The following is a 71,108-nucleotide window of genomic DNA, read 5'->3' on the forward strand; positions in this document are numbered from 1 at the left end:
GTGGGACCGCTGTGGCCCCTTAACTCACTAATCTGGGTTCTCTCACAACACCTTACTGGTGACAAGCAGCAAACCCCTCCAGATGCTGTTACCACTCAGTACAACCACATATGCAGCCCCATGCCTAGCCAGATTGTATGAATGCTCCTAGAGCCACTCACGAATCACACAGAGAAAGACACCAGCCCAATCCCCCCCACCTCCCAGCCTTGTACCACCGGAATATATTGTCTTGCACTGCTCAAGACCCTTTCTTGAGCAATGCAAGTTTATGAATTGATTCACCACTTCATCAATGGAAAGTGGGCATGCACCAGTCTTTGTAACCTGAGCAGATTTACCAAGCACTTCAGTCAAACCCACTGGTAAGGATAAACACTAGAATAAGTTTATTGATTACAGAAGATGGATTTTAAGTGATTATGAGTGATAGACAAAAGTCAGAGTAGTTACCAAACGAAAATAAAAGACAAGCACACAGTCTAAATTCTCAACCTTATTAGACTAGGCAATATCTGGACTAAGCAGGTTTTCTCACTCCACTGGATACTGCAAGTTGGTTACAGTCTTTCATAAGCAGGCTCTCTCTGTTAGCCTGGAGACCAGTCTCCTCAGCTCCAGCATTCTCGTTGCCTTCAGCATAGGTGGGAGAGGAGACGGGATAAACCACGCGGCCTCTGTCCCCTATTTTATATCCTCATTCCATGTGCTTGGAGAACATAAATCCAAGGATATCTGGGCATTGCTGAGCCACCAGGCAAGGTTGGGCAATTCACCTGTTCTGGCCTTGCACAAGTAAGTCATTGAATTGTAACTCCCTTGCTGGACAATGGCTGTTGATGGTTGTTTGACACCTGCCCAGGTGTTGGTTACTCCCTTGCTGTTGTCTCTGGGGAGCTAATATCTGGGCAATTTCGCAACTCACAGCATATTTTAGTGACTACTATACAACACAATCTCATAACTTCATATACATTAATGATATACATATTTAGATAGAACAATGGCTTTCAGCAGATCATAACCTTTCCCATGATACCTTACATGGCATACTTTATATGAAATATCACAATTATATACAAATGATGAATATGGGGGTTCATACTCCATCATGTTGTGTCAACATATTATGTTGCTGCAAAACAGTACAGGTTTCAGAGTAACAGCCGTGTTAGTCTGTATTCGCAAAAAGAAAAGGAGTACTTGTGGCACCTTAGCGACTAACCAACTTATTTGAGCATAAGCTTTCGTGAGCTACAGCTCACTTCATCGGATGCATCCGATGAAGTGAGCTGTAGCTCACGAAAGCTTATGCTCAAATAAATTGGTTAGTCTCTATGGTGCCACAAGTACTCCTTTTCTTTTTGCAAAATAGTACAGTTTGTGTCAATATATCATCAGTTCCCATTAGTGCATTACTGTGTTGTGGTGAAAGTCATGTTGCAATAGTATCATCATGCTGTATATCATCAACACATCACCCAACTCATCATCCCAACATATGGAAACATCCTTACTTAGTGAGGAAATATCTTTAGGATGCACTAGTTCAACCTTGTGTCAACACTTCAAATCAAAACACAAAGTTGCACCAATGCATAAAAGCCTCACACTGAAACTCTGTGGTGCTGTAACTTTGTGGAGTTGCACTAATGTACAGTAACTCCTCACTTAACGCTGTAGTTATGTTCCTGAAAAATGCGACTTTAAGTGAAACAATGTTAAGCGAATCCAATTTCCCCATAGGAATGAATGTAAATGGGGGGGGGGGGTTAGGTTCCAGGGACATTTTTTTTTGCCATACAGTACAGTACTATAGTTGGGAGGCATCCCCGCCTTACCCCACACAGGCACAGCCCACTGGCACTGGAGACAATGAGGCAGGAAAGGCGGCTGAAGGTGTTTGTAGGCTAAGAGAAGCACATTGTGCAGCGGCAGCTTCCCCTACTCTGCAGCACTGGGGGCGGGGGGCTCAACCCTTGGCCCGCCCACTCCACCCCTTCCCCCAAGCCCTCACCCTTAGCCCGCCTCTTCTTCCCCCCCTCCCCCTTTACTCAGCAAGCTGTGTCCTCGCTCCTCCCCCCTCCCTCCTTGTGGCAAGGCAATCTGGCTCCCCGCCGCCCCGGAGACGGACGAGCCTCTCTGGACACCAAAGTGGGCAGAGCCGGTGAACCCTGCGCCCACCCCTCCGAGGTCAAGGCACAGGACAGGAAGTATAAAAGCCTGATCCCAGAGCTCACTTGAAACACAGCCACCGGAGAGGCCAGATGCCTGTAGAGGAGCTTCTAGCTGGGAGACCATGGCAATGGGCGGCCGACCCGAGGACTGGCCAGACCAGCCAATGCCTGAGGCTAGCCCGAGCCTAGAGATGCTGCCAAGCCACCCGTGCGCCAGTTACCCCAAGGCGCCCACGGCGTGTGACCCCTGGGAGGACGCTGTCCGGACCCAGGTACCTCTAGAGGGTGAGGTAGAAGGTAGCCTGGGGGCAGCCGACCCTAGTCAGGCTGCAACACCGCCAGAGCCTATGTCAGTGTGTTGCGGCCAGGAACCCCACTGACACAGCAGCAGGTCTTCTGCCGCTGCTAGGGCCCCGGGCTGGGATGCAGTGGAGTGGGTGGGCCTGTGTCCCCCTGCCACCCAACTCGTGGGTGGCAGTCTCCCCCTCTCCCAGGCCGCTCTGATCCAGGGCCTGGGCCTTGTTAATAGTGAACTGTTTGCCCAGCCTCTGCCTGAGGGCCTGAGCTACTGTCTGTTTGTTGCCCTGCCCTGATCCAGGGCCTGGGCCTGCTAATAGTGAACTGTTTACTCAGCCCTGCCTGAGGGCCTGCACCACTGTTTGTTGCCCACCCCGATCCAGGGCTTAGGCTGGCTAATACTGAGCTGTGTGCTCAGCCCCGCCTGACGGCCTGAGCTACTGACTGTTGGCCCCGCAGCCAGGCTAGTTTCCCAACACACCTGAAAGAAGTAGCGAGGCGGTCTGGCTCCTCGCCGCCCCGGAGAGGGACAAGCCAGCTGAACCCCCCTACACTCCCTTGCCTCCTGCCCGTGGCAATCAGCTGGCTTGCAGCGTTCAGGAGGCAGGGGAGGGAGGGGGAGCCTGCCAGCTGGCTTGCAGCATTCAAGAGGCAGAAGGGAGTGGGGAGGAGTGAGGACGTGGCGTGCAGGCTCCCCCTCCCTCCCGAACGCCGCAAGTCAGCTGATTGCCGCGGGCAGGAGGCAAGGGAGGAAGGGGTGAGGCGCGCCATGTCCTCGTTCCTCCTCCCTCCCTCCTGCCCATGTCACTGGTTTGCGGCGTTCAGGAAGCAGGGGAGGGAGGGGGAGTCTGCGTGCTGAGTTCTCGCTCCTCCCCTTCCTTCTGAACTCCGCAAACCAGCTGATTGTCGTGGGCAGGAGGAGGAGGTGGAAGGCACTGATCTGCGGGGTCTGCTGGCGGGCGGGAGGCGCTGTGGCGGAGGGGGGTGTAGGGGAGCTGATGGGGGGCTGCCAGCTGTGGAAAAAGTAGGCAGCCAAATGACGTTATAGCAAAGCATTGCACAACTTTAAATGGAGCATGTTCTGTAATTGAGCAGCGAAGTAAGATCGAAACAACGTAAAGCGAGAGGACGTTAAGTGAGGAGTTACTGTATCACTGTGAGGTGGCAAAATTTAAAGACAACACAAACCTACTCAAGATAATTAAGCCCAAACCTAATTGCAAAGGGATCTCACAAAACTGGGTGACTGGGCGACAAAATGGCAGATGAAATTCAATGTTGATAAATGCAAAGTAATGCACATTGGAAAACATAATCCCAATTATACATATCAAACGATGGGATCTAAATTAGCTGTTACTACTCAAAAAAGAGATCTTGGAGTTTTGTAGTGGTAATGAGGCCAATGTAAACAGGGTAGGCCCATTTCAAACAACTGACAAGAAGGTCAATCACTCGATAACTACCCTGTTCTATTCATTCCCTCTGAAGCATCTGGCATTCGCCACTGATGGAAGACAGGATGCTGGGCTAGTTCGACCATTGCTAGATGACCCAGCATGGCCACTCTTAGGTTGTGTTCTTATGCCAGTGCTTCACTAATGTCATGTGGACGTGTCACCAGGCACCAAAGCATCACTAACATGCTAACATGTCACCATGTGCCATTGAACAATGACGGCCGGCTGCCAACGCGCCTCGGTCGCGCTGACTTGTCACCGCGTGGCGCCGAACCGTTACGGCGGGGGGCCAACGCGCCTCGGTCGCGCTGACGCGTCACCGCGTCGGGCCGAAGCGTGACGGCCGGGTGCCGACGCGCCTCGGTCTCGCTGACCTGTCACCGCGTGGGGCCGAAGCGTGACGGCCGGGTGCCGACGCGCCTCGGTCGCGCTGACGCGTCACCGCGTGGCGCCGAACCGTGACGGCCGGCTGCCGACGCGCCTCGGTCGCGCTGACTTGTCACCGCGTGGCGCCGAACCGTGACGGCCGGCTGCCGACGCGTCTCGGTCGCGCTGACGCGTCGCCGCGTGGCGCCGAACCGTGACGGCCGGCTGCCGGCGCGCCTCGGTCGCGCTGACGCGTCACCGCGTAGGGCCGAAGCATGACGGACGGGTGCCGACGCGCCTCGGTCGCGCTGACGCATCGCCGCGTGGGGCCGAACCGTGACGGCCGGCTCCCGACGCGCCTCGGTCGCGCTGACCTGTCACTGCATGGCGCCGAACCGTGACGGCCGACTGCCGACGCGCCTTGGTCGCGCTGATGCGTCATCGCGTGGCGCCGCACCGTGACGGCCGGCTGCCGGCGCGCCTCGGTCGCGCTGACGCGTCACTGCGTGGGGCCGAACCGTGACGGCCGGGAGCCGACGCGCCTCGGTCGCGCTGACGCGTCACTGCGTGGGGCCGAACCGTGACGGCCGGCTGCCGACGCGCCTCGGTCGCGCTGACGCGTCACTGCGTGGGGCCGAACCGTGACGGCCGGGTGCCGACGCGCCTCGGTCGCGCTGACCCGTCACCGCGTGGGGCCGAACCGTGACGGCCGGGTGCCGACGCGCCTCGGTTGTGCTGACGAGTCACCGCGTGGGGCCGAACCGTGACGGCCGGCTGCCGACGCGCCTCGGTCGCGCTGACCTGTCACCGCGTGGGGCCGAACCCTGACGGCCGGCTGCCGACGCGCCTCGGTCGCGCTGACGCGTCACCGCGTGGGGCCGAACCGTGACGGCCGGCTGCCGACGCGCCTCGGTCGCGCTGACCTGTCACCGCGTGGGGCCGAACCGTGACGGCCGGCTGCCGACGCGCCTCGGTCGCGCTGACCTGTCACCGCGTGGGGCCGAACCGTGACGGCCGGCTGCCGACGCGCCTCGGTCGCGCTGACGAGTCACCGTGTGGGGCCGAACCGTGACGGCCGGGTGCCGACGCGCCTCGGTCGCGCTGACGCGTCACCGCGTGGGGCCGAAGCGTGACGGCCGGGTGCCGACACGCCTCGGTCGCGCTGACGCGTCACCGCGTGGGGCCGAACCGTGACGGCCGGCTGCCGACGCGCCTCGGTCGCGCTGACCTGTCACCGCGTGGGGCCGAACCGTGACGGCCGGCTGCCGACGCGCCTCGGTCGCGCTGACCTGTCACCGCGTGGGGCCGAACCGTGACGGCCGGCTGCCGACGCGCCTCGGTCGCGCTGACGAGTCACCGTGTGGGGCTGAACCGTGACGGCCGGGTGCCGACGCGCCTCGGTCGCGCTGACGCGTCACCGCGTGGGGCCGAAGCGTGACGGCCGGGTGCCGACACGCCTCGGTCGCGCTGACGCGTCAGCGAGTGGGGCCGAACCGTGACGGCCAGCTGCCGACGCGCCTCGGTCGCGCTGACGCGTCACCGCGTGGGGCCGAACCGTGACGGCCGGGTGCCGACGCGCCTCGGTCGCGCTGACCCGTCACCACGTGGGGCCGAACCGTGACGGCCGGGTGCCGACGCGCCTCGGTCGCGCTGACGCGTCACCGCGTGGGGCCGAACCGTGACGGCCGGGTGCCGACGCGCCTCGGTCGCGCTGACGCGTCACCGCGTGGGGCCGAACCGTGACGGCCGGCTGCCGACGCGCCTCGGTCGCGCTGACCTGTCGCCGCGTGGGGCCGAACCGTGACGGCCGGCTGCCGACGCGCCTCGGTCGCGCTGACGCGTCGCCGCGTGGGGCCGAACCGTGACCTCCGGCTGCCGACGCGCCTCGGTCGCGCTGACCCGTCGCCGCGTGGCGCCGAACCGTGACCTCCAGCTGCCGACGCGCCTCGGTCGCGCTGACCTGTCGCCGCGTGGGGCCGAACCGTGACGGCCGGCTGCCGACGCGCCTCGGTCGCGCTGACGCGTCACCGCGTGGGGCCGAACCGTGACGGCCGGCTGCCGACGCGCCTCGGTCGCGCTGACGCGTCACCGCGTGGGGCCGAACCGTGACGGCCGGCTGCCGACGCGCCTCGGTCGCGCTGACCTGTCACCGCGTGGGGCCGAACCGTGACGGCCGGCTGCCGACGCGCCTCGGTCGCGCTGACGAGTCACCGCGTGGGGCCGAACCGTGACGGCCGGCTGCCGACGCGCCTCGGTCGCGCTGACGAGTCACCGCGTGGGGCCGAACCGTGACGGCCGGGTGCCGACGCGCCTCGGTCGCGCTGACGCGTCACCGCGTGGGGCCGAAGCGTGACGGCCGGGTTCCGACGCGACTCGGTCGCGCTGACCTGTCACCGCGTGGGGCCGAACCGTGACGGCCGGGTGCCGACGCGCCTCGGTCGCGCTGACGCGTCACCGCGTGGGGCCGAACCGTGACGGCCGGCTGCCGACGCGCCTCGGTCGCGCTGACCTGTCACCGCGTGGGGCCGAACCGTGACGGCCGGGTGCCGACACGCCTCGGTCGCGCTGACGCGTCACCGCGTGGGGCCGAACCGTGACGGCCGGCTGCCGACGCGCCTCGGTCGCGCTGACCTGTCACCGCGTGGGGCCGAACCGTGACGGCCGGGTGCCGACGCGCCTCGGTCGCGCTGACCTGTCACCGCGTGGGGCCGAACCGTGACGGCCGGCTGCCGATGCGCCTCGGTCGCGCTGACGCGTCACCGCGTGGGGCCGAACCGTGACGTCCGGCTGCCGACGCGCCTCGGTCGCGCTGACCTGTCACCGCGTGGGGCCGAACCGTGACGGCCGTGTGCCGACGCGCCTCGGTCGCGCTGACGAGTCACCGCGTGGGGCCGAACCGTGACGGCCAGCTGCCGACGCGCCTCGGTCGCGCTGACCTGTCACCGCGTGGGGCCGAACCGTGACAGCCGGCTGCCGACGCGCCTCGGTCGCGCTGACGCGTCACCGCGTGGGGCCGAACCGTGACGGCCGGGTGCCGACGCGACTCGGTCGCGCTGATCTGTCGCCGCGTGGCGCCGAACCGTGACGGCCAGCTGCCGACGCGCCTCGGTCGCGCTGACGCGTCACCGCGTGGGGCCGAACCGTGACGGCCGGGTGCCGACGCGCCTCGGTAGCGCTGACGCGTCACCGCGTGGGGCCGAACCGTGACGGCCGGGTGCCGACGCGACTCGGTCGCGCTGACCTGTCACCGCGTGGGGCCGAACCGTGACGGCCGGGTGCCGACGCGCCTCGGTCGCGCTGACGCGTCACCGCGTGGGGCCAAACCGTGACGGCGGGCTGCCGACGCGCCTCGGTCGCGCTGACCTGTCACCGCGTGGGACCGAACCGTGACGGCCGGGTGCCGACACGCCTCGGTCGCGCTGACGCGTCACCGCGTGGGGCCGAACCGTGACGGCCGGCTGCTGACGCGCCTCGGTCGCGCTGACCTGTCACCGCGTGGGGCCGAACCGTGACGGTCGGGTGCCGACGCGCCTTGGTCGCGCTGTCCTGTCACCGCGTGGGGCCGAACCGTGACGGCCGGCTGCCGACGCGCCTCGGTCGCGCTGACGCGTCACCGCGTGGGGCCGAACCGTGACGTCCGGCTGCCGACGCGCCTCGGTCGCGCTGACCTGTCACCGCGTGGGGCCGAACCGTGACGGCCATGTGCCGACGCGCCTCGGTCGCGCTGACGAGTCACCGCGTGGGGCCGAACCGTGACGGCCGGCTGCCGACGCGCCTCGGTCACGCTGACCTGTCACCGCGTGGGGCCGAACCGTGACGGTCGGCTGCCGACGCGCCTCGGTCGCGCTGACATGTCACCGCGTGGGGCCGAAGCGTGACGGCCGGGTGCCGACGCGCCTCGGTCGCGCTGACGCGTCACCGCTTGGGGCCGAAGCGTGACGGCCGTGTGCCGACGCGCCTCGGTCGCGCTGACGCGTCACCGCGTGGGGCCGAACCGTGACGGCCGGCTGCCGACGCGCCTCGGTTGTGCTGACGAGTCACCGCGTGGGGTCGAACCGTGACGGCCGGCTGCCGACGCGCCTCGGTCGCGCTGACCCGTCACCGCGTGGGGCCGAACCGTGACGGCCGGCTGCCGACGCGCCTCGGTCGCGCTGACGCGCCACCGCGTGGGGCCGAACCGTGACGTCCGGCTGCCGACGCGCCTCGGTCGCGCTGACCTGTCACCGCGTGGGGCCGAAGCGTGACGGCCGGCTGCCGACGCGCCTCGGTCGCGCTGACGTGTCACCGCGTGGGGCCGAACCGTGACGGCCGGCTGCCGACGCGCCTCGGTCGCGCTGACCTGTCACCGCGTGGGGCCGAAGCGTGACGGCCGGGTGCCGACGCGCCTCGGTCGCGCTGACGCGTCACCGCGTGGGGCCGAACCGTGACGGCCGGGTGCCGACGCGCCTCGGTCGCGCTGACGCGTCACCGCGTGGCGCCGAACCGTGACGGCCGGCTGCCGACGCGCCTCGGTCGTGCTGACCTGTCGCCGCGTGGGGCCGAACTGTGACGGCCGGCTGCCGATGCGCCTCGGTCGCGCTGACGCGTCGCCGCGTGGGGCCGAACCGTGACGGCCGGCTGCCGACGCGCCTCGGTCGCGCTGACCTGTCGCCGCGTGGCGCCGAACCGTGACGGCCGGCTGCCGGCGCGCCTCGGTCGCGCTGACGCGTCACTGCGTGGGGCCGAAGCGTGACGGCCGGCTGCCGATGCGCCTCGGTCGCGCTGACGCGTCACCGCGTGGGGCCGAACCGTGACGGCCGGCTGCCGACGCGCCTCGGTCGCGCTGACCTGTCGCCGCGTGGCGCCGAACCGTGACGGCCGGCTGCCGGCGCGCCTCGGTCGCGCTGACGCGTCACTGCGTGGGGCCGAAGCGTGACGGCCGGCTGCCGAAGCGCCTCGGTCGCGCTGACGCGTCACTGCGTGGGGCCGAAGCGTGACGGCCGGCTGCCGATGCGCCTCGGTCGCGCTGACGCGTCACCGCGTGGGGCCGAACCGTGACGTCCGGCTGCCGACGCGCCTCGGTCGCGCTGACCTGTCACCGCGTGGGGCCGAACCGTGACGGCCGTGTGCCGACGCGCCTCGGTCGCGCTGACGAGTCACCGCGTGGGGCCGAACCATGACGGCCAGCTGCCGACGCGCCTCGGTCGCGCTGACCTGTCACCGCGTGGGGCCGAACCGTGACAGCCGGCTGCCGACGCGCCTCGGTCGCGCTGACGCGTCACCGCGTGGGGCCGAACCGTGACGGCCGGGTGCCGACGCGACTCGGTCGCGCTGATCTGTCGCCGCGTGGCGCCGAACCGTGACGGCCAGCTGCCGACGCGCCTCGGTCGCGCTGACGCGTCACCGCGTGGGGCCGAACCGTGACGGCCGGGTGCCGACGCGCCTCGGTCGCGCTGACGCGTCACCGCGTGGGGCCGAACCGTGACGGCCGGGTGCCGACGCGACTCGGTCGCGCTGACCTGTCACCGCGTGGGGCCGAACCGTGACGGCCGGGTGCCGACGCGCCTCGGTCGCGCTGACGCGTCACCGCGTGGGGCCAAACCGTGACGGCGGGCTGCCGACGCGCCTCGGTCGCGCTGACCTGTCACCGCGTGGGACCGAACCGTGACGGCCGGGTGCCGACACGCCTCGGTCGCGCTGACGCGTCACCGCGTGGGGCCGAACCGTGACGGCCGGCTGCTGACGCGCCTCGGTCGCGCTGACCTGTCACCGCGTGGGGCCGAACCGTGACGGTCGGGTGCCGACGCGCCTTGGTCGCGCTGTCCTGTCACCGCGTGGGGCCGAACCGTGACGGCCGGCTGCCGACGCGCCTCGGTCGCGCTGACGCGTCACCGCGTGGGGCCGAACCGTGACGTCCGGCTGCCGACGCGCCTCGGTCGCGCTGACCTGTCACCGCGTGGGGCCGAACCGTGACGGCCATGTGCCGACGCGCCTCGGTCGCGCTGACGAGTCACCGCGTGGGGCCGAACCGTGACGGCCGGCTGCCGACGCGCCTCGGTCACGCTGACCTGTCACCGCGTGGGGCCGAACCGTGACGGTCGGCTGCCGACGCGCCTCGGTCGCGCTGACATGTCACCGCGTGGGGCCGAAGCGTGACGGCCGGGTGCCGACGCGCCTCGGTCGCGCTGACGCGTCACCGCTTGGGGCCGAAGCGTGACGGCCGTGTGCCGACGCGCCTCGGTCGCGCTGACGCGTCACCGCGTGGGGCCGAACCGTGACGGCCGGCTGCCGACGCGCCTCGGTTGTGCTGACGAGTCACCGCGTGGGGTCGAACCGTGACGGCCGGCTGCCGACGCGCCTCGGTCGCGCTGACCCGTCACCGCGTGGGGCCGAACCGTGACGGCCGGCTGCCGACGCGCCTCGGTCGCGCTGACGCGCCACCGCGTGGGGCCGAACCGTGACGTCCGGCTGCCGACGCGCCTCGGTCGCGCTGACCTGTCACCGCGTGGGGCCGAAGCGTGACGGCCGGCTGCCGACGCGCCTCGGTCGCGCTGACGTGTCACCGCGTGGGGCCGAAGCGTGACGGCCGGGTGCCGACGCGCCTCGGTCGCGCTGACGCGTCACCGCGTGGGGCCGAACCGTGACGGCCGGCTGCCGACGCGCCTCGGTCGCGCTGACCTGTCACCGCGTGGGGCCGAAGCGTGACGGCCGGGTGCCGAAGCGCCTCGGTCGCGCTGAAGCGTCACCGCGTGGGGCCGAACTGTGACGGCCGGCTGCCGACGCGCCTCGGTCGCGCTGACGCGTCACCGCGTGGGGCCGAACCGTGACGGCCGGCTGCCGACGCGCCTCGGTCGCGCTGACCCGTCACCGCGTGGGGCCGAACCGTGACGGCCGGCTGCCGACGCGCCTCGGTCGTGCTGACGAGTCACCGCGTGGGGCCGAACCGTGACGGCCGGCTGCCGACGCGCCTCGGTCGCGCTGACCTGTCACCGCGTGGGGCCGAACCGTGACGGCCGGCTGCCGACGCGCCTCGGTCGCGCTGACGCCTCTCCGTGAGGGTTGCCAACTCTGACTGAAGCTATACCGGGAAATTCCCCCCCGCCAACATGCCGTAATGTCATTTTCTTAAACAGCCCATTAAAATCCCCCGGGCCGCATTCAACAGCCACCGGGGGATCGACGCCGGCTCCCGGAGACTCGCTCCAGGCCAGTCCCGCGCCTCACCCCTGTCACAGGAGCGCGGGCCGGAGCTGCGGGAGCCGCTCGTGGATGGCGGCACTGCCGGCGGGAAGTTCACGGGCCTCGGCGCCGCGCGCTGGCCCCTCCCCCGCCTCCATCGCGCCTCACACCCGTTCCCGCCGAAACGGGACAGCGCAGAAGCGAGGGGGAGGGGGAGGGGCAACGGCTGGCGGTGCGCTCCCGCCCCCATGGCAACAAGCCCCGCCCTCCCCGGTGGGAAGGCTTCCCTTCCGGCCGGCGGCCGCGCGTGGTCGGCGCAAGCGCAGTGGGGACCGGTGCGGGGGAGCCTGGTGCCGCCGGCGGGGTGAGTGTTGGGAGACGGGGACTTCCGGCCCCCTTCGCGCCATGGGGCGACCCCCTCCGAGCCGGCTGCTCGCTGGAGGGGGAGAGGCTCTGCCCCCCCCCGCTCCCCATTGCCCCTGGGTCGGGTCTGTGCCCCTCCCCCCACGGGGAGCGCCGGGTGGGCCCCGCGAGCGTTGTCGTGCCCGGCGCCGCCGGCAGCAGCCGTTAACCTCCCTGGCGCGGGCGCAGCCGCCGTGCTGGGCACCCCCGTGAAGTGGGGGCTGATCTGTTGCCAGCGCCCCTTCGTAGTGGCGACTAATGTCCCTGGTGTAGACGCAGCCTCTGGCCTAGCCTCCCGCTCAGGAAAGTGGGGCTGATCCGCTGCCCAATGGTCCCTAGTGTAGATGCAGCTGTGCAGTACAGAGGGGCCCAGCTGATCTGCACATCCCAGGGCTGTCCTGCAGATTGGCCAACTCTGGGAAACAGGAAGCACTGTCTTACAGTTACGTGTGTTACTGTAGATTGTGCTCAAGAGTCCCAGTCATGGACCAAGGCTCCATTATAGAATCATAGAATATCAGGGTTGGAAGGGACCCCAGAAGGTCATCTAGTCCAACCCCCTGCTCGAAGCAGGACCAATTCCCAGTTAAATCATCCCAGCCAGGGCTTTGTCAAGCCTGACCTTAAAAACCTCTAAGGAAGGAGATTCTACCACCTCCCTAGGTAACGCATTCCAGTGTTTCACCACCCTCCTAGTGAAAAAGTTTTTCCTAATATCCAATCTAAACCTCCCCCATTGCAACTTGAGACCATTACTCCTCGTTCTGTCATCTGCTACCATTGAGAACAGTCTAGAGCCATCCTCTTTGGAACCCCCTTTCAGGTAGTTGAAAGCAGCTATCAAATCCCCCCTCATTCTTCTCTTCTGCAGACTAAACAATCCCAGCTCCCTCAGCCTCTCTTCATAAGTCATGTGCTCTAGACCCCTAATCATTTTTGTTGCCCTTCGCTGGACTCTCTCCAATTTATCCACATCCTTCTTGTAGTGTGGGGCCCAAAACTGGACACAGTACTCCAGATGAGGCCTCACCAGTGTCGAATAGAGGGGAACGATCACATCCCTCGATCTGCTCGCTATGCCCCTACTTATACATCCCAAAATGCCATTGGCCTTCTTGGCAACAAGGGCACACTGTTGACTCATATCCAGCTTCTCGTCCACTGTCACCCCTAGGTCCTTTTCCGCAGAACTGCTGCCTAGCCATTCGGTCCCTAGTCTGTAGCGGTGCATTGGATTCTTCCATCCTAAGTGCAGGACCCTGCACTTATCCTTATTGAACCTCATCAGATTTCTTTTGGCCCAATCCTCCAATTTGTCTAGGTCCTTCTGTATCCTATCCCTCCCCTCCAGCGTATCTACCACTCCTCCCAGTTTAGTATCATCTGCAAATTTGCTGAGAGTGCAATCCGCACCATCCTCCAGATCATTTATGAAGATATTGAACAAAATCATTTATGTCAGGTGCTGTATAAACAGAACAAAAAGACAGTCTCTGTCCCAAAGAATTTACAGTCTAAGGCCTGGTCTACACCTAAAACTTAGATCGACCTAGCTGTATTGCTCAAGGGCGTGCAAAACTCCCCTAGGAGATGTAGGTAAACTGACTAAGTCCCATGGTAGATGCTGCTAGGTTGACAGAAGAGTTATTCTGTCAACCTAGTTACTGCCTCTCAGAGAGGTGGGTTTACTACAGTGAGGGCAAAACCCCTTATGTGGCCGTAGCAAGTGTCTGAGACAAGAGATAATACATAGATACAGACAGAGCAGGGAGTACCAGGAAACAGGGAGCTACGGCAACACTGAAAAGTTAAGTCAACTGAGCAGCGTCGCTCAGAGGTGAAAAATCCACACCACTGAGCAGTGTAGGCAAGCAGACCTAACCACCAGTGTAGACAGTGCTAGGTCAACCTAGCTACTGCCTTTCAGGAAGGGGATTAACTATGGTCATGGGAAAACCCATCCCGTCACTCTACTGAATGGCTACACTGAAGCTTGTCGTTGTGCTGCTGTAGTGTTTCAAGTGTAGACCAACCCTGAGACAAAATTGGTCAGTGTGATATGCAGTGGCCTCAGCATGACAGCAGCCTATCTTGTAAATGTTTGGTAGGTATCATGGTAAAGGAGAGTTTGAAGGAGAACAGTGAAATAGCTTTGAGGATGTTTATGCAGAGTACCTCCCAAGCATTAGGGGCAGCATGGGAGAAAGTGTGAAGCTGCTTGTCTGAAGTGTTCAATTATTTTACCATTAAGCTGCAACTAATGTGATTCATTAGAATGTAATAACAGTTCAGTGAACACATTTGTCCCAATTTCTACATGTTATATACTCCATCTTTGAATGGGAGCATAACAAGTATTTAAGCAGGCAATTGTAGGTGGGAAGGTTAATTTTAGTGGAGGATTATGTGTTAATAATACTTGGTCAGATTTTTAAAAGTGTAGTAGTATTATCATGCGCAAACATAGTGAGGAACGGAGGCGGTCAGGGTGGATTTGATTTAGATCATGGAAGACTCGATTTAATAATGGTTTTCTACATAAAAGTGCATTCTTGATGGTTGTTATAACCTTAATATATATTATTCACAACTCAGAGGTAAAAAGAAAAGGAGGACTTGTGGCACCTTAGAGACTAACAAATTTATTTGAGCATAAGCTTTCGTGAGCTACAGCATCCAATGAAGTGAGCTGTAGCTCACAAAAGCTTATGCTCAAATAAATTTGTTAGCCTCTAAGGTGCCACAAGTCCTCCTTTTCTTTTTGCGGATACAGACTAACACGGCTGCTACTCTGAAACTCGGAGATAGATGTAGGTTTCATTTTTAGAAGGTACACACTCTACATTTTTAAACAGTGATTTATTTTGAAAACATTTCAGATTAGTTTTACAGCTATATCAGAAAATTGAATGATTGTTTGGTTATTTAATTTACCAAAGGTAATTGAAGCAGATATTTATGAAGTCATTGGGAGGTGAACTATCTCCAGTTCAACAGGTTAATCATTAATATTTGGAGGATTTTCTTGCTATGCTGTATTAGGAGAACATCACCAGACAGACATTTAAATTGTTTTAGTTAACTAAAACAACAATGTTAAGTATTCTGGATTTTTTTCTTCAACAGCAAACATATAATATTTTAACAAAACAAACATATCTCCAGATCTCTTCTCCTTGTCCAGATCTATTCCGCCCCCAACAATCTTCTATTCATTGAACTTTTTGAAACTTTGCGCTTTGAGAGAGAGGTAAGGGATTGACTCTGTGTACACAAATTTGCAGAGGAACAATAGAGTTGAGGTCTGTTATTTCTCACCTCTATATATTTATTTATTTAAAAACATTTTTGCTGTTAACATGCATGTTACCACTGGGGAGACAAATCCACAGTTTGTGAACTGCAAAACTAAGCATCTCTGATGGTATCATCTAGACTGAGCACTGAGTCCCATTGGGAAGATAGAAAGATTAACATAAATAATCTATACAGAAGCCTGTGGAACCCATAATATTGGGTCCCTAATCCATGAACTATTGGAAATCATTTACAAAACTTTTCTTAAACATGACATGAATATATAGTCTCACACTATAGAATTAGAATTTATAATCCCTATTCCATGATGAGATATCTTTGAGCTATAATGTATCTTAATTAAAACTATCTCTAGATAGGTTTTTCCCCTCAAAAAGCATTTTATAAAAAAAAATCCAATTTAAATTAAAAAAAACATTTGATTTTTATCCACCCTGGGGGCAGTATTTTAGTGCAATAGCCAGTTCTCAATCCAACAGTGTATGTAGTGCCCATTAAAGTGAAAGGGAAGCGTCTGTACAAAAGGACTGCAGGATCTTACAAGGTCTCTCATCCCTATGACTCCCCACAGACTAGAAGAGAAAAAAATCTTGCATATCACTTACTAAAGGACAGTAGCTTTCAAAAATGTACTGAATGGTTACTTAATCCTTGTGACTTCCCCCTGCCCCCCATGTTTTATCCACAAAAACTGGGGGTAAAGGTGTTTTTCAAGCATGTCTGTAAAGTGAAAAATATGAACTTCCAGGAATTTGATAGTCTGGGCTTGATTCTGCTTTGTTACCCAATATATATTGGGACTAACTCTATTATAAAACTGGAGTGAGTTGAGAATCTGGCCCTCCGTCCTGTGTGGGTAGGTTTTCCTTCCTCACACCCAAATGGTAAAAGTAGCTCAGTGTTCGTTATGGTCCTAATGAGTAGAGAACGCTCACAGAAGGAGCTATGTGAAAAAAGTATTTTTTAGCCCAAGGAAAAAAAAGGACTTAACACTGTTTACTATTAAATATTAATCTGTAACTAGAAATGAACTCCCTAAATGCAATTTCATAGGGACTGTTTAACATTTCTTTAGTCTGGTGCTAAAGGAGAGTGACACTATATAAATATCTCAATTCTTGTCTTTCCCTATGCTTCTCTCTTTACAGATGATGCAGGGGGAACAGAGTCCAGCTACTTCCCTCATTGACAGAACCATCAAGATGAGGAAGGAGACTGAGGCCAGAAAAGTGGTTTTGGCTTGGGGACTCCTTAATGTGTCAGTTGCAGGCATGATTTATACTGAAATGTAAGTTCCCTAACAGTTTTAAAACTTAATAAAAGGATGTCATTATGTTCCTACATATTTCCATGTATTGTGAGTCAGAGAGATGCCATCTCAATTTTTTTTCCTCTTTCAGGACTGGAAAACTGATAAGTTCATATTATAACATTACATACTGGCCACTGTGGTATATTGGTAAGTGATTGTACTTGCTGATGGTTTACTTATGTGAGGAAACAGCATCTAAATTCAACCCTTTTGTTTTCTTTATGTCAGTATTTGAAAATTTTTAACCCGCTTTTTGATCATAGAGAAATCAGACTTCACTTTCCATGTCCAGTTTGGATCTGTCTGGGTTTATCTCCTGTGACAAACTTGCAGCAAAAAAGGCTTATCTGTTATCTTAGATCAAGTTTCATGTGTGTTGAGGCTTTCAGAAAGTAGAAGACAGAACTTTACTACTTACGTGGTGCGATAGGTGTGCTTTACATTTCATGTAGGAGTTAGACAAAGCTCTTTTTTTCAAGATGTCGACAAGCTAAATGAGAGAGATGAAACTAACAAAGGATGAAAATGAAGAGTGGGAATAGACACGTAAGAGATCAATGATAGAAAACTTTCGAAAAGGCTGGATTTGGGGAGAGGGAGTTGTAGGTTGTTCCGAACCTGGGGATGATATGAAAATGAAAGCATGTTGCAGCTTTAGGGGAAATTGCTTCAGATTCCTTAAACACAGTGATGTGTTATCATGGCATCCATGTTGATATGTAAATATAACACCATATTAACTAAATATAAACAAAGCTAAGTTGGGTATTGACTTCCAGCTCTTTAGGCATCACTTGTTTTTTCAAATGGTGGAGTTACTCTTGTAACCTTTAGAGATGTCAGCTGGTCTAGATTCCAAAAGTTACTTTCTCTAAAGAATGTGAAGCTTATAAAGCAGCCCTTTGTTTATGTATGTGATTTTTTTTTTAATTAACTTGTATGATTAAAATATATAAAACCTGTCTCCAGAGTTCTTGCATAAAATGTCCCTGACCATCTTGGCTAATAGCTGTTGATCCTCCATGAATTTATCTAATTTTTTTTTAATCCTGTTACACTTTTGGCCTTCACAACATCCTATGGAAATGAGTTCCACAGGTTGACTGTGCATTGTATGAAGAAGTACTTCCTTATATTTGTTTTAAACTTGCTGCCTATTAATTTAATTGGGTGACCCTTTATTCTTGCATTATGTGAATGGGTAAATCACACTTCCCTGTTCACCTTCTCCATACCATTCATGATTTTACAGACCTCTATCACAGGGTTCTCCAAACGTTTTGAATCGCGCACCCCCAGGGCCAGCTCTGGGGAAGCAAAAAAAAGAGCTGCCGGCGGCGTGCCACCGAAGACGGAGCGGGGAGAGCCGAGCTGCCGGTGGCGCTCCTCCTGCCACGCACCCCACTTTGGAGATCACTGCTATATCATATCCCCGTCCCTGTAGTTGTCTCTTTTCTAAACTGAACAGTCCTAGTCTTTTTATCTCTCCTCATATGGAAGCTGTTCCATACCCCCTACTCATTTCTGTTGTCTTTCTCTGTACCTTTTCCAATTCTAATATACCTTTTTTGAGATCAGGCAACCAGAACTGCATGTAGCATTTAAGGAGTGTGTGTACCATGGATTAATATAGTGGCATTATGATGTTTTCTGTTTTATTATCTGTCCCTTTGCTAATGGTTCCTAACGTTCTGTTAGTATTTTTGGCTGCCGTTGCACATTGAATGGATGTTTTCAGAGAACTATCCATGATGACTCCAAGATCTTTCTTGAGCGGTAACAGTTTATTTAGACCTCATCACTTTGTATATATAGTTGGGGTTATGTTTTCCAATGTTGATTACTTTGAACTTACTGACAGTTAATTTCATCCGCTGTTTTGTCTCCTAGTCACCCAGTTTAGTGAGATCCCTTTGTAACTCTTTGCAGTTAGCTTTGGACTAGGGATGTAAATATCGTTTTAAAAAAGTACCTGTTTAAACTATTAAAATTATATTGGTTCACTGTTTTAATCATTAAGTTTACAATCTACATTTGACATCCCTACTTTGGACTTAACTATCTGGAATAGTTTTCTATTGTCTGCAAATTTTGCCACCTCACAGGTCACCCATTTTTCCAGATCATTTATGAATATGTTGAACAGCACAGGATCCTTGGGAGACCCTGCTATTTACCTCTCTCCATTGTGAAAACTGATCACTTATTCCTATCATTTGTTTCCATCTTTTAACCAGTTACTGATCTTTGAGAGGACCCCCCCTTATCCCATGATTACTTATTTTGCCTAAGAGTTTTTGGTGAGGGACCTTGTCAGGCTTTATGAAAGTCCCAGGACACTATATCCACTGGATCACCCTTGTCCACAGGCTTGTTGACCTCCTGAAAGAATTCTAAATAGATTGGTGAGGTATGATTTCCCGGTATAAAAGCTGTATTGACTCTTCCCTAGCATATAGTGTCCATCTATGTGTTTGATCATTTTGTTCTTTACTATAGTTTCAACCTTCAAGCTTGCTTGGCACAGAAGTTAGGCTTACAGGTCTGTAATTGCCAGGCTTGCCTATGGATCCTTTTTTAAAAATCCGCATTACAGGAGCTATCCTCCAATTATCTGGTACTGAGGCTGATTTGAGTGATAGGTTACATACCACGGTAGTAGTTCTGCAATTTCTTATTTGAGTTCCTTCAGAACTCTTGGGTGATTACCATTGGGTCCAGGTGACTTATTACTGTTTAATTTATAAATTTGTTCCAAACCTCCTCTACTGACATCTCAGTCTGGGACAGTTCTTCAGTTTTGTCACTTAACTAGAATGACTTGGTTGTGGGGATCTCCCCCATATCCTCTGCAGTTAGGACTGATGCAAAGAATTGATTTAGCTCCTCTGCAATGGCCTTGTCTTCTGTGAGTGCTCCTTTAGCACCTTGATTGTCCAGAGGCCCCACTCACTGTTTGGCAAGCTTCCTGTTTCTGATGTACTTAAAAAAAAAAGTTTACTATTTAGTTTTGGTGGATAATGCATCTTTCCAAAATGGTACAAAGAATATACAGTAACTTTTACCATGATAGTGCTCATATCAGTAGAGTGGGAAAACAACATGAGATGTCAGAGAAAAGGTGGACCAACGGAAGTTGGTCCAATGAAAGATATTACCTCACTCACCTTGTTTCTTTAATATCCTGTGACCAACATGGCTACAACAACACTGCATACAGCATAAGATGTTAACAGTTACTGATTTTGTAAATGGTGAGCAATTTAAGAACACTCTAAAATATAAAGAACTAACTTGTTAAAATAATGGTTTTTGTTTTTTGTTCTAGAACTTGCACTTGCATCTTTGTTCAGTCTGAATGCCTTATTTGATTTCTGGAGGTATTTCAAATACACTGTGGCACCAACTAGCTTAGTTATGAGTCCTGGACAGCAGACCCTTCTTGGGCTTCAGAATGCATGTAAGTGTGACAATTATCTCTTTAAAATGGTGTCTACACGTGAGTTTGTAAATGTTTAACCTTCTGAACAGACTGCCATAGGTCTCAACCTAGCATGGGCCTCCAAACACAGATGTCTAGAAAAACAAGAGAGATGCAGTCAATACCTTCTGAAGGGTAGGAGAGTTGATTCAGGGAGCATTTTGATTGACTTCACCTTACTGCTCCCTGCAGATGGGGTAACTAGGTGAAGTGGAATGAAAATTCAGAAGATCAAGAAGTTACTTGATTACCATGTACCAGTAGCTTCATGAAAGAAAGTACTGAGTGATAAAGGGCTCTTTACTTTAGCAGAGAAAGGCATAACAAGAACCCATGGCTGGAAGCTGAAGCCTGACAGAGTTAACTTAGAACACATTTTTAACAGTGAGGGTGACTGACTTTTGGAACAAACTACTGAAGGAAGTGGTGGATTATCGCTCTCGATGTCTTCAAATCAAGACGGAATGCCTTTGTGGAAGATATTCTTCAGTCAAACACAAGTTATTGGGGTCAGTATAGGGCAGGGGTTCTCAAACTCAGGGTTGTGACCCCTCAGGGTGTCATGAGGTTATTACATTGGGAGCCACGAGTGTCAGCCTCCACCCCAAACCCTGTTTCACCTCCAGCATTTATAATACTGTTTAACACTATTTTTAAAAAATATATATTTATTTGTAAGGGGGATCACACTCAGAGGCTTGCTGTGTGAAAGGGGTCACCAGTACAAAAGTTTGAGAACCACTGGTGTAGGGATAATTGGGTTAAATTATATGGCCTGTGTTAGGAGGTTGAACTAGATGATCGCATGGACCCTTCTGTCCCTAATCTATGAATCTGTATCACTGTTTCCAACATCTGCAAATGAATGCATATATCTAAATGGTTCATAATGTCTTTTCCATCTTTGACCTCTGATCTAGAGCAGTAGCGAGTGGGGGAGCCAGGGGAATTAGCAAAAAGTTACTTGAGGGGAGATCATTGGAACAGGAGAAGAAGCAATAATGATAAAGAACAAACAAAACAAAAAAAGACAGGAGAAAAGGGTGACTGGTGGAGTGTAGGAGACAAAAACAATGAGAGAAATTCAAACTCTATGGTGAATGGGCTGAGGTGTAGGTCCCTGTGTGTGGGACTGGGGAGGAGGCACAGATGGAGGGCTTATGTTTAAATAAGACATCATAGTAATCTACACACTGGGTAAAAATAGCCATGTTAGAAACCTTAAGGTAAAGTATAAAAATGACAAACTAAACATCAGTCCCTTCATAAAATATTTTGAGTTTCTAAACAAATTACTAAGACAAAGAAGAACATGACAAAGTAGATGTACCAAATGTGGAATGCCAGTACACTACTACCACACTCGACCAATCTGACCTCTGAAAGCAGAAAGATGCCATCAGGTTGGAGGGACTTCATAGGAAAGCATCAATAAAGATCAGGGGCATAGAAGAACATGAGTAAAGATTGTGGTGTAGTGTGATTGATCTACGTGCAAAGATTAAAACAAGTATGTGTAACTTGACTAAACTATGAAGGGAACATATCAGTCCCTGGGTATTGAAACTCTTTGGAGATGGTGTGTATAGGTAGGGTTAATAAAATGAAGTTAAAAATGGAAACTTTCCCAAAGAACCTGACTGAAGCTCCTTACTAGAGAAATTTTAAATTAGATATGCCTATAATAGTGCTCTGTGCAAAGCACTTGCTTGCTATTGTAGCTAGGCACAGTACAAGGGCTTTAAAATAGTAGGGTCCATCCATAAGGAACAACCTTGTAAAGAATAGGAAATGTTCCTGCATTGACCATAGGGAAGGACTGGATGTGACGTAATAGGTCTCTCATTATGTGTTACTATTATTTGTGTATACTGCTATGTTTGTAATAGCAAAGTGCCGAGAGGTCCCAGCTGAAATCAGGGCCCTGCTGAGCTAGACCAGGGGCGGGCAAACTTTTTGGCCTGAGGGCCACATTGGGTTTCCAAAATTGTATGGAGGGCCGGTTAGGGGAGGCTGTGTCTCCCCAAACAGCCAGGCATGGCCTGGCCCCCGCCTCTAATCTGACTCCCTCTTCCCTCTCTCCGCGCCCCCTCCCCCCCCCCCGCCTCGTGACTGCTCCCCCAGGACTCTTACCCCATCCATCACCCCCTGTCCCCCCCACCCTTGACTGCCCGCTGCTGCCCCATCCAATCACTCTTCTCATTCCTGATTGCCCCCCGGGACCCCTGCCCCATCCAACCACCCCTTCTCCCTGTGCCCTGACAGCCCCTGGAACCCCTGCCCCTGACTGCCCCCCGCCACCCCATCCAACCCCCCCCCCCTTCCTGACTGCCCCGCCCGGGACCCCTGCACCCACTCAACCTCCCTGTTCCCCGCCCCCTGACCACCACCTCCAACTCCCCTGCCCTCTATCCAACCCCCTCTGCCCCCTTACCACGCTGCCTGGGGCACCGGTGGCTGGCGGTACTACAGCTACGCCGCCCAGAGCACCGGGTCAGGCCGCGGCTCTGCAACTGCGCTGCCCGGCCGCCCAGAACGTTGCGCCGGCAGTGTGGCGGTGTTGAGGCTGTGGGGGAGGGGAGACAGCAGTTGAGGGGCTGGGAGCAAGCCTCCCAGGCCAGGAGCTCAGGGGCCGGGCAGGAGGGTCCCGCGGGCCGGCTATGGTTTGCCCACCTCTGAGCTAGACTGTATACAAACACATAGCAAGATCATCCCTGCCCTGAAGTGGTTTCAGTCTAAATAGGTAAGATAAAGGGTGGAAGAAAGGAAGTATTTTATTCCCACTTTGCAGATGGAGAACTGAGGCACAGAGGTGTAGTGACTCACCCAAGTTCACACAGTGTGTCTGTAGCAGAATTTAACCCAAGTCTTTTGAGTTTCAGTGGAGTTTTCAAACAACAAGACCATCCTTTTACTCCGTCACAGCTCTAGTTTCTGTGCTTGTGACTTGGCTGCTGAATTTTATACGTCTGAGATTTCTTTCAACTCTCCTTTTCTGGTCTCAGTGTAGGATTTTCTTAAGATAGTAAAGAAGTAAAACAACAATTAAGAAAAATGATCCAGACTTCTGCTCCTTCAGCCCTAATTCTGCTTTTTTTATTACAGCAGTACAAACAACTCCGCCCCGTGAGCTAGTGACCAAGAAAGTCCCTTCTTCAACACCTTCTCCTCCAATCCAGGGTCAGAGCGTGCTGAGTTACAGCCCATCCCGCTCACCTAATACCAGCCCAAAGTTTGCCACTGGTTGCGTGACTGGGTACAGCCCTCAGCTACAAGCTTTGTCAGGCAGCAGCAGTTCTTATAGCACTGCTGTGACCTACTCACCAAACAGCAACTACAGTAAGGTAATAGCCTTGATAACCCAATGTAACAAGTTGGAATTTGCTTATTAGATTGCTTGTATTGTGCCCTACACTGCAGAACCTGATTCTCCAGTAGCATGCACCTTGTGTATTTATTTACACCCTTTGCACAGCAGATGTAAAATTTTACCCGACAGGAATTCTCCAGTTTCCCACTGGTGATAGCATTTTATTCACTTTGCACCACCTGGCAGTCATGCAGTAAGAATTTAAATAAACCAACCAGCAGCTGAAACATACTAAAGCCAAAGTGGTGTCTAGTTTAACAGTAACTAGCAATGCAATAACAAGTTGGATAAATGGGGATAAATACATTAATTTTGTTTACAGATTGAAACTAATAAGTAGAATTCCAGCTTTACAAATAAAACAATCATTCACTCTATTTCCCACAGGTATCCAGCTTCAGTCCCTCCCCTGGTGGCTCACCATACCCCACCAGCATTGGACCAGTGGAAAGCAGCGGGCTGAGGTCTCGGTACCGTTCTTCTCCAACTGTGTATAACTCGCCTATTGGCAAAGAAGATTATATGACAGACCTAAAGTCCCTGGACAGCTTCCTTCAAAGTGAAGAAGAGAAGCAACATCGAGTTCAGCTGGGTAAGTAAGTAGCTCTGTTTGGTCTAAAAGTTGTTTTTTTAGTGCATTTGTAGGATGGTATTCCAGTTCTTCTGGTGTACGGTAGACACAGATGTGCCAATCTTAATGAAATGGACTTAAGTCATTTGCACAGTAGCCACCTCTTAACAAATCCTTGTAGAAGGCACAGTCTGAAGACTGATGCAGAACAAATTAGGTCTTTTACTGAATAGTCTAAGTGAGATGTGAAGCAGAGCTCCAGGACTGCTACAGCCCTTTTGTAACACAGAAGCCTTGGGGAAACTTTCCAGAGAATAAAGCCTTGTCTTATAGATAGAAATGTACAGCTATTTGACACTCTGGAGACAACCCATGGATGTCTATAAATGACAAACTATATCTGTATAGGACTCACTGGCCTACAGTAAAGGCTCAGGGCCTTCATCTTGACAAGAGGTGTGGCCTGTGAAGAAGGCATCTCAGAACAAGATGCCAAGTAATCTGCAGGTGACCTGTGTCCTGAAAAGGCACTTTTTATTATTGAGATGACAATGTATTTTACATAGACTACGTTTGGCATTTGGGTTCATAGCAACTTGTGGATGCGGCCCTCCTGTCAAAGCCTAAATGCTCTGACCTGTTATCTGTACAGGAACCTCCCACTGTTTAAAAATTGTTTGGCAATCAACATGGAGTAATTATTTGTTTACTGAATGGATAATTTCAGGGAGTTCAGATTCCAGCTCTCCTTCCAGCAGTCCGACTCTTTGGAACTACAGCCGTTCCATGGGAGACTATGCACAAATGCTGAGGAAGTTCCAGTACCAGCTGGCCTGCAGGTCCCAAGCCCCATCAGCACACAAAGATGAAGCTGATCTGAGCTCTAAGCAGGCTGCAGAAGAGGTAAATAGAAAACTCAAGGGAATCATGAGGGAAAAAAATACAGTTGTGAATTTTGCAATCTTCTGCAAGGATTTGGATGTGTCTCCCATTCACATTACTGGAAAGAGAGGGGGTAAATCCCATAGCATTGAATTGCTTTCACATAATTTAGAAAAATATTTTCTTACTACAAATTTATATTCCAAACTTCAATCTGAACTAGTTTGTTGGAAACTACATTACCTTCACTAGTAGAGGGCAATTATAAATTTGTTTGGGGTAAAAAAGTGACTTCTGACCAAACACTTCTGGGTATACCTGCTGTATAGAATTTTATAGTTTTAGTAATCATTTTGTGGGCAGTGGTGGGAAACAGTAAACATAGATTTAACCTTTTCCTGTTTTAATCAATTTTTCACAAACACCTTAATTATGTAGTAATATATAACAACACTAGATATAGTAGTTCAGTCTGGAGTTCAAAAACTAGTAGTTTAACTGCATTCTTGGACTTAGTGATGTTGAGAAATCTTCACTTCTTCCATTTTATACTATGGGTAAAAGTGTTTGTAACAGTAATAATTAACTGCATCTAGTGCATGTCAAGCAGCTGAATGTATATTGAAAATCCTCCATTGCACTTGTACGTGCTCAGTGGATTCTGTAAGACACCTGGAGAAGTGTACCGCACATCTGAGTTTAGTGTGGCCAATAGGAGTATCTCTTAACTTGCCTGTCTTTTAATTAAATTATCCCTTTTCTCTACCTTGTACGTTGATTTAGTTAGTGTAACTTTCCATTAAATTAAACCTTTTCTAGAAATCTTACTAGCTTAGTCCAGTTTTATCCTAATACAAATAGCTATGGGTACCGAAATAGTGCATCTAGACTTGGTGTGTTAAACCAGCTGGTATATAGTCCTCATGAACTGTCCTGTGAGATATGACAGGTTTCAGAGTGTGAGATATGAACATTCTAAAACCTAGCTGAGGCTTATGATGGACATGCTGTAATTAGTATCAATAAGATGGCTTGGCCTCTAAAAGCCACATTGTGTTCAGCTGGGTTCCTATATCTTTGCAGTAAGTCTCTTAAACTACTTAACTTTGTGCCTAGGTTTGGTTGAGGGTGATAATGAATCGACAACTACTCAATCATGTGGACTCATGGACAGCTAAGTTCAGAAATGTAAGTCCTATCATTGCTCTTTAGAGTCTAATATTTCAGTGTCCTGTCCTTATTTCTGCAGAACTCAGCTAGAAAGTACATGAGTACTTCATCATTTGCCTCAGCCTTAATGGAACTGAGCTATGGTATAAACTTGGTAGGGTGTAATACTTCCTTAATGATCTTTGATTCATAACAGAACTTTGCTTTTTGATTTAATTGTATTATATTAGAATGGGGGGGGGGAGAATCGAGTTGCCACATGTGTACCGAAGGTTGTAGAAAGAACTACAGAGTATATTTGAGGATTAGCAAATGGCTGTGTAACTAGCAAGTAACACAAAGCATGCTCACAAGGGGGCGATATTAAGGTTACACGTTCAACCTTAACTCCTGCACTTGCTGACTTTTGTGCTATGACATCCTGGAAACTTCAAATTGTAAAGTTCATACCACTGAAAATGGGTAGACTTGTTTTTCCCTTTTCCACAACTCAACCTGCTGACTCTGTTTTCCTCAAACATTTCAAAATAACTCACCTGGGCTGAACTGAAGCATGGAAAATCCCATCCCCAAGGTTAAAATTTTCCAAAAGGTCTGAGCAGCTGAAAAGTTAGAATGAAAATCCTGACATAATCTGACTTTTAAGAACTGTTATTTCTGCTATTGCAGACCTAACTACACTTCAAGGTAAAAGTATTAGTTAACCAAATAACAAATTACTCCAACACACCACTTGTTGGAGTTCATGGCACCCTCCAGGCATGCATGTTTGTTTGTTTGTTTGTTTGTTAAGACAATAATATCCATGAAGAGCTCAAGTGTTCACAAATAATATATTTCTGTCAGCACCCTTCTTCCTTAAAACAGACTGTGGGAATTATGGACACATGCAAGCATAAATTAACAGTGTGTGGATGACTTGCAGCTCTTCATACCATTACTCCCCTCACCATCCAAAAAGTCTGTATCATGGTCTAGAAATGTTGTCTACAACTCACTCATTGAACTTTTAAATAGTCATTCAAACCCTACCATAAGCTGATAGTCTGTTTACTTAATAACTTTGTATATCTCTTCTGCTCCCTTAAATGTTTGTTGTTCACCTTTTTACTTTGCAGTCATAACAGTAATTCAGATACTGATTAGGGTATAGTAACACTTCACACAGACTTCTTATTGCTTCTTATCTTTTTAATTGTCTGTCTGTCTTTCTCTCCTCTTCTAGTGGATTAACGAGACTATTTTAGTGCCACTTGTGCAAGAGATTGATTCTGTGAGCACTCAGCTGAGAAGAATGGGGTGTCCAGAGTTGCAGATTGGAGGTATGGAGATACTGTAATAGATTTGGTTCAGTTCTCATTAGTACCTGTGCTCAGGATGAAAACTTCCAGACAGAAAAGGGTGTTCTTTGCAACCTTAAGAACTAGAAACAGGTTTTTTTTTATGAGAGAGAGCTTGGATTATACAGCAACTTCCACAGATGCAGAAAACACAGGAACCTTGTTACAGCTGCATCAGTGAGGAGACTATGTTCATTCCAATTGAGCCTCCTGAGGCAAATCCCTTAAGACAATAACCTGGTATTTGATCTCTAACTGTTAGAATTCAGGCTAGCAGCTATAAGAGCATCTGTCTTCAATTAAACTGGTGTTTAATCTGAAGTAATTCCACTTATTTGCATTGTTACATCAAACTTGCACCAATTTAACTGAGAGCATAATTTGGCCTTCTATTTTGTAGGCTACTTAAACTTTAATCTCTCCTTAAAACCCACTTCTGCTGTGACACACATGAGAAATTAACCGACTAATAATGGCTAGATGGAGAGGCAGTTAGGAATCTGCTATATACTTAGTCAAATGGAACACTAGAAAGTTTGTCGTATCCCCTTTTCCCACCATTATAAGTTTATTTTGTCTCATAGGATGCAAGGTCTTCAGGACAGGGACTGTCTTCCTGTGTGTGTGGTGCCTAGCATGTTTTGTATGCCATGATGATGTGAATAACACAGACTCAACCTTTCTCCCAGTGAAGTAAAAGTAGGAGTAAACTACTTCTCTAGGATCAGAATTTGGTATTTTGCAACATCAGTGGTGATGTAGTGTGCCAACTATTCCTAGGACCCAGCTTCTCAGAGTGCAACAGGAAAGCAAGCTGAACAGAATGTGTCAACTCTTTGTAATAGTCTGTTAATGAGCTTCTGAGTAAGTGAGGATGTTCAGTGTTCTGCAATGGCCATAGATCATATATGCTGGTGCTTTTTTGTATTGCAGAAGCTAGTATTAGCAGTCTGAAACAAGCTGCTCTTGTTAAAGCTCCACTCATCCCGACACTGAACACTATAGTGCAGTACCTGGACCTTACACCAAACCAGGAATATTTGGTTGAAAGAATCAAAGGTAAATGGTTGTCATGCACACTTAAAATGTGCTTCATTACAGTTTTCCTGTGTCAAGTGTTAGTGAAGTTTAACACTGTCAACAAGACCTTTGAACTTGGGTTTCAGCAGTATGAAGGAGGGGCTGCTTTTCAAGTAGTGGAAATACACAAGCATTTGTAATTTTCTACTATTGTTTAAAGTGACTTAATGATTTGGGGCCTTAATATCATTTACAATATTCTTAAAACAAAAGCTTTGTCACTTTTGAATGTGTGTTCTGGAAACTTATTGTTGGATTTAATCAATCTCTTCTCTTACTACTTTATGCCTCCCTGATTTAATTCCAGATAAAACTGAGTTTTAGGATTTAAATCTTTTTAAAAATCCTGATCGTGATTTTTAAAATTTGCTTCGCAGGTGTTTCTTTCTTGCATGCATTTCTCATGTATACAGCACCATAAATATGCATGATGTCTGAAACAGACATAATAGATTGCCTTCTTCCATTTCCATCTCCAACCTTGCCCCAAAATAACTTCATATAAACTCTGTTGCCTTTAGAGCTTTCTCAGGGAGGATGCATGAGTTCATTCCGATGGAACAGAGGAGGGGACTTCAAGGGCCGTAAATGGGATACTGATTTGCCCACTGATTCTGCTGTAAGTTTGCATAGTTGTGTTTTGATGAAACTTAAAATGCATTATTTTTCAGTGCTAGTAGTAGGAATACGAAGTAGAGAGAGAGCTTGTGAATCTTTTGAGGAACATGATCCAAATCCTGCACACCTCATTTGCCAAAGTAATCCCATTGCACTCAATGAGATTACTTGGTAGAATTATGCAAACCAGATCTAGCCCCATATAGATCACAAAAATAATATTGTTGTGTACCTTAATCTTGCGTCACTCTTACTTAGACATAATTGAAATGCCTGTTTAATAGCTGTGGTGGGTGTAGCCTGACTTGCTCCGACCATGATACTGCAATTGTTTTCTACATTCAGACACAATTAAGTAATCATCTGCATTCAAATGCATCTTCTATAAAATAATTCCTAATACAGGAACAAATTATTAAATGACTTCACCTTGATTATATGTCTAATTTCAGTTCTGCAAAGCAGATTGCAAAGTAAACACATGAAAGAATAATAAACCTGGATTGAGTGGTCTTGTGCCCATTTAATTGAATATTGTTTGCTGTGAAATCCTAAATGACTAACTCAAAGGAATAAATAATCTAGTTGGAGAGAGACTCTCAGTGTGGCTGAGCTGAGTGACCTGAAAGGCCAGAGGATAAGTGTGTTTTAGCAGAAACAGTAACATGTACTTGAAAACAGGGAATTAAAATATTACTTCAGTTGTCAGAAAACTGACACGACATAGAGACAAAGAATAGTGACACATGAGTGACACAATTCTGAGGATTGATTTTTCTTGCTGTCTCTGCAAAAGATAGCTGACATCCTGCCTTGAGTTAAGTGGGAACCTACCAGTTCTTAAGGGAAAGCACTCATAGTCATGAGAGAGAGTATTACATCGGGGAATGGAGCCATTTTTTTTTTCCCCCTCCCACAACCAACCAGATGAGATGCCATTGGAGACTATATTGAATATCTAAATACTAATAAGCGAAGACTAGTTCTGACAAATCATCCCAAACTTCTGTAAACCCCTGAATGAGTTACTAGTCTAAAATATATTAAATGTACGTTGAGGAAATGTTAAAATTGAAAATTTCAAGTCAACAAATGCAAAATTGCAGTACATGCAATATGAATAATGTTACTGTAAGAACCTTAACATACATTTAACACTAACAGTAGGTACAGTTTAGTTTTATCTGCTTTCCAGTGTGTACTCGTTCTAGCACTCTTCCCCGTATATAGGGCATACTTAGGGTGACCAGATAGCAAGTGTGAAAATCGGGATGGGGGTGGGGGGTAATAGGAGCCTATATAAGAAAAAGCTCCGAATATCGGGACTGTCCCTATAAAATCAGGACATCTGGTCACCCTAGGGGTACTTGTTCAGACTGAGAGAGTTGGTCTTAAGTTTTACAAAAACCTTAATGTGTGAGTGTACAGTTTGCCAAACCATGGTTGGTTTGAATCTGTTGATCTCAATCAGACCTTTAAAGATAATGGGGCAGGAGGGAAGGAGTTAAAATAAATATTCTGGTTTGGGGCCCATGTACGCTTCTAAATTCTGGAACTTTGCTTTGAGGTACAGAGATAAAAACACTATGTCAGAGCCTCAGTGTAGCCGCTGACATACAGCTATCTCTGGAAGGGAATGAATATGCCGCATTGTGGCTGACATCTTGTTGTTCACTGACAGATGAACCTTGACTTGTCAACATCTTACATAAATATTCTGGCCAATGTCAAGTGTTGGGCCACTGAGGACAGTGGTTAAAGCACTCCACTGCTTTGTCCCTTTTTAAATTTGCTGAGGTTCAGTCAAAGCTGTAATAGGATCTGAGATCGTTAAAGATTAACCACTTTATTGTAGCAGTTGTTTCTACGGTCTGTCTGATAGGCACTAAATTCTGATTTAATTTTTTCTTCAGATCATTATGCACGTGTTCTGCACTTATCTTGACTCCAGGCTGCCTCCTCACCCAAAATATCCTGATGGCAAAACATTTACCTCACAACACTTCATTCAAACACCAGATAAGCCAGGTATTGGCATCCTTTGTCCCTTTGTTTGCTGGGATTGACTGGTTGGATCACGTCCTTCATGTCCATATTATCTCTTAAATTTCTATTCATAGATGTTTCAAATGAGAATGTTATTTGCATCCACCAGAGCACCATCAACCCTCCCCACTATGAGCTTATCTACCAGTGCCAAGTTTACAACTTACCCAAGGTATGAACATAGTGGTTTTCTTCTGATACCTCAAGAAAGCTACATACATTCTGAAAACTCTAGCTGATGTTGATTGGTTATCTTTTTTGAGCAGTCAGGTTTATTGACAGGGGAATTGTCTCTGAATATAGCAAAGCTCAGTGCAATGTACAAGGCAACATGTTACCTTGATCTAGTGATAGCCCTTGGCATATAAATTGCTACTAAATAACACCATTAAAATAAAGAGCCTCAGTAGAGTAGGGAAGGCAGTATCTTCCCCTTGTTGCATGTTCTTTTGATAAGTTGCTAGTGTTTAAAATAAGTAATTTAGACCCCAGAGGTCTGTGTTAATTCTTCAGTACCAGCAGATCTTGTGTCTCTTACCAGCAAAAGTCTGTGTTGGAAAAATTTCCATTCCCAGAATCAAAAGGTTATATTGATGCTGTTGGATCCCTGGTCAAAACTTGAGCCCTAGTTTCAGAAATGATTGTCAATTCCTCTAGTCCTTAAAAGAGTGGAAGGTCATAATCCAGCCTAACAAATTTTTGTCTTTTTGCATTTGTCCAGCTGGAGGATATAAGCAGTGTCGCAAAACTAACTTAAATCCTGGAGGTTCATTATGGTGAAGAAGCCCATAATATTATTCTTTTGGTAATGGTTTCCCTCCTATAGCAGTTTTTCATCTCAAAATACTTTGCAGGTCAGCATACTAATGCCATAATGATATCTACCCAGTGAAGTGCAGCCGCCTCTCGTGTGGAGTGTGACAGCTGTTTAACAGTGGAAAGCATCATTACACAAAAGCTTAGGACAGGAAGTGAAGGGTATTTTCTTTTAAGTAAGAAATTGTGCAGAACTTTCAGACTGAATATTGTATGTATTACTTAATCTTCACCTTCTTCTCTTCCTGTGAGTTCAGGGCAGAAACAACATGTTCCATACCTTGCTTATGTTCCTGTGCATCATAAAGACAAAAGAATCTGGGATGCTCGGGTAGGTATAGAGTGCCATGAATCCCTGCATTTAATACAGGATGAGAACTGTAACATTCCTTGTTGTAAATAAGCAGTTTAGCTGCATGTAGACTGATCTTAAGTTCCTGTAGAAACAGTCTGTGTTCTTCACTGTACGGCAATTTCTTGCTGGTCTGTAAACACCCTATTTCTTTCACTCTCCCCCAACATGCTCTTTTGGCTGCCTCCTACACTCTTATGATAAATAATTTTAAAACTTGCAATTTGCATTTCTAACGGAAATACAGAACATTATTCTTTCTCCTCAAGCTTGAGACAGGGAGGTAAGGGCCCTTTTCTCTTTTTTGAACAAAGATATAAATCTACCTTAAAAACCTGACTCCACTTTCCAGGGACAGCTAAAAGTTTGCATTTCAGGCTGAGCTCTTCAAACACAAGAGCTTTACTCTGAGCTTCCATGGGGAAAGTCGAGCTCCTCAGTTCCTGAAAAGACTAATTCCGGGCAGCAAATGAGGACTGACAATTAAATGCACTAAAAAAAGTACTATGGGGAATTGTGCACTCTCATGTCCTACTGAAATCTGGGATAGGAGCACTTAAATTATGCAAGTTCTAAGGAGTATCAGATTGATTAAGCAAGGAAAATTAGTACACTAAAATGAAATAAAATAATTTTAAAAGCTTCTTATACTTATTTGAGCCTCTAGGTGCATAAAAAGAGTTGCATTTTTTTTGCAGGCTGACAGTCTTGTGGAGCACAAACTGAAATATTGGCCTCTTTAGTCACTGCGTGGCTAGATCCTGGCCTGAAATCCACTGCCATTGAGAAATATAGGTATAATTAGATGCCATCATTAGCCACTAATCTTTGCTTTTTGAGATGTATAAGAAATTTTGAATATGTGTACTGGGCAACTCTGCCTACGTTGACATAAAAGTGAAGTCCAGACTTTCCCATTTAATTCCTGTGGGGTTGTACTCTGTTCATAGTGAAGTACAACTCTTAAACAGAAGGAACATTTGGCAGGGATTGAAAGAACTGCTGGAGTCAGGAGCTTGCAACCTGTCTTGGCAACTTTGCTTTAAATGTACGTTTGGGGTTATTGTTGTTTTATTATGGCGACTTTGTCTTCGCAGGCGAGTAAATCTTGGCTTATCAGGAGTGAATATTCTGTGGATCTTGGGAGACTAGTACATCATTGTTCACTGTGGATGGCCTCCCCCTTCACAAAGTGAGAAACAATCTCTGAGATAACTGAACAAATTATTACACTTGTGCCTTGAACATAAACCTACAACGATGTACTAGTGTGATATCCTTGTGAACATAGGATATGTTTGCATGAGAACATACTTCCAGCACTGAAATACTTCTACCAGCTCTTTTGCGCAAAGACGTCTCTTTACAACTTCCCACCTTTACAAGCCCTATTTTAAAAGCCTTCACCATTCTTCTGGCTGAGTTGCCCTCCAGAGGCCACCACTGCTGATAGTGGAATTAGAAGCAACTCAACGGTACCCCTGCCAGCTTGGGGAATGAATTGTGAGCCCTCAACTGCGTGGCAGGGTAGAATACTACAGTGCAACTTGGACTGCCCTACTAAGGTTGTACACTGCTGCTTGGTACTTGTTACTTCAGTACTGCCACTTGACAAATCAGTCACTGCAAGTGTGGCCAAGTGCAAGATCCACATGCACCGGGAAATGCCACATAATCAGGATTCTCTTCGGCTTATGCAGAAAGGCTTGTGGCTATCCATCATTGGAGTACCAGTGTAGTGGGATTTTGTGGCACCACCACACTTTTAAAGTGACTGCACTGTAGGTGTAAGTGAAAGAAAACTTCAGACCCGACAACCAGTTAGACTATATTCTTATGGATCTTTTTTTAAAAACAAAATAACCCAATATCTTTTAAACTTGAGTGTGTTTGGGGCAACAAAACGTTGCTGATGTCTTGACTGCAGTTGAAGTCTTGCCCTAACTTCATTTATTTTTTAAAAAGTTCTCGCATTAGTATTTCTGGTATTAATCCCCTATTTTTAGAGGTGTTTGAGCTGTAAAAATTTACTGTAAAATGGAATGTAGCTTCAGTGTGTCTGCATAAGAACAAAATTTTTACACTTAAATCAGGATGTCCTAGGAGTCCAAAGGGGCATCCTCTCCTCCACGCCCCCATAGCCCCACGTTGCTGGGAATTTCATCATAACCAAGGACAGACACATACAACTTGACCAGCATTAGTCACTGGAGGGACTTGAGGCTCTGCTGGTGTTTCCTGCCTGGGGCAGATAGCAATGACCCAGAAGCAAGAATCAAATTTATGACTTGAACTCCTGTCCTGTATGGGTGGCACGTCACTTTAGATCCTCAGGCCAGCCAACACCTTACTTCGAGAAAAAAGACCTGTTCTGCTCTTTATGACAAGTATTTACAATGGTGGGGTGTCCCTGGATAACCCAGCATGGTTTTTTTACAGTTATATAAGCAATTGCTCTGCAGTGTAGACTAGTTGCTCCCTGGAAAAATTTGAGTTAAACTTGTTTTAAACAAAATGGATTCCTACATGTATGCCAAGGTTTTTTCCTATAGGGATAAAGGATACATTGCAAATCCTGGTAACCAGGGAATTTTAAAAATGTGTGCTATAGGGTTCTTTTTAAAAATATATATATTGTGGGGACCATTTCAGAAGCCCTCTGGTAAGGGTAATGTTAAGGGTCCTCCTGTTTCTTTCAGTCTCTTGTCATCAGGTATGACGTTAAGGCAGGGTGGCCTACTTAATTTTACCCTTTCAACCCACAATAACCGGAAAATTGAGACCACAGTGTCACTGTGTTAAACTGCCAACGATGATGCTCTGTAGAACCCTGCTTGAAGTATTCCTCCAGGATTCAGTAAAAGAGCTGGCTGGTTAGACTTGTGAAGAATACACAAGGTTTGTATTGGTTTTACAATGACTACACTCTTTTGTACTGTGTTCAGTTTTTACTGAACTGTGGATTGCCTACCTAGATGAGCAGGTGGGGAGGGGTTTGGAAATGTCATTTTTAGTATGCTCAGCACAATTACCATTCATGATCTCAGTTGGACTGTTTGGTATTTTTAATGCATGAGCCTAACTTATTGCCATTGTCTGTCAGAACTGCATCTTACTCTACCACTTCCCCCAGGAGGTATGAATTTTTTCCTGGAGATCAGACTGTTAACAATGGTTAATTTGGTGCCTGTATTAAATGGGTTCATTTGGTTAAACGTGTGTGTGTGGTTTTGTGCAATAACAAATGGCATATTTTGTCTCCCAAATATCTGTTTACACACCCCATATCATCTAGTTTGAGACTTATTTCCGCATTATACAATTCACTGTCAGGTTTGCATGACAGTTCATCTGTAGCAATGACTAACTAAACTTCACTGTAATGTGGCATGTTTTGCTTAGAAAAGGTGGCAAAGAACTGATAGATACACTATTTGAGTGGCATTTAAGGCAGGAAGGAAATTGGTTTGGTCTGGTAACAATCATGTTAGTGCATGCCGTTCTCATTGAAGCTGCTCAAGGGTATCTGAAAGCAGACAGTAGTTCTAATGTCTTCCATCTTGAACACTGCACATATCTTGTGGGTGAGACAGCCCAGCAGCAGGAAACACAACCATTATGGTTCTAACACCTCTAGTGCTAAAATATATCACATAGGTTCCAACAGATACTTGCTTCTTCCTTTATGAACTTTCAGATTGTTTGGAGACAGAAGAGAGAAATAGACATAGCTGTTGAAGCTTGGGCTTTTGGTCTGAAATCTGAACAAAGTTAGCTAATGAGTTCTTTGCATAAGTTTTTCAGGAGTAATATCTTATCCAAGAGCTACTTTTTTCTTGAAACCACATAATATCTAGTATTTAAAAAAAACTATGCAAAGGCAATATTAGTCATCAAACTATAGAAGAAAGCTCATCCAAATTTTGTTTAACTGTTTGGAGCCTGCCACTGTTTCACTGAAAGCAGCTACTGTCCTGAGTGCAAATATTATGCAGGCAGTGTAGTCTAGTCATCTAGCCCAGTGGCTCTCAACCCTTCCAGACTACTATACTCCTTTCAGGAGTCTAATTTGTCTTGTGTACCCCAAGCTTCACTTCACTTAAAAACTCACTGCTTACAAAATCATACATAAAAATATAAGTGTCACAGCACACTTACTGAAAAATTGCTTACTTTCTCATTTTTACCATATAATTACAAAAGAAATCAATTGGAATATAAATATACTTAGTGTATAGCCTATAGAGCAGTGTAAACAAGTCATTGTATGAAATTTTAGTTTGTATTGACTTTGCTAGTGCTTTTATGTAGCCTGTTATAAAACTAGGCAAATATCAAGATGAGTTGATGTACCCCCAGAAGTCCTCTGTGTACCCCCAGGGGTACGCATACCCCTGGTTGAGAATCGCTGATCTAGCCAATGGAGGGTTTCTATTAAAAGGTGAAGTATGATAGTAAAAAGCTGAGATTGCTAATAAAATTTGGGTAGCCTTAATTACAAACATGGCCTCAGTCTAGTTCTTAGAGGATGGGTGTTCATATCTCAAAAAAGTAAATTCTAATTGACCACTTGTTGGCAACCTCAGAAGAGAGTTCAACAAATGAATTGCTATGGAGAGTGAATTCCTCTTACCCCTAAATGAGGTCCCTCTAAAGCAGGATTCAGGCATGCTGGTGGGGCAGTATGAGGGAAGCTCACTGCTTATTTTGCCTACTGTGTGACTAAAGGGGAGGGCTCAGGCCCCAGTTATCTCAAGCCAACACCCTTCAGCAGCACTAACTTTCCACTGTTGCTTTTAAATTAAAAGAAAGCTCACTTTTTTTTACAAAATCTAACTAGACCATAGGCTTTTCTCCAGTAGCTGAAGAGCTTTTCTCTTGTGCTACACGGATGATTCCAGTGTCAACTGCCTGTTTTGCCTGCTTCTACAGCTCTCCTTTGTGCATTCTTCCCACTGTCCTATATAGGTGAGACCATTACCAGGTCTCTTACTTCAAGTGACTTCTCAAGACCCACAACTGTAATGCCAACAGCCAACTGCTGATAATGGCTGGTTTGAGACACGAGATGGTTAATACACATTTCAAGTGCCTTCCTAGAATGTGAGATCTTTAGAGAACCGGCACTGTTTCTTGTATGTTTGAAAACCCACCTAGCCTTTGCGAGCTCCTATACATCAAATAAGACATCTCTGTTGCCTGCAGTGGTGCAGGGTTTTACATTAAATGTTAGTGATGCCTTCTACTCTTGGAGGAGATACTCAAATTCTCCAAAGGTACTGAGTTTCAACTACCGTATTTCAAAATGTATTTACTTTGTGTTCCAATAGTCTGTCAATGATTGTCTTACATTTAAAAAGCATTTTGTTCATTTCTTCCTAAACCTCTCCATCACCTTTGTTATTGACTTAAGAACATAAGAATGGCCATAATGGGTCAGACCAATGGTCCATCTGTCCCAGCATCCTGTCTTCTGACAGGGGTCAATGCCAGATGCTTCAGAGGTAATGAATAGCACGGGGCAGTTATCAAGTGATTCGTCCCATCGTCCAGTTCCAGCATCTGGCATTCAGAGGCTTAGGAACGCCCAGAGCATGGGGTTGTATCCCTGATCATATTGGCTAATACCCATTGATGGACCTGTCCTCCATTAACTTCTCGTCCTTTTTTGAACTCCATTATACTTTTGGTCTTCGCAACATCCCTGGCAATGAATTCTGTGACTGTGTTATGTGAAGAAGAACTTTGTTTGTTTTAAACCTGGTCCCTGTTAATTTCATTGGGTGACCCCTGGTTCTTGTGTTATGTGAACAGGTAAATAACACTTTTTTCCCACCCCAGTCATGATTTCATAGACCGCTGTCATATTCCCCCTCAGTTGTCTCTTTTCCAAGCTGAACAGTCCCAGTCATCTTAATATCTCCTCATATGGAATCTGTTCCATACCCCTAATTTATTTTTATTTCCCTTCTCTGTACCTTTTCCAATTCTAATACATCTTTTTGGAGATTGGGTGACCAGAACTGCACACACTATTCAAGGTGTGAGCATACTATGGATTTACATAGTGGCATTATATTTACTGTCTTCTCCATTCCTTACCTAATGGTTCCAAACATTCGCTTTTTTGACTGCTTCTACCCATTCAGCAGATGTTTTCAAAGAACTATCCACAGTGACTCCAGTATTTTTCTTGACTGATAACAGCTAATTTAGACCCCATCATTTTGTATTTATAGTTGGGATTATGTTTTCCAATGTGTATTACTTTGTATTTATCAATATTGAATTTCATCTGCCATTTCGTTGCCCAGTCACCCAGTTTTGTGAGACCCCTTCATAACTCTTCGCAATCAACTTTAGACTTAACTATCTTGAGTAATTTTGTATCGTCTGCAAACTTTGCCACCTGTTTACCTCTTTTTCCAGATCATTTATGAATATGTTGAACAGCACTGGTCCTAGTACAGATCTTTGGAAGACCCTGCTATTTACCTCTGTCTATCGTGAAAACTGACCATTTATTCCTACCCTTAGTTTCCTGTTTTTTAACTAGTTACTGCTCCATGAAGAGGACCTTCCCTCTTATCCCATGATTGCTTACTTTGCTTAAGAGCCTTTCGTGAGGGCCCTGTCAAAGGCTTTTTAAAAGTCCAAGTACACTATATAGAATCATAGAATCTCAGGGTTGGAGGGGACCTAAGGAGGTCATCTAGTCCAACCCCCTGCTCAAAGCAGGACCAATCCCCAACTAAATCATTCCAGCCAGGGCTTTGTCAAGCCTGACCTTAAAAACTTCTAAGGAAGGAGATTCCACCACCTCCCTAGGGAACCCATTCCAGTGCTTCAACACCCTGCTCGTGAAAAAGTTTTTCCTAATATCCAACCTAAACCCTTCCCACTGCAACTTGAGACCATTACTCCTCGTTCTGTCGTCTGCTACCACGGAGAAGAGTCTAGATCCATCCTCTTTGGAACCCCCTTTCAGGTAGTTGAAAGCAGCTATTCAATCCCGCCTCATTCTTCTCTTCCACAGACTGAACATTCCCAGTTTCCTCAGCCTCTCCTCATAAGTCATGTGTTCCAGTCCCCTAATCATTTTGTTGCCCGCCGCTTGACGCTTTCCAATTTTTCCACATCCTTCTTGTAGTGTGGGGCCCAAAACTGGACACAGTACTCCAGATGAGGCCTCACCAGTGTCGAATAGAAGGGAACGATCACGTCCCTCGATCTGCTGGCAAGGCCCCTACTTATACATCCCAAAATGCCATTGGCCTTCTTGGCAACAAGGGCACGCTGTTGACTCATATCCAGCTTCTCGTCCACTGTAACCCCTCGGTCCTTTTCTGCAGAACTGCTGCCTAGCCATTCGGTCCCTAGTCTGTAGCGGTGCATTGGATTCTTCCGTCCTAAGTGCAGGACTCTGCGCTTGTGCTTGTTGAACCTCATCGGATTTCTTTTGGCCCAATCCTCCAATTTGTCTCGTTCCCTCTGTATCCTTACCCTCCAGTGTATCTACCTCTCCTCCCAGTTTAGTGTCATCTGCAGACTTGCTGAAGGTGCAATCCCTGCCATCCTCAGATCATTTATGAAGATATTGAACAAAACTGGCCCCAGGACTGACCCTTGGGGCACTCCACTTGATACTGGCTGCCAACTAGACATGGAGCCATTGATCACTACCCATTGAGCCCGACAATCTAGCCAGCTTTCTATCCACCTTATAGTCCAGTCATCCAGCCCATACTACTTTAATTTGCTGACAAGAATACTGTGGGAGACTGTGTCAAAAGCTTTGCTAAAGTCAAGAAATAACACGTTCACTGCTTTCCCCTTATCCACAGAGCCAGTTATCTCGTCATAGAAGGCAATTAGATTAGTCAGGCATGACTTGCCCTTGGTGAATCCATGCTGACTGTTCCTGATCACTTTCCTCTCCTCGAAGTGCTTCAGAATTGATTCCTTGCGGACCTGCTTCATGATTTTTCCAGGGACTGAGGTGAGGCTGACTGGCCTGTAGGTCCCCAGATCCTCCTCCTTCCGTTTTTTTTAAAGATGGGCACTACATTAGCCTTTTTCAAGTCCTCCGGGACCTCCCCTGATCACCATGAGTTTTCAAAGATAATGACCAATGGCTCTGCAATCACATCCACCAACTCCTTTAGCACTCTCAGATGCAGCGCATCCGGCCCCATGGACTTGTGCTCGTCCAGCTTTTCTAAATAGTCCCGAACCACTTCTTTCTCCACAGAGGGCTGGTCACCTCCCTATGCTGTGCTGCCCAGTGCAGCAGTCTGGGAGCTGACCTTGTTTGTGAAGACAGGCAAAAAAAAAGCATTGAGTACATTAGCTTTTTCCACATTGAGTGGAAATTAGCTATATTTACAGAAATTTCCACATTGAGTACTTTAGCTATATCCACTGGATCAGCCTTGTCCACATATTTGTTGACCCCCTCAAAGAATTCTAATGGACTGGTGAAGTATGATTTTCCTTTACAAAAGCAGTGTTGACTCTTTTCCAACATATTGTGTTCATCTCTGTTTCTGATAATTCTGTTTTTGACTATGATGTCAACCTGATGCCTGGTATTGAAATTTTGCTTACCAGCCTGAAATCACCAGGGTCGCCTCTGGAGCCTTTTTAAAAAATCGGTGTTACATTAGCTGTCCTCCATTCATGTGGATGCTGATTTAAGCAATAATTTACATACCACAGTTAAGCCTTGTCTACGCTGCAGAGTTTTGTCGACAAAACAGTGGAGGTGCGTACACACTATAATGTTCCTTCTGCCAACAAAACTCATGCTTTGCTGACAAAATAAAACCACTTCTATGAGAGGTGTAGAGCTTTTTTGCACAAAGTTATATCGACAGTGTCAGGGTAGACACTGTGCTTGGTTATGTCACAGTAAAGGGCTGCAAGGAGATGTCCCACAATGCCCATCCTGACTGCTCTGGTCAACAGTTCAAATTCTGATACTCTGTACCCAGATATACAGGCATCCGCCCCTTCCCCTTTAAAGGCACAGGGCTTTTTGAAATTCCACTTCCTGTTTACTCAGCGTGGTGCACTCATATGGCAACTCTCCATCTGACCAGGGCAGTTTCACGCTCCAAACGCTCTTCTGCTTGGAGCACACCAGAGCTGTTGAATCTGCTGAGTATATGGGGAGAGGAAGCTGTGCAGTCCCAGCTCCACTCCAGCTGGAGGAACTTCAATAGCAACAGTCAGATTTCCCATGGCATGTTGGAGAAGGGCTATGAATGGGACATGCAGCAGTGCCATGCAAAGATCAAGGAGTGGAGGCAGGTGTACCAGAAGGCAAGGGAGTCAAACCCTCATTCCGGTATTGCGCTGAAGACCTGCCAGTTCTATAAGGAGCTGGACACCATTCTTGGTGGTCGAGGTGGGGCTGCCACCAAAAGGCCCATGGATACTTGGGTGGGACTGGAGACAGTGGACAGCAGAATCAGCCTCAAGGATGAAGTCGTGGACAAGGAGGTCGAGTTGGAGGAGAAAATGGAACAGTTGACAGGGTCGTCGAGGACCCTGGGGAGCCAGGAGCTCTTTTCAACTCCGGAGGGTTCAAGCCATTCCCAGCACTCCGTCTCTGGCGTGCATGATGCAGGAGAGGGGAGCTCTAGTAAGTGATCTTTTTGAGTTAATGCTGCTGGGTCATATGAGGTGGAGCTGTCCTTTGCTTTGTTATATTCTAGAAGTGGGTGAAGGGATAGAAATGTACAAGGCTAGCTGTGTTTGCATGTGCTTCACATTGCCCCGTACAGCTAAGCAGTTTGGTGGAACAGCGTGTTAATGTACACCGAGATTTCACAGAAATCCTCCAGAGAGATCTCTAGGAAACTTTCCTGGAGGTACTTGCTAATCCTCTGCTGAAGGTTCCTTGGCGCAGAGCTGCTTTGTTCCTTCCCCCATTGTAGGAAACTTTCCCATGTCAATCAGCAATCATGTGTGCTGGGACCAAAGTGGCACACAGGCGAGCAGCGAAGGGACCCGGTCTGAAGCCGCACCCACTTAGGAGATACACCCTTTCATCTTGCTCACCCTCAGGAGTGAGATATCGGCTATAATGACCCCCGCCTGTTGAAAATGGTGGCAGAATTTACAATATTGTCCTTAGTTGCCTGCAGTGATCCCCTTAAAAAACCACCTCAACCCTTTGCACCATCTTGAGGTCTCCCCGGGGCTGAGCTCACCATGTTTAGGGTGTTGGTCAAGCTCTGTGCTTGCCAAGTGCCAGTGAGAAACTGATTCATAAAAAGAGGTGTATTTTACTATGCTGTGAGTGCACTAACAATTATGTTTGTTTATTCTTTCTTGTGCTTCTGTAGATGTGGCCTTCAGGGGAACCCCTTACACATCGGCAGAGCACCTCCACCAGATAAGGAAGTGACCAAAGATTGGAGCACCTATCAAAACATGTCCTCTTTGCTCCTCCTCAGAGGACAATAAACAAGAACTCAGGGCATGGAGAGAGACTTTAAAAAGACAAATATAAAACAGGCAGGACAGAAAGGAGAGCCAGGAGTGAATTTTAATGGGCCAGGAGTGGATGATAAAAGTGATGGAGGTCCGAAGTCCCAAATTACAATGCAGGCTGAATTCATGCATGCTCGCCTCCTCCCCCCTCACAGCAATACCGAACTGCTTGCCTTCTGCCCCTTGAAGCCAATATCCAACTGCTTGCCATGCTCCTCCTAAACTCCTCCCACACCTTCCTTCCAACCTCCCGACCTGTCTTTGTTACTCCATTCAGTCTATCCCTTTGGACAGTTTCCAAAATGACAGCTGGACTTACACATAGCTATGAGAGCCTACCCTGCCCTTCACTGTTATCTCCCTTCCCCCCAAGCATTTAGTGTGTGTGGTTGTTTTGTATTTAATAAAAACATACTCTCTGAAAGATAATCTTTATTTGTCTCCTACACGTGGTGGTTGCTGCTTAAATTAATACACAGCGGCAACTAGATCATTTGCAGACTACAAATCACTGTTGGGAATAATTAAAATTGTTGTGCAAGGCTGCAAGTTAACAAACCATGGCAGAGAGCTGTATTACTGGTGTTCACTGTCAAAATGGAGCCACAAGGCCTCCCTGATTCAAATAGCCCCTCCCCCACCCCCTTGTGCCCCTCTAAGAGCGCTAGTAGCTGGCTGCTCAAAATCAGCTGCCAGGCAATCCACCTCTGCAGTCCAGGCTGGGGGAAACTTTTCACCCTTAGCCACACAAATATTACAGAGTGCATGTTTAGGTCTAACCTGCCATAAGGGCAGCACCAGCATGCTTTTAATCTGCCGCATACACGTTCTATGGTCATTTTGCACCTGCTCAGCCTATTGTTGAAGTGTTACTTGCTGCTGTCCAGGTTTCCCAGATAAGGTTTCAGGAGCCATGGGAGGAAGGGGTAGGCTGGGTCTTCCAGGATCACTATGTGCATATCAGCATCCCCCCATTGGCATTTTCTGGTCTAGAAAGAAAGTCCCTGGCTTGCAGCTTTCTGTACTAGCCAGTGTTCCTGAAGATGCGTGTGTCATGCACCTTCCCTGACCACCTCACGTTGATGTCAATGAAATGCCCATGGTGATCCACAAGCACCTGCAGTACCATAGAGAAGTACCCCTTTCTTTTTAGGTACTCCGTTGCAGCAAGGTCCAGGGCCAAAATAGGGATATGCATGCCATTTTTGCCCAACTGCAGTTAGGGAATCCCGTTGCTGCAAAACCATCCACTGTTTCATGGACATTTCCAAGAGTCACAGTCCTTCATGGCAGGATGCGATTAGTGGCCCTGCACACTTCTGTTAATGTAGCCCCAGTAGTGGACTTCCATGATTGCAAACTGATTTGCGACTGACCTATAGCAGTCTGGAATTGCCAGCTTCCACGTAGCAATTGCCATGTGCTTCTCTACCAAGAGGGCAGCTCTCATTTTGGTCTCCTTCCACCACTGTGCTGGGGAAAGCGCCGCACACCATCCCAGGAAGGTGGCTTTCCACATCTGAAAATTCTGCAGCCACTGATCATCATCCCAGGACTGCATAACAATGCAATCCCACCACTCGGTGCTTGTTTCCCAAGCCCCAAAGTGACAGTTCACTGTCTGCAGCTGCTCTGTGAATACCCAAAGTAATCTGGTGGTGTTTCTTTCTGTGGCATGCCGCAGGTCAGGCAACTCTGATTCCTGTTCATCTTGGGTACTCATGATATACTGCATGACCAGCTGCAATGTGTTTATAACAGTGACCACCACAGTAGAGAGCCAATGCAGGAGCTATCCTTTCAGACGTGGAATGATGGGACAGAAAAACCGGCATCATGGGATACTGCGCGTGCACCCAGGATGCACTGCGATACACTCCACCTTCTCACAACTTCTAGCTGCAGAAGGTGGCGAGCTGCACAGTGGGATAGAGCACCAGCTGTGGATATCCTCCGCTGATAGAAGCAACATGGTGTGAACGTGCACAAGTGATGTAACCGCTCTTTGATCGTCGGCGTAGCTTGCATTGACAAAACTTGATAGTGTAGAGAAGGCCCTAATTGCTTTTTCAAATTCTTTTCTGCCTGCCTAATTATACTTTTACACTTGACTGGCCAAAGTTTATGCTCCTTTCTATTTTCCTCAGCAGGATTTGACTTCCAGTTTGTAAAGGATGCCTTTTTGCCTCTAACCGCCTCTTTTACTCTGTTGTTTAGCCAACGTGGCATTTTGTGGTCCTATTTTTTTATTTGGGGTATACGTTTAATTTGAGCCTCTATTACAGTGCTTTTAAACTTCCCCTTACATTACAAAGTAACAGGTGAGGGTCCTAGCAGAGCCCTGTCACATGCAGTTGCAAATGAGTCCCTCATAAACAAATGCCCAGTGTTTTGTACACAGGTGTGACTCAGTCCTTTGCAAGATGAGAGTTGGGCGGTTGCTAATAATCCATCTGTTTCTACTCTAAATATATGCTTCCTTTTAAGGATGCCGGGCTGGCTGTATTTTTCACCAGCCAGTTTCTTGTACTACAATTAGAACGACTTGAAAGTACTCAAACACCTGTGTTCGTATTGCATTTCAACCACTCACTTTTTCCAAATAGCTTTCTACCGCTAACCTGACCATCTCTTTAGCAGTGGTTTTCAGACATAGTCTCATTTTAGGATTACAACTGGAGAGCAGTCTTTATGGAACTTTAAAGTCCTTGAATGGGACTTGACTCTTCCCTCTTTAATGTCATATGCTGAGGATCAGTCTTTCTCCCCCAGGTGAAGTAACTGATTTCCTTACCTTAGTCTTGCAATAGTCTCATGAAAATTTAGGCCATGTCTACACTAGCAAGCTTACAGCAGCACAGCTGTACAGAGTGGCTGTGCCACTGTAAGATCGCTCGTGTAGCCACTCTATGCTGACTGGGGAGCTCTCTCATTGACATCATAAAACCACCTCGATGAGCGACGGTAGCTATGTTGGCGGGAGAAGCTGTTTTGGTGGGAGTGCGCACAGCGGCTTTTTTTCACACCTCTGAGCGACGTAAGTTTTGCCGACGTAAGTGCTGGTGTAGATCTGGAGTTTTAGGCCATGTCTATCAACTTCCCTAATCATCATGCTGGAAAAACTAATAACTTGTTCCTCTCAAGCAAGTGGAAGTGTAGGGTTTTGCAGGACTGACTTTTCATTTATTGACTTGATGTGCGACAATCTTAAATACATCTGCTGCATCCATGTGTATTTCCTGGGTACACCTGGAACTGCCTCATAAACAAAACACACAATGTCCCCTGTAGTGGTGGCAGTAGAAGCTATGGGGAGCACCTGTCATCGAATTTGAATGAACTCACATGAACTAACTGTGGGGCACGAGTAGCATACATCATTTGATGGCTGGCTTAGTGGCAATCAGAACGTTGCCAGTGGGATGGAATAGCTACCCTAGTCTTCCCTCTCTCAACATCTGATTCCATGCTCCATCTTGTCCTGTTTAAGAATAAAAATAAGGTAGGCACTAATTAAAATGCAGTTTGTATAGAAAGCCATTTTTATTAGCCAAGGGTACGTATTATTCTAGGCTTCTTAGAGCATTGTTAGTGATATGTGTAACACGGTCACCAAGAGTGCCTGCCATTAGGCGCAAGCCTCTTAGCAGATTGTATGAGCCACCTTTTGGAACCAGTTCTGCTTTCTTAACAAAGAAGCTTGTGAATTTGGCTGCTCTAAACTCTTACTAGCTCAGAGAGATTCAGCTGGGGCTGCAGAGCCGCCTGTGGCTCACAATGAGTCCACAGGCCAAGTTTATCCATTGACTTTAGTGGCATTATACCAGCGAATTTGGCCCCATCAGTTTGAGCAGAACTCTGATCACAGAGAGGGATGCCAGCAGAGAGGATCCTTCAGTGCAGAGGCCTTCCTAGCAGTGCAGGTGAGCGCCTAACTGGTGTTGCAGAGAGCCACAAAATAATTGTGCAGTGTCTTAGGCCTGCTACTGCTAACAACTAATGGAGTCTAGCTCAAGTGATAGGCACATGTGTGTTTGGAACAGGAGCATCTGAGTCCTCTCCTTGCGGTCACTGTGACATTCCAGGTGGCCTAATGTGCAAACCAGAGAACCAGTCCTGTTCTTGATGGCCACATGTTCATTACAGTCCTGATGCCCCTTACTAAAACCAATTGAGATAAGAACTTCCACTAAATAGACAAGACAACTTTTCCTCCATCGCACTGATTGCTCTGCTGTCATGTTCTGTCCCTTTCCGTTATCCTTTATCTTGTATGTTCAGATTGTAAACTCTTCTGATTGTCTCATTGTGACTGAGGTCTCAGGGGGGCCACACTGAGATTGCCCAATTAGGGCAAACTGGGAAGAATGGGGCAGACAATCCCCAAAACTGGTGGTTATTCTTATCCTTAGATTCACCAAGCCAGCAACAAAAAGGCCTCTACGAAACCTTACTGGTCACCCAGATGCCAAAACACAGTTCCCTTCAAGCAACCCAGCCTCGGGCTTCCACCCAGACAACCAAGACAAATACGATGAGGATTACTGAAGATCTTGTTCGTCATACAAAAAGTTCTACCAACCCCAAAGGATTGAACACATTACCCACCAAGGTAATGAATATTTCAGATTTTACCCAAATACATGCTTCCCGGGGGTGGTGGGGGTGCGAGGTGGGTGTTAGCCCCTGCTCCTTCTCTTCCTGTCAGGCCAGAAACTGGAGCTGGACAGGAGTAAGAGGCGCCCATGGAGCCCAAGTCGCTGTGGGGACCCCCCACCTGCGCTGGGGGGCAGAGACACGGGCCAGCGGCTGTCTTTGGGCACCGTGGTCCCCTGCCCAGGACAGGTGGAGGGTCCGGGGCTTCCCCCCCTCAGCATCTCGGGCGGCTCTGGCTTTCTGGCCTAGCCAGGGGGCAGGGCCTCAGGCAGTCCACGAAGAGCAAGGGGCGTGGCCACAGGGAGGGGTGGGGCCCATGGGCAGTGGGTGAGCCATGGGCTTGGGGAGGCTAGCCCCCGGTCCAGCCTGCCCCTTCTGCCCAAGGCCCTGCCCCTCCTGGGCTCCTGAGCGCCTCCAGCCCCAGAGCCCGGGGCAGACAGTGCGGCCCCCTGCCCCAGCGCGCCGCAGCCCCACCAACACCCCCCCTCCATCCCGAGCACAGGGCAGGCAGCCCCAGTGCCATCAGCGTGGCCCCAGCGCCCCCCAGTACTGGGCGGCCCCAGCCACCCCAAGTCCCGGCCACAGGCCAGCCACCCTAGCCACAGCCCTGGCCCCCTTCCCAGAAGAGTAGCCGCCTGCCTGGGGCCAAGGGGGAAGTGGGCAAGCAGGAGGGGGCCCCCGGGCAGAGCGTGGGCAGGCCACGCGGGGCTGTTTGGGGAGGCACAGCATTCCCCAGCCTATAGGAGGTGCCACCCGTGCCTGGGGCTCCTCCATGTGTCCCGCCTTGCATGTTGAAAAGGGGTCACCCCATTTCCAAGTAAAATTAAGCCTTGAGTCATGATCGTGAGTCGGGCTTCACAACCTCACTTAGAAATCGCTGTCAGCGCTGGCGGCTGGGCTGCTGACAGGGGGAGCCCCAGCTGCCTGGGGAGGACAGGGGCGCCCCTCCTTGCGGCCCCATCCCCGCAGGAGAGGCTCCCGCTGTCAGCCAGATGGGTGCCCCGAGAGCACCCTACAGGCTCGGAAACTGGAAGGGAAATAAAGAGAACCCGGGTTTCATTTAAAAAAATCCCTCGATTTTTAAGCCAATCTCATGATTTGAGGAAGGGGGGTCTGACACATGATTTTCCGAGGCCCCGGGACGGGCAACAGCCCTGGGCTCTTCAAGGGATGCGCTCCGGGGGGAGGTGCAAGATGCATGCACAACTGGGCCCCCCTGACTGCACCCCGGCGCGGGGGGCAGGGGCCACGCACCCCTTGCAGCCGCGCGCACCCGGCGCGGGGGGCAGGGTCCGGGCACCCCTAGGACACCCCGGCGGGCCGTGCTGGGCGCACACATTCCCCTCCTCACCCCGGAGACGGAGGAGGAGGAGGAGGAGGAGGCGGGGGGGGGACGGTGCCAGGCGCATGCTCCGCCCCGTCCTTTAAATCCCCCGGCTGCAGGCCCGGCTGCCGCCGCCGCCGCACGTGCTGAGCCCCCGGGGAGCTGCCATGTCCCACGAGTCGGACCCCGGCCGCCGCCGGCGCTACACGCACGACACCTTCGGTGAGCGGCCGGGGGGCGCCTGCAAGGGGGCCGGGGGTTGGTTCGCAAGCCGCGGGGCAGCTCCCGTCCCCGCTGCACCGGGGAGCTCGCTGGGCCCCTAGAGGCTCCCCCCCGGCCCCGTGCGGGGCTCCCCAGAGGGCCCGCGGCTGGGGGGCGCCCAGGCGCGGGGCGGGCTCGGCGGGGCGAGCCGCTGTCTGGTGCCGCGCGTCAGGCTGCCCTGGAGGGGGAAGAGTCCCGCTAGCCGGCCACTGGCCGCGCCTGCTCCCTCGGCTGGTGCCGAGAGGCCGGGGAGCAGCCTCCCGTTCCCGGCACCACCCCTCGCCGGCGTGCACGAAAAGCGGGGGGCTGCTGCAGCCCCGGCCCAAGGGGTCTCTGGGGCCAAGCCGGACTAAGTCTTGGCTCCCGCGACGCCGCCCAGACCCTCTCCTGGGCAGAGCAAGGCGGACACCTGCTGGCTCGAGCTCGCCAAATAATTCTCTGGCTCGTTTCTGTTGATGTATAAATAAATTCTCTGGCTCGGTTCTGTTGATGTATATAACCTGCCCCACAGAAAGGTTAGGGATCTTGGATTAACTCGGGTCCCCAATTTACTGAGCACCTGAGGCTTTATAAACCTTGGCGCCGAATAACAGCCTCTGAAACCCAGTGGAAATCCTCTATGAGGTGCGGATGCCCCTGCGGGTGCTAATGCAGCATCCTGCTGGTGTGGGAGACCCTGAACCGAGGCTGTGTTTGTGCAAGGGGTGCATAACCCTTCCTGGGGTATAAAACGTGGGCTAACTGAGCGAGTGTATCTTGCTGTGTGTTCTGAGTGAAACATGTTTGCTTCTGGTAGCACCCGCCCCGTGTGCTAGGTGCCAGGGCTGGGCCTAGGCCCGGGAAGCTCAGTCTATGGGCAGTCCGTGGCGTGCCAGGCTTGGGGAAACAACAACCAGCTTGGGTGTGCTGCTTGCTGTGAATCGAGTCTAAGCAGAACGGAGTCTGTAAGGCCAATTTAAATCTCCTCCAGGCAGGAGACTTGAAGATGAGCGCAGAAGTATTGTCAACCCCAGACAGCCAACAATCACGGCATTGGCTTAAGAATTGTGAGATTTTTAAAAATATTTTGTAGTTATTCAATTACCTTCTGGTTCTCTTCTCCCCCCCCCCCCCCCCCAGTCTCTAGGGTGCACAAGCTCCAAATTTACAAACTTTTCTCTGCAACCATAAGGACGAGAAACTTAAATGAAAGCTGATATTTTCGTGCAATAGCATGATTCCAGCTGCTGGGTCTTTAAGGAAAAAAATCTAAAAATGATGAGACCGGCAATAACGTGGTGAGAGTTGGCAACACTGGTGAAAAATAAACTAGACTCCTCAAATTCTTTCAGTTGCATTATCTAACCCATGCACAAGTAACCTTTAAATGTATGGCTTTATCTTGGAAGTGCGCCTTCTTTGTCTGTCTAAGCTGCCCTATTGTATTAGTGCCTGAAAGAACTGGTTATAAAGCATGAATAGCTGTGACTCAAGACCAGATGTGTAGCCAGATTTTATTCTCCTGGCGCCTCTGTCTTCAGCCTGTCTTAGCGGGATGGGTCAGCGTTGTACAATATAGTGCTAGGCACTAAAAGGGCAGTCAGACAATATTTCTGTGTGTAGGGGTGTTCTGGGGACCCATGGCAGGTTTAGACAATACCAGCTTTGAGGTCCCATTTTTTGTACCTAAAGGTAGGTAGATGGGGTACATGCTGGAAACTAGCTTGATCATCTGCCCTTTTGACTGCCCTGGAAACTGACCTTACCTAGCATCTTTTGTCAACAAATAGGGTGGGGGAAGGGGGAAGAGGATTGATCCCCTAAACATAAAGGGGGAAACTGAAATGATTTGAAAGCCATACGCTGTTGGAGGTGACCAATGGGTTAAACCAGCTCCAGGCTCTGTCTCTGAAGCCCCAGGGACCTTGTCAGTCAGTCAAACTGGTGTAACCGTGACAGTATAATTGGTTAGTTTGGTGACGATCATGTGAAGCCACTTCCAAACCAGCCCTGTGAGCTGTGTTTGTTATCCTAGCTGTCATCTGATTCACAGTGGGCCTCTGTTGGGTGAGCGTGTAACTTGGCTGGAATTTTTGGTCTAGAGACCGCCAACCCACCATTGCCTCTAACCCAGCAGGAAGCAAACATTCCATATAACAAAAATACTGCCTCCCACTTGAGTTTCCCTCCTTGATGCACCTACTGGCTGCTGTGTAAGTCCACAGAGCTGTAAAAAAGGGGATCCTTCCCCAAGGATGACCTAAGCGAGAAGGTGGGGGGAGGGATAGCTCAGTGGTTTGGGCACTGGCCTGCTAAACCCAGGGTTGTAAGTTCAATCCTTGAGGGGGCCATTTGGGATGGGGCAAAAATGGGGGATGGGTCCTGCTTTGAGCAGGGGGCTTGGACTGGATGACCTCATGATAGTCTATGAGCTGGACAGAATGCAGCAGGTGACGCTCACTGGAAAAAGTCCTCCAATGTTTGTTGCCATGGAGGAGTTTCTCTATTGTCTCTTCTGATCTGGCCTTTCTTCCCCTCCATCTGTGCTTTCTCACCTTCAGCATTTCTCTCCCCCACCCTGCCTGTTCCTAATAATGACAGTCTGGCATCCATAACAGCTCCCTGTTAGAAGCACTGCACCCCGATGGTGACTGACTCCTTTGCTCACTCTCCCTTTACTGTATCCATTTCAGATTTCCACAAGGAATTTGAGCATCGGGTCGACCCCCATCGGCGAGGGTCGCTGTGTGACCGGCACTGTGCTGCCATTAACAACACCCATGGAGACCTTGGGGACATGCATTCGGGATCCCATCAGCATAGCATAATGACGCCCAGGATACTGCCGGGTAAGCAGAGCTGAAAGGGTCGCCTGGAGTGGTGCTGGGGTTACTGCACAGAGTTGGCCCTGGGGCAATGGGAAAGGGTTATAGATGGCGCCTTTCTCATTCAGTCCCTCTTGAGAGGAGAGGATGCACTGCAACAGAAACTGTGCAGACAGCCCAGGGAATGCAAGGGGGGCTCCAAGTGCAAAGGGGTCTATCTCTGCCACAGGGTTCTGGTGTGACACCCCAGAGCTGGAGAAGGTGGTCACTCACCTAGCACCTTTGGTTGAAGGATCTAAATGCTTGGCAAATACAAGTGATGCCTGCCTCTCATGGTGTGAGGAGAGGCAATCTGCCTTCTCTTAGAGGAGCAGACCTGGGACATGGAGTGACTTTCAAGTGGATGGGAGAGCTGGGAACAGAACCCAGGAGTCCTGGGCTCTAACTAATAAATGCTTGTTATATGGGTGGATCCCCTGAAATCCTATTGTGGTAGATGGGTTATATTAGCATGGCGAGTATAGCTTATTTGTAATAGCAAGCACTTCAGGTTTTCTAGCATCAAAGATCTTGAAATAAAACTTCTTGTAACGTATTCCTCTACTGGCAGGCTAACCTAGCACCTACCCAGGGGAGGAGACTGATCTCTGGTTGCAAAAAAACCCAATGCTTAAATAGTGATTATGAAGAAAGCAAGGAAGTGATGCTGGGCCAGAATAGACTTCAGACAAGGAGTGCTCTCATGACCTGCATCTAGCTAGATAGGAGGAATAATGCTCTTGCCAAGGGACTGCTTGCGAATGCTGTAGGTAGAACACGGTGGCGTTCCCTTGACTTCCGTGAACAGCAACAGGGGGAGCAGCAATGAAAGGGTTAAACAGTTCTACGTCAAAAGCCGCTATTCGAGGCACAGTCTGTGCCAAGAACGCTGGGCCATGGCTGCTTTACCTCTCTCCCACCATTCTTGTGCCCATACAGTGGGAATGCTGACCTTGTGGGGGGGGGGGGGGGGGCGGTGTTTAGGGTATGCAATTAGCTAATAATCATACACCTTGGGTGTAACCCCCGCAGTTCTCTCTTGGTAATTTCCCCTGCGTGGCGTACTGAATTTGACAAATGCATAATCGGCTCTTTATTTCTCATGTCTGCTTGGTTTAGTCCTTTCCCTTCTCTCTGGTCATAGCAACATCCTCACAAAATCCACAGAGAACGACTGGGCTGTCTTGTCCCTTCTCATGTGCTCCTGAGGCTGGCTGGAAGGACTAGTTATGAATCATTTCTATTACGTGTTTTCCAAAGCACTTGTGACTTTTGGGAACGTGGCTGTGTTGAACTGTTTGCCATGGGGGTCCTCAAACGTCCCCATAGCAGGGAACCGCCTGCCCAATGAGAGATGGGGCTCAGGGACCTCCTCTCCTGTTAGTTGCAGTGGAAAAATCTAGCAATTCACAAGAAAAGTAATGCAGGGAAAGTGCTTTATGGGACCAAATTCGGGGGGGGCGCCTGGAAAATCTCCATCCAAGAATATTAAAGGAACTGGCACATTAAATTGCAAGGTTATGGGCCTACCACAGGAGAGGGTGGGTGAGTTTCTGTGGCCTGTACTGAGCAGGTGAGACTAGATGATCATGATGCTCCTTTCTGGCCTTAAAGTCTATGAGGAATGGATCTTTTAGCATCTCTTATCCAATTTAGCTCCTGGAGCCAGCACCGTGTGAGCAGCCAGCTCTCCACGCACCCCCAGCAAGCGCTCCGGATTTTGTGATGTGCAGCAGGCCCCAGCTTGGGGAACCACTGGTTTGGAGGAACAGTGGTGGGTGGCTTGAGTGTCTCCCATTCATGGGGTCTGGCTGGTCATGTGGCACTGCTTCTACTCCCTGATTGCGACATGTGGGTTAGAATCACTCACCCATATACCCATCAGCTGTCTGCCTGGGGTGAATAACTAATAATTTGACCCTACAAATAGCAGCAAACTGATGCTGGCACATTCTTCTGCTGAGACTTGCAAATGTATTTTGTCTCAGTGTGTTGTTTGTTCAGCATCTAGTAGAATGGGGTCCTGGCCATGGCTCCAAAGGGGCTATGGTAATACAAATAAATAATATTGTACCAGCTCTCGTCCATCCTCCCCGTGGAAGGAAAAGGCCTGGGTAGAGACCGTTGAATCGTGGAAGTCAACGAATGGCTACGCAGGTGGTGTCGGAGAGAAGGCTTTGGATTCTTTGACCATGGGATGGTGTTCCAAGAAGGAGTGCTAGGCAGAGACGGGCTCCACCTAACGAAGAGAGGAAAGAGCATCTTCACAAGCAGGCTGGCTAACCTAGTGAGGAGGGCTTTAAACTAGGTTCACCAGGAGACGGAGACCAAAGCCCTGAGATAAGTGGGGATGTGGGATACCGGGAGGAAGCAGGAGCGCGTGAGAGGGGAGGGCTCCTGCCTCATACTGAGAAAGAGGGGCAATCAGCAGGTTACCTCAAGTGCCTGTACACAAATGCACGAAGCCTGGGAAACAAGCAGGGAGAACTGGAAGTCCTGGCAAAGTCAAGGAATTAGGATGTGATTGGAATAACAGACTTGGTGGGATAACTCACATGACTGGAGTACTGTCATGGATGGATATAAGCTGTTCAGGAAGGACAGGCAGGGCAGAAAAGGTGGGGGGGTTGCACTGTATGTAAGGGAGCAGTATGACTGCTCAGAGCTCAAGTATGAAACTGCAGAAAAACCTGAGAGTCTCTGGATTAAGTTTAGAAGCGTGAGCAACAAGGGTGATGTCGTGGTGGGAGTCTGCTATAGACCACCGGACCAGGGGGATGAGGTGGACGAGGCTTTCTTCCGGCAACTCGCAGAAGTTACAAGATCGCAGACCCTGGTTCTCATGGGAGACTTCAATCACCCTGTTATCTGCTGGGAGAGCAATACAGCGGTGCACAGACAATCCAGGAAGTTTTTGGAAACTGTAGGGGACAATTTCCTGGTGCAAGTGCTGGAGGAACCAACTAGGAGCAGAGCTCTTCTTGACCTGCTGCTCACAAACCGGGAAGAATTAGTAGGGGAAGCAAAAGTGGATGGGAACCTGGGAGGCACTGACCATGAGATGGTCGAGTTCAGGATCCTGACACAAGGAAGAAAGGAAAGCAGCAGAATACGGACCCTGGACTTCAGAAAAGCAGACTTTGACTCCCTCAGGGAACTGATGGGCAAGATCCCCTGGGAGAATAACATGAGGGGGAAAGGAGTCCAGGAGAGCTGGCTGTATTTTAAAGAATCCTTATTGAGGTTACAGGGACAAACCATCCCGATGTGTAGAAAGGATAGTAAATATGGCAGGCGACCAGCTTGGCTTCACAGTGAAATCCTTGCTGATCTTAAATACAAAAAAGAAGCTTACAAGAAGTGGAAGTTTGGACAAATGACCAGGGATGAGTATAAAAATATTGCTCGGGCATGCAGGAGTGAAATCAGGAAGGCCAAATAACACCTGGAGTTGCAGCTAGCAAGAGATGTTAAGAGTAACAAGAAGGGTTTCTTCAGGTATGTTAGCAACAAGAAGAAAGCCAAGGAAAGTGTGGGCACCTTAATGAATGAGGGAGGCAAACTAGTGACAGAGGATGTGGAAAAAGCTAATGTACTCAATGCTTTTTTTGCCTCTGTCTTCACGAAGAAGGTCAGCTCCCAGACTACTGCACAGGGCAGCACAGCATGGGGAGGAGGTGACCAGCCCTCTGTGGAGAAAGAAGTGGTTCGGGACTATTTAAAAAAGCTGGATGTGCACAAGTAATGGGGCCGGATGCGCTGCATCTGAGAGTGCTAAAGGAGTTGGCGGATGTGATTGCAGAGCCATTGGCCATTATCTTTGAAAACTCATGGTGATCGGGGGAAGTCCTGGACAACTGGAAAAAGGCTAATGTAGTGCCCATCTTTAAAAAAAGGGAAGGAGGAGGATCCTGGGAACTACAGGCCAGTCAGCCTCACCTCCGTCCCTGGAAAAATCATGGAGCAGGTCCTCAAGGAATCAATTCTGAAGCACTTCGAGGAGAGGCAAGTGATCAGGAACAGTCAGCATGGATTCACCAAGGACAAGTCATGCCTGACTAATCTAATTGCCTTCTATGACGAGAACTGGTTCTGTGGATGAAGGGAAAGCAGTGGACGTGTTGTTCCTTGACTTTAGCAAAGCTTTTGACATGGTCTCCCACAGTATTCTTGCCAGCAAGTTAAAGAAGTATGGGCTGGATGACTGGACTATAAGGTGGATAGAAAGCTGGCTAGATTGTTGGGCTCAACGGGTAGTGATGAATGGCTCCATGTCTAGATGACAGCCGGTATCAAGTGGAGTGCCCCAAGGGTCGGTCCTGGGCCCGGTTTTGTTCAATATCTTCATTAATGATCTGAAGGATGGTGTGGATTGCACCCTCAGCAAGTTTGCAGATGACACTAAAATGGGAGGAGAGGTAGATATGCTGGAGGGTAGGGATAGGATACAGAGGGACCTAGACAAACTGGAGGATTGGGCCAAAAGAAATCTGAGGTTCAACAAGGACAAGTGCAGAGTCCTGCTCTTAGGACGGAAGAATCCAATGCACCGCTACAGACTAGGGACCGAATGGCTAGGCAGCAGTTCTGCAGAAAAGGTCCTAGGGGTTACAGTGGACAAGAAGCTGGATATGAGTCAACCGTGTGCCCTTGTTGCCAAGAAGGCCAATGGCATTTTGGGATGTATAAGTAGGGGCCTTGCCAGCAGATCGAGGGACGTGATCATTCCCCTCTATTCGACACTGGTGAGGCCTCATCTGGAGTACTGTGTCCAGTTTTGGGCCCCACACTACAAGAAGGATGTGGAAAAATTGGAGAGAGTCCAGCGGAGGGCAACAAAAATGATTAGGGGACTGGAACACATGACTTATGAGGAGAGGATGAGGGAACTGGGGATGTTTAGACTTCGGAAGAGAAGAATGAGGGGGGATTTGATAGCTGCTTTCAACTACCTGAAAGGGGGTTCCAAAAAGGATGGATCTAGACTGTTCTCAGTAGTAGCAGATGACAGAACAAGGAGTAATGGTCTCAAGTTGCAGTGGGGGAGATCTAGGTTGGATATTAGGAAAAACTTTTTCACTATGAAGGTGGTGAAACACTGGATTGCGTTACCGAGGGAGGTAGTGGAATCTCCTTCCTTAGAAGTTTTTAAGGTCAGGCTTGACAAAGCCCTGGCTGGGATGATTTAATTGGGGATCGGTCCTGCTTTGAGCAGGGGGTTGGACTAGATGACCTCCTGAGGTCCCTTCCATGCCTGATATTCTATGATTCTCTGAGCAGCCCTACAGGCCAGACATGCACGATCCTTACAGGGCAACCCTATAGCTGGCCGTGGGGCTCTGGCTGGGGGTGATGTGTGTCTAAATCTTGGGTTTCTCCTCGCTGGTCTCTTGCGCAGTGATCTCAACGCCTGCCTGCTGCCAGCACCTCTCCGACGAGGTGCAAATTTGTGACGGCTGCCTGGTGAAAACCACCATCACTGCGGAAAACGAGGTGGAAGCCAACAAACTCTCCAACAACTACAAGGTTTGTTCTGTGTTCTCCTCCCCCCCCCTTCTCTCTTTGGGGTCATGCATTGGTGGCTGAAAGCCCAGAATCTCCATGAGGGCTGCAACCTCTCTGCTGGCACATATGCTCTCAAGCTAGGGTGCTTCAGAAAGTGCTTCTTTTCTCCGCTGTGGCTACTGGGCTCTTTCCTTCGCTCAGGGTAGTTGTTCGGATTCCCTAGAGAAGTGTGGGCACTGCACAGTCCAGGGCACTGTGTCAGCTGCTTCTGTGAGGAGCCTAGTCTGTAAAAACCCACTCCTGCAATGGGGGTCTAGCACTGGGGTGATGGGGTCAGTTATCTTACTCCAGTGTCTGAGAGGAAGGGTGGCTCAGTGGTTAGAGTACTAACCTAGGCCTTGAGACCTGGTATCCATTCCCTGCTCTGCTACAGACTTCTTGTGACATTGGGCAAGTCACTTAACCTTTGTGCCTTAGTTTCCCATCTGCTGGAATTATTATTTGAAATTAATATGGGAAATCACCAAACACAATTTAACCATAAATTCCTTTATTAAATCCAAAGGTCAAATGGTTGTTTTAAACCTGCTACCTATTAATTTCCTTTTGGTGGCCCCTTGTTCTTGTATTATGAGAAGGAGTAAATAACACTTCCTTATTTACTTTCTCTATACCACTCATGATTTTATAGACCTTGATCATATCCCCCCTTAGTCGCCTCTTTTCCAAGCTGAAAAGTCCCAGTCTTATTAATCTCTCCTCATACGGAAGCCATTCTATACCCCTAATAATGTTTGTTGCCCTTTTCTGAACCTTTTCCAATTCCAATATATATCTTTTGAGAAAGGGCGACCACATCTGCATGCAATATTCAAGATGTGGGCGTACCATGGGTTTATATAGAGGCAACATGATTTCTGTCGTCTTATCTATCCCTTTCTTGATTCCCAGCATTCTGTTGGCTTTTTTGACTGCCGCTGCACATAGGGTGACTTGCCCAATGTCACTCAAACTATTATTAAAAGCCTAATTATTAAGCAGCTTACTACATCCAGATAGTAACAAAACATATTTATAAGCACTTGATCATGATATTTACAAATGGGTTAAACCCAGGGGTGTTCCGCCCCATATTGGTCGGCTTCAGCGTGGTCAGGCAGGTATTAGCAATGAACCCTTTGAGTTTACTTTTTGTATATCCTTTAACAAACAAGTGATGTCATTGCCAATGACTGACTTCAGCTAAAGACCAACCTGAGACGTTCACCCTGGTTTCCAGTCTTAATCCAGATAAGATTTACAACCTCCTCTCCTCCCAAGGTCTTTCCTCCCCTCCTTCTTGCTGTCCACCAGTTTTCCCATTGCACCTGGATTCACATCTGCTTTAACACTGGTGTGTGGGTTGGGGGAGGGCCAAGTTGGTTCATTTTAAGACTGATCCTCTTGGTTTGATTTAAAATCATTTGCAGTTAACCCTGTTGCTCAGAGGCCTTCTTTGTAGAAACATCCCCTTATCTTATTAGTTATTCTTTGAACCAGACATCCACCCTACCTCATTCCTTCTGGCTTTATAACTATTTCCAAAGCCTTCCTGCTACTTGCTAGTCAGGGCCTTTCTTTACAACATGCACATTTCCTTAACCAAACTCAAGTTAACTTTAATTCTCTAATTTTAAACTTCTCATACACATCTGTAAAATGGGGTTAACAGCACCGCCTGATTGGGGTGTTCTGATGGTTCTAAAATTCCGCTCCTCTTATACCCATGCTGCCAATCTGAGCGTAACTCCTAGAGGCCCCGTCTGGCCAATCTGAGGCTGAAAACTGGCCTCCTGCCTAAGTCTCTCTTCTAAATGTTTCTTATACTGTTAGTGGCAGTGACCTGCATGTTGGACCTGCTGCTTTGCTAAATACCTTTTCTGACTCGCATCAGCTGCGCCTCTTCCATAGATCATGTGTTGTAATTATTATTTACGCAGGGTATCACGGCAACACTGATTTAACCATATTTCCTGTGTTAAATCGAAAGGTACAATTGCTCTAAACATGCCTAACTAATAAGCAATTCGCTACATCCAAACAGCAACAGAAGCTTTTGCCCAAGATACTTACAAATGGGCTAAACCCAGGGGTGCTTAGACACCTTTGACTCCCACTTGGTCAGGCAGATATTAGCAATGAACCCTTTTTAAGAGTTTACTTTCCTGTACCTGTTAACAAACAAGTGATGTCCTTGCCAAGTAATGGGCCTTCGCTAAAGCAAGATGAAGGCATTTCTCATTTAGCCAATTGACTGAACCAGGTACCCAGTTAACCATGTCTTAGTTCTGTTACCTTCGCCTGAACCTTAAATAAGAGAACTGGTTTTTCTAAGGGTCACTACAAGTGTAACGCACCTCTTCTGTCTCATGACCGCCTCCATTTTGGTCACATGCTTTAGGCCTGTTGCTTATGCCAATATCCCACCTCCATCTAAAACCACAGTTCACCCACATCTAACATGGGCCTGTATTCCTACATCGTGGCTGGCACCTAGGGCCTCTCAAAAGGCACATGTGGCACAAGTCCCCTTGTACGTGGCACGTTCTCCTCTTCAGCCATGGGTCGGACAAGTCGGTCAGCCCAGGTGCTGTGCATGACAGTAGCTTCTCCAGATAGTCAGTAACTAAATTCACTTGTCTAGATCAAGGTTTTAGCTGCCCCAGGCTAATGGACAGGAGGAGCCTGCTACCTGAGAGAAGACCTTGGGGAGCAGATGCACCTAACTCCACAAAGGGCTGGCTTCCGAGGGAGCGCTCTCATCTAACCAGGCTGGTGCCTGGCAGTGAAGGGGAAACCCTCATACCCTGTGGGAAGCCAAAGGGGTGAGGCAGAGGCCAACCGGCCAAAGGAAGAGTTTATTGTCCTGCTCTGACCTCCACCATGTAGTCCTCTTTCTTTGACTAAGAACAAAGAAGGCTACTAGGTGAGCAAGAATCAAGGTGAGCAAAAGCAAGGACCTTTGATGCAGGGACTCGTATGACCAGTCACCACTCTGTCTGAGCATCCTGGAGAGTGTGGACTCTGGAGGAACTTTGGGGGCTTGAGATGCATGCAAAGGCAATCTCCCTCACAGTGGTGGGTTTGGGGGCCACTCTCTTCCTTCCCAGGCTCGACAGCAATGGTGCTTTGCCTTCCTGGGTGCAGAGAAAAAGCTGCCCCATTGACCAATAAAATACAAAAAACACCCTGAATCTGGGAATGGCTCAACTCCTACTAGCCCTGCACTGATCACACAGTTTTCCCCCTGGGAGAGAGAATGAACCACACGGGACGCACTAGTCATGTTCAGTGCCCTGATGGTAGCTGCTTGGATGCTGTGTGGGGTTGTACAAACCAATGTAGAATAGAACAGAAAGGTAGATGCTCTAGGTGTGGCAAAAGTGGGAACTGTCCTTTCCCCTTCCATCCCCCACATCATTGATGAATGATGTAGCTCTGATCAGAGCCTTTAACTTTGTGCAAATTGATTGCCCTTCCATTGGGGAAGCCGTGATCTCATAATAGCACCTTCTGACTTACGTGAAATTGCAGAACTGGCGAGTCATGCACCTGAAAACCAACCATTGTTTGTTCTGTAAAATCGTAATTTTCTCTCTCCCTTTCGCTCGTTAATCTGGATTAATTTCAGTTGAACGTAATCTGGAGGACCTCAGCAAAGTAGCCCTAACTGCTGAGCCCTGCATGGGTCTGGGGCTGCTGACGCGCCTCCCCACAGAATGGGTCTGGTTCATCTGGGGCGGTAGCTAGCTGGGAATGACAAACAGGCTTTTCATCAAAACCACTCTGCGGCATGCTCCACAGCAACCAGCCACCAGCTCCAGACAGGATGAGAACAGATCAACACAAGGGCACTCTGAGGGCTTGTTCTGGGCAGTCTGAACTTCAGATAGGTGACAAGGTGCTCTCCTCAGTCCTGTGACGCTGGTGGTGCCAAAGTGCTACAGAAATGAGCTGGCTTCTGAGACACCATCCCCCCCCCCCCCCCACAGTTGTCTCGCTTCGTACAGGAGCTTTGTTCATAAAGCAATCAATGGGGCGTGCTTAGGACAGGTCTGCAGTTGCTACAAGGCAGCATTTTATATCTGTGAAGACGCTACTACGCCAATGGGAGAACCTCTCCCATTGACGTAGGTCCTCCAACCCTTCTCCCCCCCCCCAGCCCCCGAGAGCTCTCCCATCGCCACAACGCTGCCTACACCAAGTGTTAGGCCGGTATAACTGTGTCGCTCCAGGGTGTGGATTTTTCACACCCCTGAATGATGGAGTTATACCTATGTACGATGATCATGTAGACCCGGCCTTACACCATCCATTACTCCCCCGTCAGCATATGTTGGCTGTGAGCAATGCAACGCAGGGCCCAGTTTTCATTGGGTTGATAAAGTCTGACCCAAAGCTAAGGACCTGGAGGCAACTGAATGTCCCTTGTAGCCCATTGGTTACTGGGGAGCAAAAACTATTGAAGATCCCAGGTGATCTAACTTGCCTTCGTCCCCCTTTTAGCTGAGGGGGTCACGGTCTTGTGTCTAGTTACTTCCACATCTACAGCTGGAAGGGGGTTGGGGTGCATGAAGTTTAGGAGTGGGAAATGCATGTAACCTGTGTCTAATACCAGAGGCTGGGGGAGAGCACCAGTGTTACCTCTGTGAGGTTCTTTTCTCACCCCATTACCTTAGTGCCTGAGCACCTCACTGCATAGCTTATCCTCCCAGTGCCCCAGGAGGTAGGGCAGGGCTCTTGTCCCCCCCACTCAGATGAGAACTTGGGTACAGAGTGGAGGTCATGCCCAAGGTCACGCAGGGAGTCTGTGGCGAAGCAGGGAATTAAACCCAGGTCTCAAGTCCTAGGCTTGTGCTCTAGCCGCTAGGCCATCCTTCCACTGTGCTGTGGGGAACTTCGAAATTCCCTCCAATTCTCGCTGCCTTCACTTACCAAAACACAGTACAGGTAACTCGGGCCATGGAGTCCAAATTGGAACTGATCAAACGTTCTATAGGGGAAAATCCTTCACACCTGCCACGCCCTTCTCCAGGGAATTCTGGGATTTGGGGATGGATTTTTACCACCCCTCCCTCATGTCACAGGAAGGCAAAATGCCTTTCGGTACATCTACACTGCAAAGAAAACCCCGGCACCAAGTCTGAGCCTGGCTCAATTGACTTGGGCTCTGAGACCCTCGCCTGGAACGTCTGCACTGTTTGCTGTCCCACAGCCCCACAAGTCTGAGTCAGTTGACCCAGGCTCATGAGACACGGTGCCGCTGGTTTGTCTTTGCAGCGTATACCTACCCTGTCTGTCCTCGTTAGCGAGGATTAACTGGCTCTGGTATTCACTGTTGATGTTATGTGTTAACCACACACAGGATCTTCCACTGCTTTTCTCATCCAGGCTGGGCAGTGAAGAAGTTGACTGAGGTTTCTGGGGTGCTCTCAGGGGTGTGGGCAGAGGGGAGTTGTCACTACTATGTTGGTGGCTAGTCTCAGAGTCGGCTAGTCCCAGACAACTGTATCCTGATGTTTGGTTGCCCTTGTAGAAATGAGACCTCAGCCAGAAGTCCCTCACCAGCTCTGTCTCCTGGTCTCTGGAGTTAGCCTGGCATGCAGGCTCCCTGGTTAGTCTGAGGAGCGCCAGCTCTGCCTTCTCGCCCCCCCCCCCCACCCCCGCATGCTCCTGTACGATCGAACTATCATCTCCGGTCTCTCTCAACCTCCTGTGAATTAGGAACCGCAATCCTAATGTGGGGCAGCCACTGCCTCCTGCCCTCCGTCCCCCTCAGTATATCTGCCCATAGCCCACAGCACTTCTAACTAGCTGGAAGGAGAGGAACATGCTCTCTGGAACAGCAGCACCGGACAGGTGCAGTTGCCTGGGGTCTGACTTGTTTGTTTCTCTCTGCTTCCCAGTTTGGCTTTAAGAAATGGAAGAGCCACGTGACAGCCAGGCCCTGGGAAGACCGGTCGGAAATTGTGAAAGAGCTCTACTCAGATCTGAACGTTGTGAAAAGCCCCACAGGTAGGAAATGATGCCCTGCCTGAACTCCCCCTTTCTGGTAAGGGCATCTCTAAATCCCCCTCTCCCCTGGGCAGCTAGCAGTCCTGAGAATTCTGGTTTGATCATATTTATCTGCAAGGCCAGTGAGGGGCATCTGGAATCCATCAACCCTCTAACTTGTCAGCATGTCTAGAAGGTGATTGTCGCAAACTCCTATGGACTGACCCAGCCCTCATGTTTAAAGTGCCACCGAGTGGGGGCCACCACTTCCAAATCCAGGCCTCTGTGCATACCCTCCTTAAGACCACCTCCCGCCAAAGGGAAGCACTCGATTGCCCTCAGCAGAAGGCAATGGTGGCCATGCTGTCGGCATTCATAATGTAACATACACCAGGCCTGCCCACAAGACCAGCAGCAGGGTGACTGCGGCAGCCACTGCCCTGTAACTGTGACCAACTCTCCCTCTCTGCTGAAGGAGGGTGGTGTCCTGGGCCCCCAAAGGAAATGGTTCATGTCTGTGACTCTTGTAGCAAGTAGAAATGGCACCTCCAAGGACCTGTGGACAGCAGCAGAATGTTTGTACTCAACACCGGTGGGATTTCTTCCCCCCACATTCTTCTCTGCATTGTACGAGCCGTTAGCTGATGAATGTGCCGCATTCCCATTGCTTACGTGACTGCTTCCCTGAATGGGCAATGTAACTTTAGGGGAATGTTTGTCCACATCTTGGAAATAGAGGGCATGCTGCCCATTCGGCTTGGAGCGTCCCTTTAAAGGCTGGGAGCTAGGGCTTGAGCTGTCTGCGTCTGTCTCTGAGCTGAGCAGTGCAGGTCAGATCCTGGGTCATATGTATCCCACTGCTTGGAGTAACAGAGTAAGAGCTTTTCACTTCAGTTAACAGCGGGGTGTGTGCGAGCGATCGATCAATTGATCGATCATTGGCTCACGTCCGTGACCTAAGTCCCTCCTGGTGGTTAAGAACATAACATAAGAACGGCCACACTGAGTCAGACCAATGGTGCACCGAGCCCAGTATCCTGTCTTCCGACAGTGGCCAGTGCCAGATGCTTCAGAGGAAATGAACAGAATTGATCTATCCCCTGTCATCCAGTCCCAGAATCTGGCAGAGAGAGGCTTAGGGACACCCAGAGCAAGGGGTTGTATCCCTAACCATCTTGCTAAAAGCCATTGATGGACCTATTCTCCAGGAACTTATCTCGCGTTTTTTTTTTTTTTTTTAAACCCAGTTATACTTTTGGCCTTCACAACGTCCTCTGGCAACAAGTTCCACAGGTTAACTGTGCATTGTGTGGAGAAGTACTTCCTTGTGTTTGGTTTTTAAAGCTGCTGCCTATTAATTTCATTGGGTGACCCCTAGTTCTTGTATTAAACAAAGGGGTAAATAACACGTCTTCCTTCGCGTTCTCCACCTCATTCATTATTTTATAGACCTCCGTCATCTCCAGCTTGAAAGAAAGATGACTAAGGGAACAGTCCCAGGCTCTTTAATCTCTCCTCATATGGAAGCTGTTCCACACCCCTGGTCATTTTTTGTTGCCCTTTTCTGTACCTTTTCCATTTCTAATACAGCTTTTTTTTGAGATGGGGAACTGCACGCAATCTTCAAGGTGTAGGCAAAAGCATGGATTTATACAGAGGCATTCTGATATTTTCTGTCTTTTATTATCTATCCCTTTCCTAGTGGTTCCTAACATGGTTAGCTTTTTTTGACTGCCACTGCACATTGAGCGAGTGTTTTTTCAGAGAACTATCCACAAGGACTCTAAAATCTTTCTTGAGTAGTAACAGCTAATTTAGACCCCTTTTCATATGTATAGTTGGGATTGTTTTCCAGTGTGCATTACTTTGCCTTTATCAACAGTGAATTTCATCTGCCATGTTGTTGCCCAGTCGCCCAGGTTTGCGAGATCCCTTTGTAACTCTCTTTGCAGTCTGCTTTGGACATTACTATCCTGAGTAACTTTGTAGCCTCTGCAAACTTTGCCACCTCACTGTTTATCCCTTTTTCTAGACCACTTATGGATGTCGAACAACACTGGTCCCAGTAGATCCCTGGGGGACCCTACTATTTACACCTCTCCATTCTGAAAACTGACCATTTATTCTTACCCTTTGATTCCTGTCTTTTTAACCAGTTATTGATCCATGAGAGGACCTTCCCTCTTATCCCATGACAGCTTACTTTGCTTAAGAGCTTCTGGTGAGGGACCTCGTGAAAGGCTTTCAGAAAGTCCAAGTACACTATATCCACTGGATCACACTTGTGCACATGTTTGGACCCCCCCCCCCCGCCCAAGAATTCTAATAGATTGGTGAGGCACGATTTCCCTTTACAAAAGCCATGTTGACTCTTCCACAATAAATTGTGTTCATCGATGTGTCTGATTAATTCTGTTCTTTACAATAGTTTCAGCCAGTTTGCCTGGTACTGAAGTGAGGCTCACCGACCTGTAACTGCCTGGATCGCCTCTGGAGCCTTTTTAAAAATTGGCATTTACATGAGCTGTCCTCAGTCATCTGGTATGGAGGCCGATTTAAGTGATCGGTTTCATACCACAGTTGTTAGTTCTGCAATTTCATATTGGAGTTCCTTCTGAACTCTTGGATGAATCCCATCTGGTCCTGGTGACTTATTATTGTTTAATTTTATCAATTTGTTCCAAGACCACTCTGAGGAACTGTCCCAGATTGAAGTGATCAATATTTTTGTCACCTAAAAATCACAGCTCAGGCGTGGGAGTCTCCCTCCCGTCCTCTGCAGTGAAGACTGATGCAGAGAATTAATTTAGCTTCTCCACAATGGCCTGGTCTTCCTTGAGTGCTCCTTTAGCAGTTCTGTTGTCCGGTGGCCCCGTGATTGTCTGGCAGGCTTCCTGCTTCTGAGGTAAAAAATTTTTTTTTTTTTTGGCTGTTAGTTTGAGTCTTTTGCGAGTTGCTCTTCAATTTGTTTGGTTTTTTTACCTGCCTAATTATACTTGACTTGCTAGAATTTGTGGCCCTTTCTATTTTCCACAGTAGGGTTTGACTTCCAATTTTTTAAAGGATGTCTTTTTGCCTCTAACTGCTTCTTTTACTCTGAGCCATGGTGGCATTTCTTGGTCCTCTTACCTTTTTTTTTTTTTTTTAAATAGGATCAAATTAAACGTATACTCCATTCTCATGGTGTTTTTTTAAAAGGCGTCCATGTAGCTTGCAGGCATTTCCTGCTGGTGACTCTCTCTCTTCTTTTTAACTTCCGTCTAACCAGCTTCGTCACTCATGTGGTTCCTGTTTCTGAAGTCAAACAGTGAGCTGGGAATGACCCTGGTCTCAGTCCCCCTCCTGGTGAATAAGAGTCCCCCAAACTGGTGCTACTTGGCAGTCTCCGCAGAGAAGTCAAGAACAGAATGGGCAGATGGCCACCTCTCCTGTCCTAGCGGAGTTTCCTCTGGGCCAGGGTTGAATACAGTGGCAGGGATTTTGGGGGAGTTGGTGTTGCTACCCATGCTGTACCTTGGGGCTCAGAAGAACTCCCTGGGTGCTTACTAGCCTGGGGCTCAGCTCCTTAGCCAGAGGAGAATACAAAAATGGTAAGAGGGCAGCAGAGATCTGCAGAAATAGAAGTCACCGCCCCGGAGAAACCCCTCTTTCTTCCCCACAAAAGGCCCCCAGCTACAGAGAAAGAGGGGTGCTACTGGTGCATCCTAATTGCCTGTGGCTATCAAGAGTCTGCAGTACAAAGCCTGCCTGCTTTCAACCTGTGGAACTCATTGTCAGGAGATGTTGTGAAGGCCAAAACTGTAACAGGGTTCAAAAAATTTGATAAGTTCCTGGAGGATAGGTCCAGCAATGGCTATTAGCCAAGATGGTCAGGGATGGAACCCCATGCTCTGCGTGTCCCTAGCCTCTGTTTGCCAGAAGCTGGGGGTGGATGACAGAGGATGGATCACTTGATTGCCTGTTCTGTTCATTCCCTCTGAAGCACTATCAGAAGACGGGATGCTGGGCTAGATGCACCATTGGTCTGATCCAGTATAGTCGCTCTTATGCTGGAAGAGAGCTCTTCCTCTCATCCCAGCTACTCTAACTTCCCCTCTCAGCCTTGGGGTGGGGGGAAATCCTCGTTTCTCATGAACAGCTCCAGCCACTGTCTGTCTCCCGCCTCTTCTCAGTAGCAGAGTGAAATCAACACAACCCTTCCACTGCTCCTTTAAGGGTTCTGGAATAGCAGCAGTCAAACTGACCAGAGTCCAGTTAGTGTCCTTCTGCTCTTTGGGCAAAGCTGAGCAGCAGCAGAGGTACCAGAAAAGTCTGTCCACAGACTCAGGAAAACTGCACTGCATCCCATCACAGTTGCAGGCTTTTAGCTTTGCAGATATAAGGGCTGAAACATCTAAAAGGGAGTGCTTAAATTCTGCAGAGTAGGGGCTTAGCCACCTCATCCACCAGGCAGTGTTCCTCATTTGCCTGTGGGCAGTGAGCGACTGGATTCCCAAGCCCAGCTGTACACATTTAGCGGATAAGCAGGACTTCAGTCTCTAGGGCTACTAATTCAGCTCCTTTCACCAGGACAAAATTCTGGGTATGAGACTTGATGACTCCCAAACCAACTGGGCCAGCCCTCAGATGGGCTCCTCAGAGCTTATATCTTAGTTTCTCCACAGGTCACTCCCTCAATCCTTATATCTTCTCTTTACCAGGTTCCACAGTCACCTGTGGGAACATCCTCTACCTGCTGCTGTTTGGATGGTGGCTGTCCCTCCTCTATCTCCTGGTTTCTGCCCTGATGTTCCTCACAGTACTGGGGGCTCCATACGGTGCGTGCTGCAGAGACTCTTGACTTGTGATGTGTATTGTCATAGGCCTAGTAGCCAGGGCCCATTGTGCACTGGATACACACAATGCGATCCCTGCTAGTGATCTGTGCAAGCTGTTTTATTTCTTAGACCCAACTCAGTTCTCATGGAACACTGGGTTACAATAAACCTCGTGTTACATTAATAACGAGTTGCCGTAGTACTTAGGAGCCCTGGTCATGGACCCTGTTGTCCTAGCTGCTGTAGAAACCCAACAAAAATTGAATTCTTCCCACCCGTTAGAGCATTAGATCACATCTGTGGGAGGAAAACAGGAGCAATATAAGGTGTAGGGTGGCAATATAAGACATCCAATAACTTAAATTCCAGGTGCTTGAGAACTTGCAGCCCTTTAGTAATTAACCACGGGGACAGATTTACTGGGGATGTGGTAAATTCTCCATCACTGAGCCTTTAACTCATTACTGAGTGTCTTGCTAAAAGAGACACTCTAATTCAACCACAAGTTCCTGGGTTTGATGCAGGAATTATTGGATAAAATCTGCAGCAGGTCAGGCTAGTTGATCTAATGGCCTGCCGGCTGGCCTGAACCTTGTAGTGGTGAAAGATTTCCTAAGTTAAGGTATGCAGCTGCCTCTGATTCTTCAGGCAGCGTGCGCAACTTCCAAGAGTCATCCCCCTCAAATGGATAAGGAGGCAGCAAAAGAGCTTGCTGTGAAACTCTTACATAAAACATCCAGGGGGACAAATCTCACTACCCTGCTGCAGTGAGACCACTGTCCCCGAAAGCCGGCTTCCCAAACCTGCCTGCAGACCCCTATAAACCGTTCATGGAAGTGTGAGAAGTTGTATGCCACCACTTGAATGCACGGACTCCTGGGCTCTACTCCCAGAGCTGTGATCACACTCCCCTTGTGGCGTGAAGTCAAATCACTAAACCCTGCTCATCTTCCCCCTCTGTAAAATGGTATTTCCTCTCTTCCGGGGTGGCTGGATTTAATCGGGCGCTGTGTGGATGAAAAGGCCAAGGGCCACCATCCACTGGCACTTCACTTCCTGTTCTCCAGGGCTCCAGAAAGGATTAGGCAGCCTAGTGCAACAAGGGAGGGTGGTAGACAGGATGGGATGGCCTTCGTGGGTAATACTTTGTTTCCGTTGAATACATGGTCTCTCTTCCCTTCCTGGTAGGTAGTAGGACCCCCGACCAAAAGGCTGTTGGTGGCCCTGGGTCAGAAGCCCCAGGGTGAACTGTTTGGTAAGGAGACGCTGACTCCTTCCCCCATGACCAGAGAACTGAAGGATGCTCTGCCTCCATTCTAGGTCTGCGGCTACTGCAGGCAGTTTGCTTCTGGTGCAAGAGTCCTGTCTCCTGGACCCTGTCGGTCTTGCCTCGCCTCTCCCCAGAAACAGCTAGGCTAAACTGCAAGAGCGCTTCATAGCGAGCCGTGAGCTTCCTTCCACCCAGCACTCATCATGGTGGTGAGGGCAGGTCACCTTCCCTTCCACCTAGGCAAGGCCCATCCCCCAGGACAGCCTCAGTAATCCTCCTCTGGCTCAGAGGGAGCGCCTTGCTGGCCAAGGGGAAATATCCCAGGGAGCCTTGTCCCAGCTGACTGCCGTCTCCTTTCTCCCCACAGGGAAGCTGTGCTGGGAACTTGCTGGGTATTTTCTCTGGCCATTTGGAAAAGTGATTCAGAAGGTAGAGGGGAGCGGCGGGGTGGAAAATGAGCGACCTGCTTCCTCGCTGTGCCAGGATTCGTGCCCAGTTCTGAACTGGGGATCCCTAGCCAACTGGCTGACAAAACTGCACGAGCATAGACTCTTCCCCGCCCCCTCCCTCCCTCTCCAGGGGGAAGCTGGCTTGCTTGCCCTCTACATCCTGGCCAGAAAAGGAGCCATGTTGGGAATGATTCCCTGCGTAGGTACCTAATGCAGCTCGGGGCCTCTGTTACCGTGGTAGCAATGATCGCGTGCTCCATGGCAGAAGGTGCAGTTCTCTGCCTCTAACACAGGGCCCTGGCCCAGCGTGGAGCAGCAATCAAGTGACCTGCAGAGAACAAATGTAAAATTGGCAAAGGGAGCTGGAGCAGGCCCTGAGCCTCGGCCTCCAGTACCAGCCTCTGCGGGAGTGAAAGCTGCTTTACTCATGGTTGAATCGTCTCTGCCTCTTGGTTTCCTTTGATGTCCCCTCCAGTACTCTCCCCCACCCCCAAATCTCTGCCCCTCTCTGAAGACCTGCTCTCCTGTCTCCTAGACCAGAACGTACTCTCGAAAGTGCAGCATCAAGTTCAACAAATGTGAAGTCATCTCGGAGGCGAAGGAGAGCACCCCCCTCCTCATCTGCCATGACCAGGAGCCCGGCAGCCGTGCCGACGCCACGCACTGGGTATGGCCCTTTGCCCGGGTCACCCGGGGCGGAGGGAGGAGTCGGAGATGCTCCATCCCGAGCTGCTCCCTGTGCTGTTGGCATGGACAGCTCAGGGGATGGGCTGCTACAGCCTGGCATGCACCAGCTCAGCTGTGACTTCAAGTTGTAAGGCCTCTCCCCAGCTATCAGCCCAGTAGGTGCCTGCATCTGACTCCCGCAGCAGAGAGGCCAGAAGGAGCTGGGTTCCCCTTCCTCTTCTAAATGCCCCCCCACCGCACCCCCGGATGGGAGTTAGACATGGCCCTTCCTACTCTGGATCACCTGTGGCTTGGCTCACGCTGCTGGGTCTTTATCCGTGCAGTCCTATGGCACTCTGAATACCCCCTCGGAATGGGAAAGAACCAGCAGGGAAACTTCTCTGGCTTCTGATTCCCTGCCCCTGATACTCCCCGGGCCAAGAGATGGAGAAACAGGATCCCAGTAGGTCTCCTCCAGTTGTACGGTCCCTATAACCAAAGCATGGGCGTAATGGTCTGCGCTGATGTCTCAGCAGATCTGAGTAACAGCTGGGGAGCCCCGATTGCT

General features: G+C 49.4%; 2 protein-coding genes across 3 annotated transcripts in view; both read left to right on the forward strand.

The window, feature by feature from the left end:
• Window positions 1–11,733: 11,733 nt before the first annotated feature.
• On the forward strand, window positions 11,734–35,431 carry TMEM209 (transmembrane protein 209). The gene is made up of 15 exons (XM_074953045.1): window positions 11,734–11,822; window positions 16,327–16,466; window positions 16,579–16,637; window positions 19,819–19,950; window positions 23,077–23,315; window positions 23,729–23,933; window positions 24,640–24,815; window positions 25,911–25,982; window positions 27,190–27,286; window positions 28,238–28,363; window positions 28,906–29,003; window positions 30,916–31,030; window positions 31,123–31,220; window positions 32,122–32,195; window positions 33,314–35,431. Exons 2-15 carry the CDS (start codon window positions 16,327–16,329, stop codon window positions 33,366–33,368), a joined length of 1,686 nt encoding a protein of 561 aa, XP_074809146.1. The 5' UTR covers window positions 11,734–11,822; the 3' UTR covers window positions 33,369–35,431.
• A 13,288-nt stretch (window positions 35,432–48,719) lies between these two features.
• LOC141980948 (uncharacterized) overlaps window positions 48,720–71,108 on the forward strand; it is a 44,579-nt gene continuing 22,190 nt past the window's right edge. The window contains exons 1-7 of one of the 2 annotated variants that reach the window (XM_074942729.1): window positions 48,720–48,918; window positions 51,630–51,785; window positions 57,199–57,326; window positions 63,251–63,359; window positions 68,039–68,155; window positions 69,793–69,854; window positions 70,410–70,541. In XM_074942729.1, the coding sequence (XP_074798830.1) occupies window positions 48,864–48,918; window positions 51,630–51,785; window positions 57,199–57,326; window positions 63,251–63,359; window positions 68,039–68,155; window positions 69,793–69,854; window positions 70,410–70,541 (759 nt within the window). In that variant the 5' untranslated portion in view covers window positions 48,720–48,863. The remainder of the gene's footprint in view (window positions 48,919–51,629; window positions 51,786–57,198; window positions 57,327–63,250; window positions 63,360–68,038; window positions 68,156–69,792; window positions 69,855–70,409; window positions 70,542–71,108) is intronic. The other variant, XM_074942730.1, reaches the window with a different exon arrangement.

Source organism: Natator depressus, chromosome 1 (assembly GCF_965152275.1).
Source record: "Natator depressus isolate rNatDep1 chromosome 1, rNatDep2.hap1, whole genome shotgun sequence".
In the NCBI taxonomy this organism is placed as follows: domain Eukaryota; kingdom Metazoa; phylum Chordata; order Testudines; family Cheloniidae; genus Natator; species Natator depressus.

Coding starts and splice junctions, on each gene's coding strand:
- TMEM209 (XM_074953045.1), top strand. CDS start 16,327: ATGATGCAGGGGGAACAGAGTCCAGCTACTTCCCTCATTGACAGAACC. Junction 16,467..16,578: donor GGCATGATTTATACTGAAAT/GTAAGTTCCCTA, acceptor TTCCTCTTTCAG/GACTGGAAAACTGATAAGTT. Junction 16,638..19,818: donor CTGGCCACTGTGGTATATTG/GTAAGTGATTGT, acceptor TTTTTGTTCTAG/AACTTGCACTTGCATCTTTG.